At 38.2% G+C, this 70,466-nt stretch overlaps 4 protein-coding genes and 2 pseudogenes across 5 annotated transcripts; all 6 read right to left on the bottom strand.

Moving 5' to 3' along the window:
- Nucleotides 1-1,213: 1,213 nt before the first annotated feature.
- Nucleotides 1,214-1,912, bottom strand: LOC148586246 (uncharacterized). Its single transcript, XM_088515525.1, has one exon. The coding sequence runs from the start codon at nucleotides 1,910-1,912 to the stop codon at nucleotides 1,214-1,216; it is 699 nt and encodes a 232-aa protein (XP_088371651.1).
- A 9,962-nt stretch (nucleotides 1,913-11,874) lies between these two features.
- LOC132178673 (2-oxoglutarate-dependent dioxygenase 19) lies at nucleotides 11,875-14,700 on the bottom strand. Its single transcript, XM_059591163.1, has 4 exons — nucleotides 14,422-14,700; nucleotides 14,098-14,333; nucleotides 12,712-13,039; nucleotides 11,875-12,310 (listed from the first exon to the last, which is right to left on the bottom strand). Exons 1-4 carry the CDS (start codon nucleotides 14,638-14,640, stop codon nucleotides 12,056-12,058), a joined length of 1,038 nt encoding a protein of 345 aa, XP_059447146.1. The 5' UTR covers nucleotides 14,641-14,700; the 3' UTR covers nucleotides 11,875-12,055.
- Nucleotides 14,701-15,732: 1,032 nt separating this feature from the next.
- On the bottom strand, nucleotides 15,733-17,323 carry LOC132178840 (2-oxoglutarate-dependent dioxygenase 19). Its single transcript, XM_059591403.2, has 4 exons — nucleotides 17,069-17,323; nucleotides 16,731-16,966; nucleotides 16,197-16,524; nucleotides 15,733-16,098 (listed from the first exon to the last, which is right to left on the bottom strand). The coding sequence occupies exons 1-4, from the start codon at nucleotides 17,288-17,290 to the stop codon at nucleotides 15,844-15,846; spliced, it is 1,041 nt and encodes a 346-aa protein (XP_059447386.2). The 5' UTR covers nucleotides 17,291-17,323; the 3' UTR covers nucleotides 15,733-15,843.
- An 8,460-nt stretch (nucleotides 17,324-25,783) lies between these two features.
- On the bottom strand, nucleotides 25,784-27,547 carry LOC148586247 (uncharacterized; annotated as a pseudogene).
- An 8,114-nt stretch (nucleotides 27,548-35,661) lies between these two features.
- LOC132179325 (2-oxoglutarate-dependent dioxygenase 19-like) lies at nucleotides 35,662-38,091 on the bottom strand (annotated as a pseudogene). Its single transcript, XR_015911939.1, has 4 exons — nucleotides 37,830-38,091; nucleotides 37,511-37,746; nucleotides 36,186-36,513; nucleotides 35,662-36,091 (listed from the first exon to the last, which is right to left on the bottom strand). The product of XR_015911939.1 is annotated as a 2-oxoglutarate-dependent dioxygenase 19-like (transcript).
- Nucleotides 38,092-57,932: 19,841 nt separating this feature from the next.
- Nucleotides 57,933-59,958, bottom strand: LOC132179556 (2-oxoglutarate-dependent dioxygenase 19). Its single transcript, XM_059592297.2, has 4 exons — nucleotides 59,693-59,958; nucleotides 59,374-59,609; nucleotides 58,430-58,757; nucleotides 57,933-58,335 (listed from the first exon to the last, which is right to left on the bottom strand). Exons 1-4 carry the CDS (start codon nucleotides 59,909-59,911, stop codon nucleotides 58,081-58,083), a joined length of 1,038 nt encoding a protein of 345 aa, XP_059448280.2. The 5' UTR covers nucleotides 59,912-59,958; the 3' UTR covers nucleotides 57,933-58,080.
- Nucleotides 59,959-70,466: the final 10,508 nt, after the last annotated feature.

Below are 70,466 nucleotides of genomic sequence, written 5' to 3' on the forward strand. Positions count from 1 at the left end.
TAAGGGCGTCGGCCACTTTGTTCAAAGCTCCCGACTTGTGTTTGATGGTAAAGGAGAATTGTTGCACATATGCAGCCCACTTTACATGCTGGGATGCGAGTTTATCTTGACTATTGAGGTGCTTCAACGCCTCATGATCCGAGTACAAGATAAAATCATTGTAGGCGAGGTAGGAACTCCAATGCCTCAATGATTGCACTAATGCGTAAAACTCCACGTCATAGGTGCTATAGTTGATCCTTGAACCACTCAACTTTTCACTAAAGAATGCCACCGGTCTTCCACCTTGACTCAGAACCGCTCCAATGCCAACCTTGAAAGCGTCACAATGCAACTCAAATAGCAATTCAAAATCTGGAAGGACAAGTAGTGGAGCAGTCGTCAACGTAAGTTTAATTAACTCAAATGCTTTGGTAGCCGCCTCACTCCAAGAGAATTTTCCCGCCTTCATGCACTCCGAGATAGGTGCTATGATGGTATTAAAATTATGAATGAAATGCCTACAAAAGGACACCAATCCATGGGAACTTCTTTCCTCGTGTAATGTTGTAGGAATGGGCCAATCCCGAATGGCCACCACTTTTGCTTTGTCTACCACCAACCCGTCTTTAGACACCACATAGCCAAGAAAAAGCACCGAATCTGTCATGAATGAGCACTTGGCCGATGATGCATAGAACTTCTCTTTCCGAAGCACTTGAAGTACTTCCCTCACATGTTGAAGGTGTGTCTCTCTGTCGGGGCTATAAATGAGTATGTCATCAAAGTATACTACGACAAACCTTCCTATAAAAGGCCGAAAAGCTTAGTTCATCATTCTTATGAATGTGCTAGGTGCATTAGATAATCCGAACGGTATTACCAACCATTCAAAGAGTCCCTCCCGCATTTTAAACGCTGTTTTCCATTCATCACTTGGTCGCACTCGAATTTGATAGTACCCACTCCTTAGGTCCAGCTTGGTGAATATCGTTGCCCCACTCAATTGATCTAAAACATCATCCAACTGGGGAATAGAGAACCAATATCTCACGGTGATCTTGTTGATGGCCTTACTATCCACGCACATCCTTCATGAACCATCCTTCTTAGGGGTGAGTAAAGCTAGTACCGCACATGGACTCAAGCTCTCTCGAATGTGTCCTTTGGCTAATAATCCCTCCACTTGTCGCCTAAACTCTTCATGCTCTTTGGGGCTCATGCGATAGTGTGGTCAGTTAGGTAGACTCAATCCCGACACCAAATCAATTTGGTGTTGTATGTCACGAAGAGCAGGTAGCTCATTGGGTAATTCAATCGAAAATACATCTGCAAATTCTTCGACTAACCCCTTGGCTTCTTCTGGCACCTCTTCTATCTTCTTGCCTTCTTTACTCACTAGTAAGTACCCACAATCCGCTTCTAGCATCTCCTTAATGAACTCATGTCGAGCCAACAATGTTTGACCCGTCCCGATTGAAGGTTTGGGCCCTTCGCTCGGATCGGGTAGGAGAGTGAGCTTCACATTGTCAACCAAGAAACAGTATCTGTTCTTCCTTCCGTCATGATGCGCATTCCTATCATATTGCCATGGCCTCCCGAGTAGTATATGGCACGTATCCATCGCCACCACGTCACACGACACCTTATCCTTATATCTTTTCTCAATTGAAAAATTCACAAGGCAACGTTTAGACACAATTACCTCATCCCCTTTCTTCAGCCACTCCAAGCGATATGGTGTAGGGTGCTTCTCCGTTGCAAGGCCCAACTTCTGAACCGCTTCTTCAGCCACGACGTTCTCATAGCTGCCCCCATCAATAATAAGTTTGCACCCCATGCCTCTAACCGTGCAAATTGTGTGGAAAAGATTATGGCGCTGCCCGTCGTCTCCCTCCACCTTCGGTGGCGTATAATATATCCTTCTCACCATCAATAAAGGAGTGTCATCCCTAGTGGCAAATTCTTCGTCGGCCCTATCGAAGTCGTCAAAATTTGCTTCTTACTCTTCTCCATCGCCTTGCTCATCGAAGGTTTCTACTGAATCGACGAGTAGGGCCTTTCCATACTTCTCTCCCTTGCGACAATCCACCATTCGATGGCCCATCTCTCCACAACGAAAACACTTGGGCTCGGTTGCAGCCCCGGGTTGACTTGGCTGCCCATGGGTGTGGGGTTTTTACTTGGGCCGGTCAATTGGGAAGGGACCTCCTGAGCTGTGAACGGAACCTTTGACCGGTTGTAGCTTCCACTGCCGCCACGTCCAAATGAGTTGAATGAACCACGTGCCAATGCCTTCTCAATTAACAATGCCCTTTGGTGAGCCTCCAACACCTTGGCGGGGTCAAAGAGCTTCAATGTGTCTTGAAGTTATGGCCGCAAACCCCCAATATACCGGGACACTAATTGTTCCTCCGACTCTAGCAAATCAACTCGTGTCAATAATTTGTAGAACTCCTCCGTGTATTCATCTACGGACTTCGAACCTTGACTCCAATTTTGTAGCCGTTGATACATGGTTCATAGGTAATTGTAGGGCAAAAAGGCGGGTCGCATCTTTCCCAACAATTGCTCCCAATTGTCAAGCTTTCTCTTGCCCTTGCGTACTCTAGCTTGCTTCAATTACTGCCACCATGCCGCAGCCCTTCCCCAAAATTTGGTTGCGACCAAAGAAACTCGCCAATCTTTCAGTACCCCCTTGAAGTGGAGAATCTCTTCAACTGCCACCACCCAATCCAGGAATTCTTTGGGTTGAAGACCCCCGTGGAATTCTGGAATCTCAAGTTTGAACCCACTTTCCCACCGATTAGCATGAGCTTGCGCAGGGGGTCGACAGCCTTGCGTTTGACGCTCCGCAAAAGGGTTTGCAGATCCATACCCGTTGTCGTCTTCGTCTTCCTCCTCCGGCACGCGTGGTAGGGGTCGATGTAGATGCCAGTCATGGAGGCGTGTGTCGGCCAGTTGGGTGGTGAAGTCTTCAATTTGATCCCTCATAGTCGCGAGCTACCCTTCCTTGCGCCTACCCGGTGTCACCTCATGTTCTTCATGAACTGAATCATCATGTTCATACACATTGTGCAAGCTTGCAAAGCAGTTGTCCTTCCCCCCTCTTGTGTTTGGAGCCATGGAAAGTGACTGAGCTTTGATACCAACTGATGCAGCCTGACTAAGTGGAAGAGAGTACAACAATACAAGAAGAAGAATAAATAATTCTTAGATCTTGAGTCTATCAAGGATCTGAGAATTCTTTTCAAAACTATAGAGTCTATCTAAGGTTTCAAGGAAAATATGAAGAAAACTCCTCTGAGTAATTCTTATTGAAAGAAAACTGATCAAATAACATAAACTGTCTTTTCAAGAGGCTATAATCATGTATTTATTGCCCCAAGATCCCTAGTACTAGTAAAGAACAGAATTAGGACTCCTACAACCCTAATCCTAGTAAAATAAGTAAACTAAGTCGGTTTAAAACAAATAACAACCGAAAAATAACATAAAATTCCCCGAGTGCACTTGATCGCAGGTATAGTGTGATCGATCGCACTACTAAGGACTTGTGTGCTTGATCGTGCGCTCGTTTGTAGGCTCGATCGCAGTTCCAGGGGCTTGTGCGCTCAATCACGCGTTCGATCGCAGAAGTAGAAGGTATCGGTCGCAGTTCCAGGGACTATCTTCTCCAAATCAGGTGCACTGTGCTCTACGATTGATCGCAGTTCCAGGGACTACCTCTTTTGCTACGTGAGTCTGGGATCGTGTCACCATCTTCTGGGGCGTCTTCACACATTTATCCATTCGGGTCTTCCTCATATACTCCCAGGCATTGTAGTCTACATCACTCATCTTGCTAGAAAGTTGATTGGCTCCTGAACAAGTACAACTAGAGCTGTTGAAGCCACGTACGTACGAAATAGAGAGAGAGAGAGAGGGAGAGAGAGAGAGATGACTGTATTGGACACGTTGTTCATGTTGCATGCATTTATTTTTTAGAAATGCTAGAATCTAATAAAATTCACACATTTTACCCATCAAAATTTTAGGTGGCAAAGTGCACATGGCCCAAGTTGATGGCAAATGGCGCTTTGCCACCTAAGATTTTGATGGGCAAAATGTGGGAGTTTTATTAGATTCTAGCATATCTCTTTATTTTTTTGCTCATAAAAGTTGTAAAAAGTACGAACAAGCCCTTTAACTGTTTTTACTCAGCTCATAAACCTTCATATCAAGGCGGGTCCAAAATTTTAAGCAATGAGGGACGAAATTAAAAAAAGTGAAAAAGAAGTAGAGGAGGAGAAAATTAATTTTTGAAGGCCTACCTCATAAAAAAATATATATAATTTTTTGATGTATCTTTTAAATATTTGGGGAAGGACCCACGAACTATCGGGCGTTTTGAGAAAATCCTCATAAATTTAAAAAATTCTCAATTTTATTTTACCCCTCAAACTTTCAATTTGATGCAATTTACCCACTCCATCAATTTTTACTGTTAAAACTTTTGAGAAGACAAAATTAACCTTTGATTTAAAATAAATTAAAAAAAAATTAAAAAGGGTCACAAGGGGGGCTAGCTGTGGGTCAACTTGTGATTTTTTTTTTTGATAATATATATATATATATATATATATATATATATATATATATATATATATATATATTAATTTTTAATTTGAAATTAAGGGTAAATTTGAAATTTTATAAAACAATTAGGGGTATAATGGTCATTGTATCACTTTTATCGTTTAAAGACTAATGGGGGTTTAAATTGACTGCAATTGAAAGTTGATGAGTTCAAATTGAGAGTTTTTGAGCTTTTGGGGGGTTTTCTTTAAACACGCAGTAGTTCAAAGGGTCTAAAATAAAATTTCCCGTTTCTTTTAAGTAGCCATTTTATATTCATATGCTATTTTACTATTATATGGGTTAAAAAAAGGTCGTTGTTACTACATTTCTTTTAATGTCTCTCATAATATTCTTATGTGATATTATTTTTTAAAAACCAAGTGAAAAAAATAAGGGCCATTTTATTTTTTACTTTTTTAGAAAATAATATTCACCTAGGACAATGAAGATAGTAGAAGAACACTTAGCATTAACCGGAGAGAAATAAGGACCACTTTATTTATTTATTTTTTTAGAATATTATATACACCTAAGATCACAAGAACACTAAGAGAGCACCTAATATTCCCCTCCGTAAAAACATCCTCTCCAAAATTTCAATTCCCCCTTTTACAGCCCAGGGGGAATATATGTTAATTGATGGTAGCAAATGGTAGGTGCAATTTTGGTTTGTTGCACACACATGGTGAGAGTCACCTTGCTGTATGATAGGCATCATGGCCCACGTGGGTCTCAAAGTTAGTGGGAAAAAATTGTCATGTAATGTGTTAGTGGAGAAGTTATTATCAATTAGCCTAGCCCATAATTCTAGTTCAAATATTTTCCAAGTAACCGGCATAGCTTCCTCTAGATGGGCCTTCTGCAGCCACTGCCACAATTGGTTAGCCTCACCTTCAAGATGGAAAGATGCCAACACCACCTTTTGATCAGGGGGTGTGCCATGATAGTCAAAGAATTGTACCTTCCGATTCAACCGTTCGTTGAGATCATCTCCTTTTTTTTGAACAAATTGAGATTCTTATTCAATATCTGAAAGACCCAAAGGGTCATAAAAGGGCAATGGAAGCTTCCTTCCTTACAATACCACAGATTTCATATGGAAGGGAATCCACCCAGGTAGTCTCAGTAACAAGATTGAGGGCCAACTTTGCCAGCTCGTGGGCTACACTGTTAGCCTCCCTCTTTGCATGTACAAACCGTGAATTACCCAAAGCTCCTAACCCCAACACAGCTCCATCCACTAAATGCCCATAGACGCGCGTACAGGGCTGCTTCGAATTAATCGCTGTGATAATCTGCTGAGCATCTCCTTCAAAAGTAATATCCATTAAACCAAGCTCTTTTGCAAAGATCGTTGCATGGAGGGCCGCTTGTGCTTCAACCGATACCGAGTCAAGCTTGCAGTCCATGGGTATGCTTCGAGCAGCCATAACATTCTCTTGAAATCATACCCAACCCAGTTTTGTTCTGGCCATTATCCAGGGCTGCGTCCCAGTTTATCTTGAATTCTTTAAGAGGGGGTGGTTTCCAGTTTAGTTGAGCCACCATTCTGTCTGGTTCATCTGTGACTCCGTCCCTAGCATTTGCTCTGCGGAAGTCTTCCAGAGAATCCGTAGCCTCCCGTAAAAGCGGGTTTGGGTGAAGGAAAACCCCATCATGAATCATGCTGTTTCTTCTCAACCTTAACCTCCTGGCTATTACCGCAAACAGCTCAAGTTCTGTTCTATCACAACATTTAGACATATCCTCAAAGTGTTGGAAAAAATTCTTTTGCTCACATTTCTTCTTCTGGAATTTGGCCACGCCACAACCCCATACGTCGTTAGCCGAGGGGCAGCTCTACAACAGATGTTCCAAGGTCTCTTCCTCCCGCTAACATACTGGGCACAGTTTTTCCTGACACACACCCTTCTTAAATAAATTGACCTTTGTGGGGAGTAGGTTGTTTAGAGCTCTCCACAGAAACAAATGAACAACCTTCGGTACTTGTAACTGCCAGCAAACCTTCCATACACTTGTACCTCTTCCCATGTTCGATCCGCCACTACGTAGGGAAGCAGCCATCTCAATTCCCAAATGGTATGCACTTTGAACAGTGAACTCCCCTGTCGTGGTGCATCTCCAAATTAGTCGATCCTTGGGTTGGAGAGGACTCGATGGTATATTGAGTATTACCTTGGCCTCTTCTTCTAGAAAAGTAGCTAATATTAAGTTACTGTTCCACCTCTTAGTTTCCTGATCAATTAAATCTTTAACTCTGGCCTTTTCATCAAAACCATTATTAGGCGACTGCACTGAGAAGGAAATTGGAGTTGGAAGCCAGCGACAGCCCCATATCTTGATGTCTTGCCCATCCCATACCCTCCATAACAACCCATTCTTTAATAATTCTTGAGATGCCATGAGGCTTCTCCAAGCATAAGAAGGCCTCGAACCCACTGTAGCTTCCAGAATAGAACTATGGGGAAAATACTTAGCCTTAAGGACTTGGGCAACCAAAGATTCTGGCTTTGTTAGAAGTCTCCACACCTGCTTGGCCAGCAATGCCTTATTAAACATAACCAAATCCCGAAAGCCCAGCCTTCCATTTGACTTAGCAACACCCATTCTATCCCAACTCATCCAATGGATTTTTGAAGTATTCTCCTTATGGCCCCACCAGAATCGCTGCATCATTCCATTTATCTCTCTACATAACACCAATAGAAGCTGAAACACACTCATGCAATACGTGGGAATTGCCTGTACCACCGCCTTAAGGAGAACCTCCTTACCCGCCTGGGATAAAAAATTATACTTCCAATTGTTTAAGCAGCTCCATACCTTGTCTTTGATAGACTTAAAGGACTAGTATCTGGACTTCCCCACAAGAGTTGTGAGCCCCAAATATTTATCAAAGCTATTGGTTGCTTGGAGGCCGGACAAGTGAATAATTTCATTCCTTCGTTTCAAACTGGTATTCCGGCTAAAGAAAATAGATGTTTTAGTTTTACTCAAACATTGACCCGACGCCGCTTCATATTTCTCCAAAATCTTAGTAATGCGTCTCCACTCAACCAGATTTGCCTTACAGAATAACAGGCTATCATCTGCAAAGAAAAGATGGCTGAGACGAGGGCCATTCTTGGATGAAGGTACCCCAGTGATAACCCCCTTATTCTCCGCCTGAGTGAGTAAAGAACTGAGAGCCTCTGCACAAATCAAGAAAAGATAAGGGGAGAGCGGGTCACCCTGCTAAAGTCCCCTGGATGGATGAATATTCCCCACAGGGGTACCATTTATCAAGATGGAATATGAGATTGTGCTTACACACCCCATAATCAGTCTTATCCTTTTTTTAGGAAACTCCATTTTTTTTAACACAGCTTCCAAAAACACCCACTCCACCATGTTGTAAGCCTTACTCATATCCAATTTAATTCCCATAAATCCAGTCTTGCTCCACATTCTAGTATGCATGGTATGTAGCGTTTCATATGCCACAAGAATGTTATCTGTAATCAAATGGCCTGGTAAAAAAGCACTTTGGGTGGGAGAGATAATATAAGGAAGCACTAACTTCATACGGTTAGCTAGCACCTTTGAAATTAACTTATAAACCACATTACAAAGGCTAATGGGTATATAGTCAGCAACACAAATTGGGTGCATATTTTTAGGAATAAGAGCTATATGAGTAACATTAATACTAGCATCCATAATTTCAGAATTAAGAAAGTATAAAATTGCATTGCAAACCTTAATGCCAACCGTATCCCAGTGTTGTTGATAGAAGCCTGCCGAAAATCCGTCCGGACCTGGAGTTTTTTCAGGAGACATCTGAAATAGAGCACCGTGCACTTCCTCAGCCGTGAAAGCAGCCATCAACTTCGCACAAAGCTCATCAGGAATCTTTCCTTCAATATTTTTAACACATTCTAGTATACCATGAGGGCTGGCCATATGAAATAGAGCCTGATAGTAATCAAGAAAGGCTTTCTAAATCTCGTCCTGGGATGTACAAATGCGTCCCTCTTCGTCGTGTATTTGGGAAATCAAATTCCTGCTCCTACGTTGAGTGGCACATGCGTGGAAAAATTTGGTATTCTTATCCCCATTCTTCAACCAATTTTGTTTAGACCATTGCCTCCATTTTATATCTTCCTGCTCAATCAACCCATTCAATTCCTCTCTAAGAATTTTTCCTGTTGTCTTTTAGTATCGTCAGCCTTGGTTTGAAGCCTTACTAGCTCCCTGGTTTTTTCCTTGATAAGCAATTCATTGGGTTGAATTTGTTTTCGGGCCCATTGCTTAACTTTGATAGTACAACTCTTTAGATTCCCATTTATAGCAGACCATGGGCTTTCCCCATTGTGATTTTTCCTCCAGGCTTGCTTTACCACGTCATTGAAGCCCTCCACCTTATACCAGCTAGTTTTAACACGGAAGTTTCTCCATTTTCTCCACTTGCATTCAATTTCAGTAGCATAAGAGACAAAGACCGGGTTATGATCCGAACTTCGTCTAGCCAACACCTCAACGTCCACTTTCTTGAAAACATGACACCACTCCGGATTAGCTACTGCCCTGTCAAGCCTTTCTTGGATAAAGTTTCTGCCATCCCTACCATTAGTCCATGTGAACTGAGGACCTTTAAAGCCCAAACAACAGAGAGTGCAATCCTCTAGTGTTTTTTTGGAACGCATCCATTTGCCAATGTGCTCTAGTAACTGTGCCTCGTTTTTCAGAATAGTACATAATTTCATTAAAATCCCCAACGCAAAGCCAAGGCCTAGGATGAAAATGAGAAAGAGCTCACAACAACTCCCAAGCTTCTTTACGTTTAGTCACATCCGGGTGTCCGTAGAATCCGGTAAACTTCCATGCCACCCTTTCTCGACCATGAAGCACCTCAGCATTAATATGTCGCCTGCTGAAATTTTTTATTTCCACACGATCCTCAGCTTTCCAAAGTAAAATTAACCCACTGCTACGCCCCACACAATCCACCATAAACATATGGTCATACTCGAGTTTTGTTCGTAAAAAACCGATCCTTGCATGCATCATTTTGTTTTCCATGAGGAAAACCAAATTGGGTTTCTTCTCCTTCACCATGCGATGAACGTCCCGAATTGCTCGAGGGTTCCCAAGCCCTCGGCAGTTCCAGCTCAAGAGACTCATTAAGTTTGGCGGGGCTGCCTAGCAGCCACTGCCTTGTCATTGCTCAAATGATGCTGAACTGCCCATCCAGACTTGAGCCTTTTCTGACCATTGGTTTGCTGCCCAGTCCCCAAGTCTTGTTGTACACCATGTCCATCAGCTCCACCGTTTCCTGCCTCAGCCCATATCCTCCTCTTCCCACCAGAAGTTGCACACGTCTCATTCCCCTTAACCAATGACCCCGAGGCTTTGTGACTCTTCAAGGCTATTGGCTTAGTATGTTTTTTATGTGGCTTCGAGGAGCCCTTCAAATCTTCCACATGTCCCATATTAAACATCTTGGCACTCAACCCCGAACCTCCAAGGATAGAAGGGTCTTTATCTTTGCTTATTAAATCCCAAACCATTTTTTCCTTTATAGCATCCCATTGACCGATATAAATACTGAAAGATTTTATAGTGTCTTTACTCCCAGTATTTCCTTCCTTAGTAGACTCCTTTAATTTCTCCCCCAGCTGGATTCCCTCCTTACCTTTCGTAATCCCTGCTTGACCATGATTCATTTGGAAAGATTCCAAGTTTTCCTCCATCTGTTTTTGGTCATTGATTTCCATTATGGGCGTTTCCATTCTTGGCGTACTCCAACTGTCACGTGAGTCAGAGTTCGTCTCTCCCTCCACCGCCGGAGTGATGGAGGTTACCGGACTACAATCCTCCCTTGTTCCAGCTACTCCATCACCGTTTATCCCCGTCCCCTGCCATGAAGTATGACTCGAAGTTGCACTTGAATACTCCTTCCGTCTACTCTGGGCGCAACCCCCTTTCCCACCAAACCTCCATTTAGGTGACGTCACACGCAACCATGGTCCATATTCGGTCGGTTGAGTACCACCGTTATGTCTCTTACCTCCCGGATTAGTGCATCCACTCCTCCCATGCCAGATTACACCACAATGAAAGTAGTACTTGGGAATTTTCTCATATTGAAACGGCACCCAAATCGACTTATTCTTCAGCTTCAATGTCCGTCCCCTAGATAGAGGTTTTGAGAGATCCAGAACAATCCTTACCCTCAAAAACTCTCCCCATCCCACACCATCTTCTGCCACATCTACATCCTCCACCAAACCCACAGTAGATCCAAGTCTTTGTCGAAATTCCCTCCCCATACAAGCAAGGGGAAGTTTGAACATCCTCACCCAGAAGGCTGCCTTGTCAAAATCCAAATCAAATGAAGATGACAGACCATCATATTCAACCAGGGAAAACTGAAACCCATCGAAAGTCCAAGGCCGGCCCTCTATGATTCTATCCATCTCCCACGAATGCTCAAAGTCTATGAGAAACATATTAGATCCCAACACTTTGAAGGTGACCCTCCCCTGTAAATGCCAAGCTCGAATCATATAAGCCTTCACAACCTCCTTGTTGAGCTCATCTCCTTGATAAGGTGGAAAGTCCATTTTGGCATAATGTGGCACCACTGCTTGTTGCCAGTTGCGCCTACTTGATGAAGACCTCTTGAAGGACCACCTTGCTCATATGTGCAATTTGGTTGACGTCCCATTGGTCCATGCTGAATTGAAAGAAGGGTTGAGATTTCATTCAAGGCTTCTTCAATTCTTTGCATGCGATCAACGGAGCTAGTTGCTCCTTCCTCTAAGCGTTGAATGCCTTCCTTAAAGTCATATACGTCTGCCTTAACGTCAAAGATTCAATTCTCTCACAATTAGTAGCCATACCCTTGTACTTTGATACCAATTGATAGGTCCAAACCTATCAATTGGTTATTATCAGTTATCATGTTATTAGTTATTGTATTTAAATAAAGGACTAAATCTGGAGAGATGATGATTTGGTGTAGAGTTCTAATTTTGTTATGGTTGAACTCCCACCTAAGTGAAGTATTATCTTGTTCTGACTGGGTCCCACTAGGATATCAGAACATATTATCTTATTTATTTGTTTGTGTTGTGGTAAAACTCCTGCCAGAAGTGAAGATTTGTAACGTGTATTATCTTTATATTATATTAAATATTAATTGTATTTTTATTCTCTGCTTGGGGCCTATCACTGTATAGTCGCTATCAATATAGAAAATTTGGATTGTAACATTTATTACATTTTTAAAAATCTTAGAAATTACAAATATTGATAATATAAAATATAAATATGAACAATGAGATTTCAAGAAATTAATTTACATATCCCTAAAGAAAAAAAAAGAAAAAAGAAAAAAAAAAATCATAGTCCTTAAACAGGGAAATGAAAAGGAAGTTTGTTTGGTTACATGGATAAGGTAGAGGGAACTAGTTTAGGCAGGCAAGATTCGAACATGATCCAAGCAGGCTTTGCCATCAAGCTGGCTGCTTTGCTGCAGATGCAGGTAGTCCTTATACTTCATTCCAGTGTATGCAGGTGCATTGGTTTCACGGTGGACCAGCTCCGGTGCCGGGCTGACAACCGTTTCTAGCGATGGCCCAAAAGGTGTGACTATCGATATTCTTGTAGCTTTCTCATTCACAAATACCCGATGTACAACACTCTTGTACTTCCCGTTGCTCATAATCTTGCATCATAAAATGTTCCATTTAGAAAATTCAAAGAAAAAATGCTAATAAATTAATAGAAAGACTTATCTTATCACCTTTATAATCATACTTTTGAATTTTAAAAATTGTTAATTTAAAATTAATATCTTTTAAAAGTTTATAATGTCAATCTTCCCGTCAAAATTTAATATTAAATCAAACGACTGATGAATGAAATATCAAAAATACCCTTAAAATGCTTATAAAATTACAAAAATATCATAATTTCGACGAGAGAATTAACATTGCAAATTTCTAAAAATAGTAACCTTAAATTGATACTATTTAAAGTTTAAGAATATAATTGTAAAAGTGAGGAAATATCAGTAATAAGCGAAGTTTTTCCTAAATTGATATATATGCATGATTTGGGACTAACCTCCATGTGATCGCCGACGTTAACGATGAATGCATTTGGAATGTAATTGACATTGACCCACTTGCTTTGATGCTGCACCTGAAGCCCAGAGATCCCATTTTGTATGAGGAGGGTCAACAGGCCGTGATCGGAATGCGGCGGCATCCCCATTGCTAGCTCCGGCTCCGGACAAGGCGGATACAAGTTTGCAATGAGGATTTGCAAACCCGATTCCAAATTCAAGGCGTTTTCTATGTAGGTGTCTCCCAATCCCAAGCTCATTGATATTCCTTTCAGCAACTCCTTAGATAATTCTCTGGTTCTTTTGCAGTACTCCAACGAAATCTCTCTGTTGTAATTTTTATAGTTGATACAATAGATTATTCTCCTCGATCTTGAATAACTAACAGTACATAAAGCTCAAACAAGTTCTATTTTCTGTTCCTGTATAAATTTCTTATAAATTGGGTTTCATCCAACCGAATATCTAAAAGTGCCTATGACCTATAGCACGTGCTATTAAAGAAGTGTTTAAGAAAGACATGTTATTAAAAAAAATTAATGTTATATACTATATTTTTATTTTATAACTATTAAATAATACTAATACGATAATTTCAACCAACCTTTAGACCGTTTTATTTTTATTTAAAAAAAAAAATTAATTCAAAAGATTGGTTAGAATTATGATATCAGCATTCAAGGATAATATTATTTTAATCCAAACTATATTTATCACAATAAGAAGAAATTTTCCTTCTATCTTTTAAAAAATTTAAGATGTTATCATTATAAAAGTTAAAAATAATATTTTTTAGGGGTAATTATCTTTTGCCCCATAAACTATAGTATCTTGGCACTTTTTTCATGAACTACCAATTATGATACTTAACCCCATCAAATTACCATTTTATAACAAAAAGCCTCCTTTTGTCAATCTAATGAGTTAAAATTAATTAACAGTGAACGGTTATATACAAGTCATATGTTATTTTTTTCTTTCATTTTTACCCTCACTTTAGACTGAGAAAATGATGTTTATATCCTCTTAAACCCTAATCTAACACATGAAAACAATTTAAAATTGAGGCAAAAGTAAAAGGAAAAAAAATTTAAAATAACACATGATATTGGCCGTCAATTTTAACCTTTTTATTAACAGAAGGGAACTTTTTATCATATGATAGTAGTTTGATGGAGTCATGTGTCATAATTAATAGTTCATGGAGAAAGTGCCAACGTGCTGTAGTTCATGAAAAAAATGTCATTACCCTTATTATTTTTTCTTAAAAAAAATGAAATCTTTATTAGATAAGTTTTTTTGAGCTAAGTTCATTTAGTCCGCAGAGGAGCCGGTGCCAATGTTTCTGGAAGGTTGTAAAATATTGCAGAAGTTAACTGTAATACCTGAAGGCAGCAGGCTTGGAAGGTGAATGAAATTGGGGATGCACGAAGATCTTCAGAAAATCCCTCCAAAACAACACTTTATCCACGGAGGTATTAAAGCTGGTGCCGCACCTGATTGAGTCCAACACATGCTTCCCTCCATACTCCCGCTTCTCCTCCTCCGTCAGATTGAAAAACTCTCCACACGCGTCGGCCATCGCCTTCATCAGGCTCTCCGGCACACCGTGATTTATCACCTGATCATCATACTAACTAATTATCAACCTTAATACACATGATGTACTATGTAAACCATTTTAATATATATACAGTGCATGCGTTTACCATGAAGAAGCCCCAGTCTTGGCATGCTTTGCCGAGTTGATCGATGGTTTTGGATTGTTGATCCGGAGTACCGGAGGTGAGCAGAGAGAAGTCAACGATGGGGATTGAGTCCTCTGGGTCATCCGAAACTGGTTCATCAACGGGGCTCCGGGTGAAGGTGTATGTGGGAGGGATGGAGGTGAGACCAGGTGATTCAGTCAGTGCTTTGATGCTTATCATCTTGGGTTGATGAATGGCTGTTGCCTTTGATGAGTTTAGCTTTTTATTAGATACGAAATTGTTAGGTAAATATTATTACGACAAGTGGAGTTGTAGAAGCCACTGGTGATAAAGATGAGGGTTAGTATCCCCATGTTTGCACGTGCCATTGTGCTCGGAGCCAAAAGTGGGCCAGAGGTACATTTGAGAAGGATACAACTTTTCGTTTATTTATTTAATTAATATATAAATAAGAAATTCTCTATAATAACTCTTAATGTCTCTTATTTCACTTTAAGAATGACGTGATTTTTAAAATTATCATTAAATTTATAATTAATTATTATTAAATTTTGATTAAATAGTAGGTAGTTTAATTGGGTGTGGACCATGCCTTATGAAGTGAAGGTTATTAGTTCGAATCTCTTTCCTCTTCTTGTGTGAATATGTCAAAAAAAAAAAAGTTGGAAGTGACCTTTTTTTTTAAAAAAAAAAAAAAAAAATTTGAAACTTACATTGATAAAATTTCATGAGCATAAAGCTTTTATAACACAGAGCATATAGCTCTGAAAAATCATAGTCAACCGCTAACCCATGTACAATTACATTTAAGAATCAGATCTATTTCGTGCCGACTAAATTTAGGGTATGGGTAGCTCAAATATAAAACAAAAATAAAAAACAACTAGAAACTAAAAATCCGACCATGAGAGTTAGACTCCATACCTATCTACTCCATCCTCAACCCGAAGGCCAAGACAACAAATCTAACCTTATTGTTACCTAAAATACTATAAATTTATAATTATTTTTCGTCACATTTTGCAAAATATCGAAAAATTAGTCACCTTTTTTTGTCTTTGTAAAGTAACCAACGACAATGGATAAGGTAAACAAAAGAAGTCACACGCTTTTGCAATATGTCGTAAAATTATCCACTTTTTTCGTCCTTTTAAGCCTTTTTTAAGCCTAAAACACCCCCCCACCCCACAAAACATGTCACTAAACCTAGTTTCTTATATTTTTAAGTGAATTTGTAACTATCCCTCTTATGGTCTATTTGTGTCCATAACCCTCTAATTAGAAAAAGAAAAATTCAATACTTAGGGAAAATGGAAAACCCGGACTTTATTGAAAAGAAAAACTAATTAAAAAAGAAACAGATACATAAATAAAATAAACCAACACTAATAATGTCGGTGCGGCATCATGGAGACAACTAGTTTAGGCAGGCAAGATTCGAAGATGATCCAAGCTGGTTTTGCCATCAAGCTGATTGCTTAGGTGCAGTTGCATGTAGTCCTGATACTTTATTCCAGTGTATGCAGGTCCATTGGTTTCACGGTGGACCAACTCCGGTGCCGGACTGACAATCGTGTCTAGCGATGGCGTAAAAAATGCGGCTATCGACATTCTTGTCGCTTTTTCATTCACAAATGCCCGATGTACGGCACTCTTGTACTTGCCGTTGCTCATAATCTTGTGTCAAACAATTTTCCCATTAGAAAATTCCAAAGACAAAAAAAAAGGATAATAAATAAATTAATATAAAATGCATGATATGATTTGTGATGTACCTCCATTTGATCACCAATGTTAACGACGAATGCGTTGGGAGTGGAATTGACATTGACCCACTTGCTTTGATGCTGCACTTGAAGCCCAGAGATCCCATTTTGTATGAGGAGGGTCAATAGGCCGTGATCGGAATGCGGCGGCAACCCCATTGCTAGTTCCGGCTCCGGACAAGGCGGATACAAGTTTGTAATGAGGATTTGCAAACCCGATTCCAAATTCAAGGCGTTTTCTATGTAGGTGTCTCCCAATCCCAAGCTCATTGATATTCCTTTCAGCAACCCCTTAGATAATTCTCTGGTTCTTTTGGTGTACTCCAACGAAATCTCTCTGTTGTAACAAACACAAGAGAAAAAGAGGATGGTAATTATGCAATTTTTATAGTTGATGTTATAAAAATTAATGTTATATACTACATTTTTATCTCATAATTATCAAATAATATTAACATAATAATTTCAACCGACCTATTAATTTAACTACCCAATGATTCTGGAAGGTTAATTGTAAAATATTCCAGAAATTAACTGTAATACCTGAAGGCAGGAGGCTTGGTAGGTGAATGAAATTGGGGATGCACGACGATCCTCAGAAAATCTCTCCAAAACAACACTTTATCCACGGAAGTATTAAAGCTGGTGCCGCACCTGATTGGGTCCAACAAATGCTTCCCTCCATACTCCCGCTTCTCCTCCTCCGTCAGATTGAAAAATTCTCCACACGCGTCGGTCATCGCCTTCATCAGGCTCTCCGGCACACCGTGATTTATCACCTGATCATCATACTAACAAATTATCAACCTAAATTAATACACATGCATGTACTACGTACTTAAACCATATATATATATATAGTGCATGCGTAATGCGTTCACCATGAAGAAGCCCCAGTCTTGGCATGCTTTGCCGAGTTGATGGATGGTTTTGGATCGTTGATCAGGAGTACCGGAGGTGAGCAGAGAGAAGTCAATGATGGGGATTGATTCCTCTGGGTCATCAGAAACTGGTTCAGCATCGGGGCTCCGGGTGAAGGCGTATCTGGGAGGGATGGAGGTATGACCAGGTGATTCAGCCACCAGTGCTTTGATGCTTATCATCTTGGGTTGATGAGTAGGGGATGCCTTTTAGGTTTTGATGAGGTTTAGCTTTTTATTATACATTTTCATTTATTTATTTAATTAATTAGGGGAAAGTTCACATAACCCTCTCAAACTACCACTCAATTGACAATGTCCCCCTCAAACTTTCAATTGTGACAATATCCCCCCCTAAACTACCAAAAGTTGTTAATGTTCCCCACAATGACGAAATTACCCTTAATAAAATTACAAAAAAAAAAAAACTAAAACTTCTAGAAAAAACCTAATACTAACAAAAAAAACAAAAAAAAAAAATCCAAACGTTGGATTTTTTTTTTTTAAAATCAATTTTATAAGAAAAAAATTTTAAAAATTTCGATTATTTTTATAAAAATTGAAAATTTCCATTTTTTTTATTTTTATTTTTGTTTTATAATTTTATTTAAATAAAAATTTACGTTTAAAAAAATAATAAAATTTTCGTTTAATAAAATGAAATTTTTTGTTTTTTAAAACTAAATAAAAAATAGTTTTTTTTTTTTAAAAATAAAATTTTCCGTTTTTTTTTTAAAAAATTAAAATTTTTTGTTTAAAATATTTTTTTTCTAAAAAATATTATTTTTAAATTAAAATTTTTCGTTTTTTTAAAAAATCAAAATTTTTTTTTTTGAATTTATAGGGGTATTTTTGTCTTATTGAGAAATCTATAGGGGTATTTTTGTCTTATTGCTAGTCTTGGGGGGGACATTGACAATGTTTTGGTAGTTTGGAGGGGACATTGTCACAATTGAAAGTTTGGGAGGAACATTGTCAATTTGGTGGTAGTTTGAGGGGGGTATGTGGACTTTACCCAATTAATTAATATATAAAATAGAAATTCACTACTAAAAACAGGGTCCTTGGCTCCTTGGTGTCGTTTCTTTTAGCATCGTTATAGAGAAAATATCCAACATATGGGCCCACACTAATTGAATAAGGTCAATAGAGTAATTGACTAGTGGAAATAATCATTTGGTGGTGGGCTATATTTCTAACTTATTGTCGGTGGTACACCATTCCATCATTTAGGTATCCGCAATATTTTGTTCGGATTAAATCAACTGTTTTCAGAAGCATAGACTTTTTAAATATAATAAAGATAAAGATTAAGGCATGTGGTCATCCAATAGTACTATAATAAAATGAAACATGTTAAAAGTAGGTTTTATTTATTTATTTATTTATTTTACTGACTCAATCATAAAGATAAGAGTATAGTCTACGTACTTCTCTCAAACTACTATTTAATTGACAATGTCCCTTCAAACTCTTTCAAACTATCAAAACATTGTCAATTTCACCCCTTAAGGCTAGTAAAAAGATAAAAATGCTCATATATTTTTCTCAATAAGACAAAAATACTCATATAAATTCAAAACAATAAATAAAAAATATTATTTTTTATTTTTTTTTAAATGAAAAATTTTAAATTAAAAAGAACAATTTTTTTTTAAACAATTTTTTTTTTAAATGTAAATTTTTATTTTTAAAAAAACATTTTTTTTTTAATTTTGTTTTAGAAAACGAAAATTTTTATTTTCTTAGACAGAAATTGTTAATTTTTTTTTTTAAAACGGAAATTTTCATTTAAAAAAGTTATGAAACAAAACAAAAATGTTCAATTTTTATAACAAAAAAAAAAAAAATCGAATTTTTTTTTTTTTTAATTTTAAATGTGACACCCTTTGGATTTTTTATTTTTTGCCTTTTTATTTTTTTTATTTTTATTTTTATTTTTTTTAGAAGTTTTAGTATTTTTTATTTTTATTTTATTAAGAGTAGTTTCGTCATTGAGAGAACATTGACAATTTTTGGTAGTTTGGGGAGACATTGTTATAATTAAAAGTTTGTGGGAGACATTGTCAATTAGGTTATAGTTTGAGGGGGGTATGTGGACTTTTTCCTAAGGATAATATAAGCTTAAATGAATACAAAATAATAATCGAGAACTTTTGTCAAATATTTTTATACGATATAAATCAACAATATACTTCTCTCTACGGTTTTCTTCTCTTGAAGAAAACTAGAGGTGAGGGCAACGTCTTCTACCAGAAATGGGAGAGAAGGTCTGGTTCGTGGTTTATCATCACAGAAAGTGGGATTCGGAGGAGAAGAAGGGCGATGACGGAGACACTCGAGGAATTATGTGGAAAAATTTTGCTAACCAGAGGAGAGAAGGTGGGTCTCAACATCACTGAAGGAGACATAGTTGAGGGCAAAGAGAAAGGAGAGAGATGCCTGATTGGCAAAATAAGGACAAAACAGAGAATCAATAAGGAAGCTTTCTAGTCACTGTTATCTCGTCTATGGAGAACGGTGGGTAAGGTGACTTTCAAAGAGGCACTGGATCTTGTTTGGCTCTTTAAGTTTGAAGACAGTAATGATAAGCAGTGAGTGATGGACGGACGGCCTTAGTCGTTCGACAAACAGATTTTGGTGCTGAAAGAATTCGATGAGAGTGTACCTCCTGCAATGATGAAGTTTACGCATTTCCAATTTTGGGTCTAAGTACATGACATGCCTTTTTTGTGTATGAACAAGGCAGTGGGGACCCGTATAGGCGAATCGTTGGGAGAGTTGATTGAAGTTGATGTAGCAGAAGATGGTGTTGGTTGGGGGAGGTGTCTGCGCTTACGCATTGAGATTGAACTATCAAAGGCGTGAGAACGAGGATGAGCACTAAACTTTGCAGGGAAGTCGCACTGGGTTACGTTCAAGTATGAGAAACTTCCTATGTTTTGTTTTCAGGTTTGTAGAATTGTGCATGGGGAGAAGGGTTGCCCCATAAGGAAATCTATGAGAAAGCAGGCTGAGGAGAGTGATCAGTGGGGAGTATGGTTAAGGGCGAAGGATCCATGAAAAAAGTATGGCAGAGGGAGTGGCAGAGGAAACTATTCGGTGGAGGAGGGGAGGAACGACGATGGAGCCTATGGAGAAAACGATGATGGCGGCTGTGGAGAGAACAAAACACCCAGTAAGGAAATTTCCAGATTTTCGGGAAACCCTACGCCAGCTAAGCAAAAATCTAATGGGGAAAGTAGTAATTGGTTTGGCTCTTTCCAAGTGGAGAAGCAAGTTGAGGAAAGAAAAAATCAGGATGTGCTAAGTATGGGCCATCCAGGTCGTCTCCATGCAGCAGATACGGGTGACACCGCAAAACCTGTTTTGGAAACAAATAAGAACATGGTGGCAACCCTTCTCCAATTGAGTTGGGAGTGAAATAGGGTTGTACCCATGATGGCCCTGAGCAAACAATTTTGGAGCCGTGTACGATGGATGTGCAGGGTCATAAAGAACAAGTGGCAGAGGGAATGCAAATCTTTGAATAGGGCCTTCAAATAAGCCACAATATTAGGAGCTAGAAACAAAAGGTGAGGAAGGAGAAGGGAAATGGTCTTAGCCTGTTGCAAGGTACGACCGCAAAGAAAAAAAAGAAAACATCTACCTTTAGAGGATGTTGGTGAGAGAGAAGGTTTTACCAAGAAGGGGCGAAGGGGAGAGTAGTTGCAAGATAGATTTTCTAATTTTTTGGCGAAGGCTATGGAATAGCTCAGCCAGTCCCAATGATTCTGATGAGTTGGAACTACTGTGGGCTTGGGAACCCATAGACAGTTTAAGACCCTTGTCAGATGACGAAGGAAAAGAAACACAGTGTGGTGCTTCTCATGGAAACACTCAGCACTCAGAAGCGGATGGAGTGGATCAGAGTTAAGCTTGGCTTTGCAGGAGCTTTTGTGGTGGATCATGTCGAACGAAGTGGGGGAATTGTGCTTCTACGGAGAGACAATGCACTACAAAAAAACAATTTTTTTATGACAGGAGATTTCTGACGTGTTCTAGTGTCCGACACGTCAGAAAATTTTTCTGACGGGTCGTTTTTGACGCGTGTTGATTGTCAGAAACATAGATATTAGGAAAAAAAATTTTCTGACGTGGCAGAAATGCAATGTCAGAAAATTCTGACGGTGCAGTTCCGCACAACGTCAAAAATTTTTCTCACGTTGCAGCTTGGACACCTCAGTAGATTTTCTGACGTGGCAGAAATGCCACGTCAGAAAATTTCTGACATGGTGTTTCTGCCACGTCAGAACAATTTCTGACATGGTGGAAACACCACGTCAGAAAACGTATGACGTGGCATTTCTGCCACGTCAGAAAATTAGGTTTTTTTTTTTTTTTTTTTTACCTGCTTTGCTAGATTGTTTCCAAATTTCCCTGATTTTCCCTGCTTTCCCTGTTTCCAATTTCCAGATTGTTTCCAGATTATTTTTTCCCACAAACAATGTTGGAACACATTGAATTGGCAATGTGTACAAATTTTTTCCAGATTATAATCTGGATTGTTTCCAGTTTATTTTTTCCAACAAACAATTTTTTTGTTCCAACATCCTTTTCCTGTACAAATTGAATTGGCAATTTCCAATTTCTTTCCTGAATTCAATTTATACAATTTATTCCAGAATTCAATTTATACAGTTTATACAATTCAATTTACTCCTGAATTGAATTGGCAATTCAATGTTTGGTTTACAATTTGTACACCATTTAATTTGTACAAAAAAAAACCAATTTTTTCATGTCATCTTTCCTAAGGATGTACTAGGGACAAAAACAAATGGCATGATAAAACCATTATAACATAAGTTTAACAATACGAAAGGATGTATGTCAAAAAATTCAGTTACATATAATAGAATTCGACATTCAGATCTATCAACAAAAGAAATAAATAGAGACATGCATGGAATAACTGATAGGTCATTGAGCCAATTCAACAATTATATTATGATATATGTCAAACCAAAATCGAAAACAAAATCAAAATCAAATCAAATCAAATCAAACCAAACTAATACGTCCTATGTCCAACCATACTTGGCAACAACATCCATGAGCTCCTCATACCGCTATTTTCAAAGGTTTCCCAGATAGCTTGATGTATACTGACAACAACATCTACAAGCTTCTTCACAATCTGCGGTAAGAAATAAATTCAAAGAAAGATGTTACTCTACAAATAGAAAGAACTACTCTACTCTACTCTACTCTATCCTATGTAAGACAATACTGAATAAAGTATAAACTTTCCTCCATGGCCTAGCTTAATAAATCAGATTGAAGAATGTATAACTTCTTAAACTTGACATACTAAATAGCCATATATATTCTTCTTATATTCCAATCCACCTATATAATTTTTGACCACTTATAAAGCAACAATGAGGAACTCATAATTCAGACAACACATACAAATCATTAAAGTAAACAATAACATTCGATCGGAATCGTAAAATACAGGCAATACATACGTAAGCGGTTGACAAACCCAAAAACCCTTAGTCTAACCAAAACTAGCAGTTTACCATGAACTAAATATTAAACCTCAAACTTGACATAGTTACAAGAGACCCAACCTATATATTAAACCTCAAACGAAGTATTGACTAAACATCCATTTAATGCAACTTACTATTTATTATATAGATATAATTATATGGATCACAAACATGCAGTCAATACGTCAATCATATACAAACAAACAATAACTATTGTGAGCAAATATAGTTTTGTTTGACACAACTAAACAATAACAAAATATATAATATGTTTACCAACTACGACCTCACATACAAGGCTCAATCTAGGTCGATAGCTTCCTCATTCGACAACTTCTTCGCAATACCTGGAGATGATAAAACAATCAATCAAGAAGCAATAAGTGCCTTTCTTATCAGGAAGCAATAAGTACACTTATAAATCATCATCAATGCAATATCTATATATATATCTTCCGACTGGAAAATAAGATCCTTCTAAAATTAGACACAAACACAATGCTAACGTTTAGTAGTAGAAATAATAACAAACATTATCGAGGTCGCTATCAACACTAACAGCATAAAAAACAATACTAATTCCAACCTAATGTATCACCGAACCAATGAAGAACAAAACATTTTGCAACGTCATAAAATCCATACATACATATATATACTCAATAAAACCCAAAGCAAAAAAAACAAATTGCATTACCTGGTTCACTCCCCACCAACGATTTCACCACCAAACGGGCTGGAGATTCTTTTTCTGTTACATCTTTAACTCGAGTCGTATCGGATGAGGACCTCGACTACAACATGTGCTCGAGTTGACGAAAACGTGCCTCGTACAAAGTGGTCATACTAGCCCGGGTCTCAGCTAGCCGCACAGCAACCTGCTGATCAACCTCCACTCGCTGTGCATCTAACAGCGCAGCTATCTCCGCCCTGTGCCTCTCCCGTTTAGCTTGTTGCGCCGTTGCCTGCTCTCGCTATGTCTCTAGCAGCGCATCCATCTCCTGCTTGTGCTTCTCCCGCTCAGCTTGTAGTGCAGTTTCTATCATTTCTGGGACACCAGAGCTCCCAGGAGGTTGTGAGCGTGGCGCGACTGGTCTATAGTAGGAGTGTATGCTACCGCACACAGGTAGTATACCTGCTCCAACCTGGCGAACCCGACCTGCGTACTCCGGCTTATTGCCCATCCCCTGTGCGTAGGCATCGTCGGGCGCCCACCGTACGGTGCCCTCGGTGACAGATTGTGTAGCAGCTGGGTCAGTGGGAAGCAACTCCTTCATCCTCTCCTGTAGGGTACACATTAACAAAAGCAATTATAAATATTAAATTAAATTACAAAGAAATATACATTAACCAAAACATATTGATTATTAGTAGCGTACACATCTTTCCTTGACCAAGTCATTTGGATATCCGCCAGTCTTCTTCACGTGTGTGTTGATGTAAGACTGTGCTCGTGTTGGCGGAATCCCGGTATTTATGAACTGCATACACAAATAAAACGTAAAAAATTAAAACATAAACACAATCAACATAAGTCATACATATATCTGATCAGAAAACATACTTCTTCATGTGTAGCTCTGGCATAGCTCTTTGATCCGGTGCAGTGACGCTCCTTGTTCTTCGACCGGTTTCCTTTCATATATGCAGCATATTCCTACACAATTAACATTGTTAATATTTTAGGCTAACACATTCATTTTAATAAAACTAAACAAAACTCACTAAAATGTGACTTGATTCTCTTTCGTACACCATTTCTCCAATAATATATCCACGTCCTCTCTATTGTACGTGGATAATTGTCCTCCTTCCCTAGCCTTCACTGTCGCCAGAGTATCGTCCGATGTGATGTGAAGACTCTGCTTCAAGTCATACCTCCAAGTCGTATGCTTGTTTCGCATATCAAGGAAAGCGTCCCGTTTTATGGCCGCGATATCGCAGTTAGGTGGGATATAGGAGTGCTTCTGCATATATTCACACATACATATGCATTAACAATATTGTCCATCTATTTGAGATAAATATATGAATATATAAATCATTATCATAAATACAATAATATTTAATTATAACATACCATCAATGCATCCCAAATATCATCCTTCTTACGCTTCGATACCTTCTTCCACTCGTCGCTAATCTGTACATAAGTACTGCTCCTGACGAACACTCTGGTCATCCGTCTAAATTTGGAAGCACTTTGTCCCACAGGCTGCCACGTAGGGTTATACTCGCACACGATCCTCTTGCCATCGGGGATCTCCCACAGCTTGTGGCATGACTTGACACTTAATATATGGTAGTGGGTGATGCCATTTTGATCTACACCTAATAGATTAAGAATTTGAACAAGTTAGTTACTTATTTAAACTAACCACATATTAAAATTAAATAAAATACATATTCCGATATTTTAACACATATACTTACTTATCGTCCGAACGTTATCCACCGCCAACGAGCGTGTAGCGGCATCATCGGAATGCGTGTCATGCGCGACACCATCCTCATCACCCTCAGTGCTATCCGGGGGCAGTGTCTCATCACTATCGACCACCTGTGCTCCGCTACTGGGGTATGGGTGCCACTGGAAATGGCCATGGGAAACGATCCCCATATCGCTTAACGTCGTGAAGTCAAGCGTGAACAGTGTGGATGTGCCCAGCTCTGCCACGTCAGAATGCTGAGGATTTACATGAATGTCATCACCACATCCCACGTCCCGCCCTCCATCGGGATGCCCTTCCACATGATGTGGAAGTACCAGTTTATACCCTTTTGGCTCCATATTAGCCCGGGGGGACGAATGTAAATCATGGGCGGCAGGTGTCAACCGTACGGTCGGTTGCCGCTGTGCTTTTCTCTTTCCCCTATAACTCATGTCTCCCTGCAAAATACGTTGCGAAACGAATTAGTCTTTAAAATAATTAAATAGGTACAAGTATATGTAAAGTAATCACACATTTAAAATTTTCAACATATACTAGTTACTCAATTAATTATATATCGTTTCCACAAACTACATATAAATTTTATGGTTAACCTAAAAAGCAATTATAAATTAACGTAAATATTTCTTTTAAAAGAAATAAAAGCTAATAAAATTTCAAAGATGAACATATTTCCAATTTCATTAAATGACATACGCTTCGATTGGTTCTAAATCGGGTCGTACGAAATCGACATCATCAGGTGCGTTAACATGATCATGATTGGAACTCAAGAGGAGGGGCTCAATCTCGTGGTAGCTGCTACTAGAATCGTCAGACCCATGACCTTGACCAACATCGTATACGTTTCTAGGTTTAGTCCTTACAGCGCAAGCCCAATCTGGGTTCCTTTCATCTTCGATGTAAAATACTTGGTCAACTTGTGAAGTTAGCACAAACGGCTCATCCGTAATAATCTCTGGTGTGCATAAGGTTTTTAAAATTCACAAGTGTTATGCCATACTCATCAACCTTGTACCCCCTGTCCCTCGTGTTGTCCGCCCAATTACACTTGAACAAAACATATTTTGTCCTATCGTAGTACTCAACCTCAATTATTTGGGTTAACTTCCCGTAATACGTTTCGCCATCAGTACTCGGCACACACACACCGCTATTTTGAGTCCTTTTCTCGATATCAGCTGACAGAGTGCGAAACAACTTCCCATTAACCACATATCTGTTATAGTTGACTGTCCTTTCCTTTGGCCCTCTACAGTGCATTACTAGTTTCTCACCCAGCTCCTGTCTGCGTAGGTCGTCCAATCCATTGACCTGCGTATAATGGAGGGCAATATATGAATTGAAATTGGTGTATATAGGATTTCTAAGGGAAACATGTATACACCTCATTTAACCAGTAATAACACATTATTCTTACGTATTCACGATACCAATCGACAAATAGTTCAAAATGGTGGCTTTCCAACTGATTGTCCGCTATTCGCCCTCTAAGCGTTTCTATGTGCATCCTACAATTTGAAATTAAATTCAATATAGTGCACTCGAAATTAAGATTGTACAAGGAATGGTATGGCAAGTACTAGAGAGATGACTTACGTCCGTAGCGGTAAGAACTCGTCTGAGTTAAACAATATATATCGATGAATTTGTGCCAGTGTAATACGGTTGAGGATGACTTGTGTTCCCGCCCCCTTACAACCATCAGGGTTTCGTTGGGCCTTATTATGAAACGTCGGTGCGTCATCCAAATACATCGAGCAAAATGTCACCAACTCAGTTGCTATGTAGCCCTCCGCAATACATCCCTTGGGAGCCGCTTTATTGCGCACATTATATTTGAACCCCCCTAGGCTCCTGTATATGAAAATCAATCAACAATTGCAGTGATTCACTGTCTTTTATTCATGGGAAAAAAATAATAATAATAACTTAACGATCAAACTTTACCTCTCAGCCGGATACATCCACCTATACTGAACTGGTCCACCTAGTTGGCATTCACGGACAAGATGCACGACAACATGAACCATGCTCGTGAAAAAACTTGGGAAAAATACTTGTTCCATCTTGCACAAAGTCACGCAGACTTCACTCTGGAGTCGGTACAAATTATCTAGTGTCAGAGTAGTTGAACATATGCCCCGGAAGAATGTTCCCATCTCAACCAAAGGTCTGACCACGTTACCTGGCAGTGACCCACGTAAAGCAATCGGTAGAAGTTGTTGCATCAGAATGTGATTGTCATGACTCTTCAAACCCGTCATCGTACGGTCTTTCAGTCGTACGCATCTAGAAATATTCGATGCATAACCATCGGGCACCCTTACATCCCGAAGCACTTTCAAGAAACTGATTTTATCTTCATTGGACATCGTGTGGCAAGCTGGAGGCATATAGTTTTTTTCATTCTTCGTAAATGGATGAAGTAGACGTCTCAATCCCATCTCTTGCAAGTCTTTACGAGCATCATAGATGTCCTTTGTTTTCCCTTTTATGTTGAGTATTATGCCAAGAATATTGTCCATCACATTTTTCTCTATGTGCATCACATCAAGGTTATGCCGTAGTAAATTATCCTTCCAATACGGCAACCTAAAGAAAATACTCTTCTTCTTCCATAATACATGATTGCTCGCTTCTGGTCTGGTGTTGTGAGTACTCTTCTTCCGCTTCTCTCCCTGCTTCTTACTACTGTCTGGCTTTGACTTGCCGGCATCCTCATCCCCAAATGGCATCCCCTCTAACTGTCTTAGGATTTCAGCCCCACTAAGCACATTGAGAGGACATTGTAATTCCTGGTTGCTGTCAAAATTACTTTTGTTCTTCCTCCACGGATGATCCAAGGGCAAGTATTGCCTATGACCCATAAAACACCATTTGTGGCCGTGTTTTAACCATTGAGACCTGGTTGATTGCATACAGCAAGGACATGCCTTTACTCCCCTTGTAGACCATCCTGACAGATCTGCGTATGCCGAGAAATCATTAATTGTCCACATCAATTGTGCTCGCAATATAAAGTACGTTTTAGTGGAAACATCAAATGTGCGTACCCCTACATTCCATAATTCCTTCAACTCCTCAATTAAGGGCTATAGGTAAATGTCTATATCCATTCCAGGTGAGCTCGGGCCTGGGATAATCAGGAATAATATGAAAGATGTTTGTTTCATGCACATCCAAGGAGGCAAGTTGTATGGCACAAGCATTACGGGCCAAGTGCTGTGTGATGTAGTAAGGTTCCCAAAATGATTAAATCCATCTAAGGTTAGTCCAAGCCTTACATTCCTGCTGTCCGCTGCAAATTCCGGATACAACTGATCAAATGACTTCCATGCTTCACCGTCGGCCGGATGCCTCAATTTGTCGTCCTTTGTGCGGTTATCTGCATGCCACTTCATATGGGGTGATGTATACTGCGACATAAACAATCTCTGTAGTCTTGGTATGAGTGGAAACCACCTCAACACTTTTACTGAGCGTTTCTTACTTGACGATATGGGTTGACCGTCTTCGTCCAAATGAATGTCATCATTCCACTTAGATTTGCCACAAACTGTACATGAATCTAATTCTTTGTTGCCCTTCCAAAATAGCATGCAATCATTACGACAAGCCGGAATCTTTTCATAGCAGAGTCCCATGTCACTTAGATATTTTTTGGCCTCATAGGTATTAACCGGCAAACCTTCACTATCCGCAGACAACAATTGATTGATGAACTCAAGGAGAGATGATAATATCTTGTTACTAATTCCACCAACACACTTCAAGTTGTACAGATGAACAGTTGCGCTCAACTTACTGTGTTTGGTCTAATCATATAGCGGTGTTTTTGCCTCTTTAAGCAACTCGTGATACTTTTGGGCATCTACCTCCTTCACATCCTCGACTACTATTTCTTCATCACCCTACACAATGACCTGAGGTTCACAGTTGCCTTCTCTGACATCATGCATGCCGAACACATCACGCAACATAGCATGCATATTTCCACCTTGATCACCGCTTCCACCTGCTTCATATGTGGCCGGACGATTCAACGGAGACGGTTCAACATGGTCCCGGACAGGCTTCTCACCATGAAACATCCAATCTTTATATGTAGGAAGTATGCCTTTTCCCCCTGTCAAGTGGGTGAGAACTACGCCTGGGGGATAGCGCTGGTTAAGGCGACACACCTTACATGGGCAGTAAATCTTACCATCAGGTGTTGTGCAGTTCCCAACTGCAACGTCAACGAACAATCTACAACCGTCTCTGTATTCCTTCGTACCCCTAGGCTTTGTCATCCAACTCTTGTCCATTGTTGTCTACGAACACTAGAGAGAAATATACGCGACTTAAAAGTATTCAATAAACCCATACATATTAACTGGAATTTACATGCAAACTTAATTAGATGCTTTTATTGTTGGTAAATTGTTTTTGTCATGAAAATTTCTGAAACTTAAACGAATTAACAACTATTCCAAATGGGGACCATCAAATTTACATTATTTGATGTTGTTTAACTATTAGCATTCTTCATACACATTCAGGTTCTATAACTTTTTCCCAAAAGTTCATATATATGCATTTGGTAGATGTTGAGGACCCTAGTCAAATAAAATAAATCTAGATAGGTTACGAAGTCAATATATATATATATAGCATGGCTCGTATTAATAGGGCAAAACCTAAACAATATACAAATGTTATGCCATTCGTTTAATTAGGAGCTTAATTAAGCAATGTTGGAATAATAGGAAAATGCTAATTAAATAACCTTAAGGTTATTTAATAGTGGTCGTCATTCTGCCATTTCCTTTGTGTTTCAATAAGACTTTAAGTCTCCTAAGGTTAAGTACAAAGGTAGATTATATATGTATGTCTAGTTCCATAAGAATATAATTGTTTGTGTGAAGCGTATTTACTTGTGGTTTTTATTATTAAACAAATTATAACTCAAAATGTTTTTTCGATTGTGAAATGTTTGATCACTATTTGGCCATGTAAAATCTCTACCTTCTATTCTGCTTTTTTCAACCTATGTTTACTAAATGATAAAAGTTTTTTTAAAAAATAATATTCTATTCTTTGATTAATATATATAATTTCAAATCACTCCCCCCCCCCCATATTGTGTCTACTTGATAAAAGTTATTATTATTTTTTTCTCCTTACATAATTGGAGCCTATATTTTGAAACCCTCAAAATATAGAGATCTTAAATATATAAATCCGGGCTGGGTTCAATCTTATAGGAAAAAATGAATTCAATAATTTTATTTATATTCGAACGCTCCCCCTCATGTGTTCGTATTGGGTCTCACTTAATAAGCTAGTGAGACCCAAAACGTAAAATATTTAACTAAAATTAGAGTAAATTGTGGAGTTATGATTTGAACTACTCATGACCTCTATTATGATACTATGTCAAATTGTCACTTATTCCCCAAAACGTAGGGGTAACTTATAGCGAACACTTTTACATTCAGCTTATACCATGCACACATATATATATGATGGACTTTGTTGTACATGCTTGCTATGATTGTGCAAGGCAGTGTGCCATTTCTAGAAGTTGATAATTTCACAAATTAATACTACTTCCATGTATTGTCTTTTAGGATGTCCAAAAAAGAAAAATAAAAAAAAAAACGTCTTATATCTAAATCTTGGACAGACTCATGAGTAATTACTCAAAACTAGCTCCGATACCTTCTTCACGTTTTTTGGTATAATTTAGTTTGCTACGAAGAATCTCTGTACCTTTTTTTTTTTTTTTGTTTTTTTTTTTTTTTTGTTTCTATTGTCATTTTAGATCAACCAAAATTTAAAAATCAATTAAAAAAAAATACATAACGGATACTTATCTTATATTCAACATCGATTTGTTTCAGTTGTGGGTTTATACCATGATATGGCCTATGAAAATAAATGCACTGGTCCCAAGTCCATTTGCCATCTTTTCCAATGAATTATTAGGTTTTGTTTTTCCATAAAATCATTATGCGTACAATGCTCATTGTTCCCATCACTTCTCAATTAGAGGTTAGGTCTGAATTCTGCAATGGAACCCCTAATGAAAATGAAATTTGTTCTTTAGTAATTATTATCAGTCTTTATTTGCTTGGGGCCCTTGATGATTTTTCGTTCTGTGAGCAGATTTATCCAATATTTGGAACTTGCAAACTTTTTGAGGTGATGATCATTATATATATATATATATATATATATACATATATATATATATATATATATATATACTGGCCAGTTGTACTATAGTACATAGTTCATGACTAAATTGTTATATTGTTGCTTTTGAAATACTGCCAATCAAACAGCTAAGTAGATCTTGTAGAATTTGTATGCGCATGTTGCAGGCCTTTGTCAATTCTAGTTATCTCAATGATTTGCAAAGAATGTGGTTACATTTTATGGAATGGTGATTTTATTGATTATGCCTTAGTATGCTTACTAATTGAGTCATCGAGGTACATACTATTTATACTGCATAAGGTGTAGGGTTTCATTTTCTCTACTTGTGTTTTAAAAAAAAAAATCAAACTATGCAATAAATGTATTGTAGGATTAATCCTACAATACTTATCAAAAGAAGAAAGAATCTCTAAGAAAAATAAAACAGAAAAAACTATTGGAGTGTTATTTCAATTACCTTTAGCAATGAGATAAATCTATTAGTTTTGGTCTTTGATATTATGGATGTAATTCTTTTTCTTTTTCTTTTTTTCTGCATCTTTTGAGGCTTGCTTTGTACTTGGTGTTGACTGATCAAAATTTATTTTATTGTTTATGATTGATAGATGATAGAACTGGCTCCTAACTTCTAATTTCTCTATTTAGTCCATACATGCATACATACATGTGTGCTCGTGGACAGTTTTCTTCCTTGGTGTTGTGTGAGCTCTAGTACACATGGATGCTTGACTAAGATATCTCATGCATAGTTGATACGTTGATTAAACCATTTGACCATGTAGTGATAATGCTCCAATGGAAAAAGATGTCATGAGTTTTCGTAGGTTGTTCTTTTTTTCAATTAGGTAGATAACCGTGGCATATTCTTGTAATTGATGGCAATCGTGAAGTCGAGAGCTTTGGCTTTTGAGCATAAACTAATAACTCTTTCTAAGTCCTATTTGTGGTCCATCTTTTGAAATCAAAATCTAAATTCACTGATTTAAGCTAAGATGTATAGTTTCCTCAACAACAAAAAAAGGCACTAATTGATAGATCCTCAATTAGGTTGTCACAAGAATTACTATCACTATCAATGGAATATTGATCTTCATGAGATATATTACTCATAGACCCCGTAAAAGTAATTTTTAATACTGTTTTTGGAAAGTTATGAATTCTTGATATCAATGTTCATTTAGGCTGAAAGCTTATCCTTATGAATTGATCTCATAGGTTTATCTCCTTTCCTTTAATTTGCATCTTTCTTTTATAACATTAATGCTCGGAATTTATGGGCAGTATATATACGACCATATATATATATAGCAGGGAGTACTACTAATTAACGAGAGAGTAAGCTATATATATATTCAAAAACCAAATTCATATATATGGAGTGAAGCTAGCATTATATTAATCCTCATGTAAATATATATATCAAATTCAAAATATTAGACAATCAAATTCAAAATATTAGACGAAATTAGCACAAACATCACCCAACCTAGCATGCAAACACCAAATCCAAACCAAACAAATAAATAAGTACAAGGATGCATGTACATATATATATACCTGTGAGGAGCTCCTGCAGGAGCTAAAAATGAAGGTAGCTAGAGAGGACGACGGGCGGTGGGTTCAGAAAATGCGCTGAGGGCGTTTTTTTTGTAACAGTGCAATCGTGAATGAGAAACTGATCCCTTGAGAGAGAGTACCCGGTGGAGAAGAGAAAAAAATGCACAGCTTAATAAAGAAAGACTTTGGGCAGAAGAAAAAAAAAATTCCCCAAGTTCAACAATGGCGCTCGGAAGAAAGAAAGAAAAACAGAGGAAAATGATGCTTCATTGGGAGAACAGAGAGACACAAACAGAGAGAGAGAACACGTACGTACAGTGGAAGTGCCTCTAGCTGGCCAGCTGGGGGAAAAGAAAAAAAAAAATTTCAAAACTCGCGCGCCAGGCCTCTTAATTAAGAGGCATGGCGCGCTGGCCGGAGGGATGGGACGCGCAGCGCGCGGTTCGGAGTGCAGGATTCCATTTACTGACGTGCCGTGTTTGGCACGTCAGTAAATCCTGACATGCCAAACATGGCCTGTCAGGAATGCTATATATATATAAACAAAAAAGGGAATAGCTATAATTATATTTAATTATAATTTTAAATATCTGATAATTCTAATGTTATATATAATTATTCTAACATGGGATGTGCCACGTCAGAAAAAATCTGACATGGCAGATCACCACGCCAGAAAAGGCTGACGTGGCATATATAATTATTCTGACGTGGGATGTGCCACGTCAGACTTTTACTGACGTGGCTATGTGCCACGTCAGAAAAGATCACCACGCCAGAAAAGGCTGACGTGGCATATCGCCACGTCAGAAATGTCCTGACGTGGTACAACACCACGTCAGAATTTTTTGACGTGGCGATATGCCACGTCAGCCTTTTCTGGCGTGGTGATCTGCCACGTCAGATTTTTTCTGACATGGTAAGTGCCACGTCAGAAAATTCTGACGTGGTACATTACCACGTCAGAATTTTTCTGACGTGGCGATATGCCATGTCATCCTTTTTCTGACGTGTCACATCACCACGTCAGAAAAAGGCTGACGTGGTAAGTCCCACCACATCAGCAATTTTATCAATTTTTATTTTTTAAAAAATGAAATACTTTCCCGACGTTGTTGTATTTTACACGTCAGATTTTTCTGACGTGTGAATAGTCACACATCAGAAAATTCTGACGTGTGACTATTCACACGTCAGAAAAAATTTCCCTGACGTTTTATATTTTAAACGTAAAGAAATTGCTGAGGTGGCAAAAAAATTATACTGTAGCACACGTCAAAAAATGCCCATTTTTTTTGTAGTGATGGGGTAGTAGAAATCCAAAATTACTCACGCAGACACATAAATGCACTGGTGAAAGGTCCAGATGATAGTGTGAAGTGGAAATTAATTGGGTTTTACGGAAATCCGGATAGTGCTAAAAGAAAGGAGTCATGGGAGTTGCTCAACCACTTCAAGTCGTTCCCCCCAGTACCATGGCTTTGCATGGGCGATTTCAATGAAATTACTTCCCAACACGAGAAAAAGGGTGCGGCTTTGAGAAGGGATTGACAAATGGAGTTGTTTCGAGAGGCATTGGAAGATTGCTACCTTAATGATCTGGGTTATGTGGGATCTCGCTACAGTTGGTCCAACAAGCACCAAGATGGGGGATTTACTAAAGAACGACTTCATAAAGCCATTGCAAACCAAAGTTGGTGCGATCTTTTCCAAACGGTATGCGTACATGTGTTGGCTGCTCAGACATCTGACCACAAACCGTTGATCGTCTCTTGTGGCATATCAGGTTAGGAACGTAACTTCTCTAGGAATGGCTTCAAGTTTGAGGCCAGTTGGCTCTTAGATGAAGAATGTCAAAGTGTGATAATTGAAGCTTGGGAGGAGAGTGGACTTGATAGTAGCCCTATACAGGGGGCGAGGAAGAAACTTGAGCAATGCCAAACTGATTTACGAGGCTGGAACAAGAGAAAATTTTGGAAAACCGAAGAGGAGGTGAGGAAGAAATCGAAGCAACGTGAAGCTCTCCAGGGCCGAGAGAATTCCTACAACCAGGAGGAAATCTGATAGCTGCAAACAGAAATAGAATATTTGCTAGACCAGGAAGATATAAGGTGGAAGTAAAGGGCGAGATCTTAATTTGGCCCTTAAGATGGCGAGCAAATGGTAGATTCTAGTTAGGCACTTCAGTAGCAACTAGACTAAGATCTGTATGGTGTATTGAGTTTAGACATTCACTCTTTTTTTTTTTTTTTTTGAAAAGAGAACTTCATCGTAGCATGTATTTCATACTACAGGTGCTTATGCGACTAATGGATGAGATGAGTGAATCGATCCTTTCTTCCTCATCGTGTGAAGTCCCATATGTTATTGTTAATTACTTTATTAATGCCCTATGTGACCTTTTGACTACGTCAAAAAGTTGAGGTTTTAGTGTTTGCTATTTTGGCATGTTGCCTATGACCATGAATGATGCGGTCTAAAGGGGCATTGCTGGGAAAGCGACTAGACTGAAATTCCTTTGTGAAAAAACCTTTTCCACAGCATCTGTGCCTGCAACCTATATCTCTCTCTTCTTGTTTTTTGGACAATGTGAGGCTCTTAAACTGTAGAACATGTGTGTTTTGCTCTCGTAGTAAACACCACCATAAGAAATGATTTGATCATGAAAGAGTGAAAGAATGGAGACCAACGTGAAACAACCAGCAAAAATCTTTAGAGGTATGTTTCTCTGTTTATCTAACATTTTTTTAAGAATTGGTATAAATTCTAGCAATAAAAAAAATACCATAGATACGTGTGGTACAAATATCACTTGCATTAGAGGTACTGTCACATTGCCATAGCAAATTAAGTTCGTGAAAGCCAACATCGCATGGTTTTCTTTTATGAGCTGGGGACCGAAATGAGAGAAAAGAAAGCACAAAAAAAAAAAAAAAAAAAATCTTAAAAGTGGAGGCAATTATGTATTTTAGGCAGGCAAGATACGAACATGATCCAAGCAGGATTTCGCATCAACCTGGCCGGTTGCTTTGCTGCAGATGCATGTATTCCTTATACTTCATTCCAGTGTATGCAGGTGCATTGTTTTCAGGGTGTACCAACTCTCGTGCTGGGCCGACAACCGTGTCTAGTGGCGGCCCAATAATTGTGGCTATCGATATTCTTGTAGCTTTTTCATTCACAAATGCCCGATGTACGACACTCTTGTACTTCCCGTTGCTCATAATCTTGCGTCAAACAATTTTCCCGTTAGAAAATTCCAAAGAAAAAAACGACAATAAATAAATTAATATATAATGCATGATTTGATATGGGATGCACCTCCATTTGATCGCCAATGTTAACGACGAATGCGTTGGGAGTGGAATTGACCTTGACCCACTTGCTTTGATGCTGCACTTGAAGCCCAGAGATCCCATTTTGTATGAGGAGGGTCAACAGTCCGTGATCGGAATGCGGCGGCAACCCGATTGCTAGTTCCGGCTCCGGACAAGGTGGATACAAGTTCGCAATGAGTATTTGGAAACCCGATTCCATATTCAAGGCGTTTTGTATGTAGGTGTCTCCCAATTCCAAGCTCATTGATATTCCTTTCAGCAACTCCATAGCTAATTCTCTGCTTCTTTTGCTGTACTCCAATGAAATCTCTCTGGTTGTAAAAAATACAAGAGAAAAAGAGAAAAATTATGCAATTTTATAGTTGATACGGTAGAATCTTCTCCAAACAATTTGAAGCTCATGATTAGAAGTCAAGATTGGGGGTGGTTCACGGCTTAGGGGCGGCACGCGAACCACCTTCAGAGGTTGGGGTGGCCTACGAGCCACCCCACATTTTGACCACCCTCACTACTAGGGTAGGCTAGCGAGGGGTGCCCCCTTGGGAGATTTTTTTTTTTTTCTTATTTTTTTATTTTTAAATAAAAGTAATATGTGTGATACGTAAAAATGCTAATGTGATACTAATGAACGTTGCTTTATTAGACAAAACACACATAATATCTATTTCAAATCCACAAAAATTTTAATTTATCAAAATGAGTTTTGAAAAACGGAGGGAGTGATCACAAAAGGCGTGTTTAGTCAAGGATTATTATACATTTACCCTTATTACTATTAATTATAATCATTGTGATTTCACTATTTTGAAATAAACTCCATGTGATTTTAAAATGTTCTTAAAGTTGTGATTTGCAAAAATAACAAATTAGTCCATGTTGAGGGTGGCCGAGAGTCGTGACCCACCCTAGCCGCCTGTGGCAATGGCTCAAAGCCACAACAAAGGGATGACTTTTCTAGCACCTGCATTTTATTTTTTTAATCTAGTTTTCATAATTTCATTAGAATTGACGTGGCACATTAATAGAATTTATTAAATTTTTTTTCTTTTGTTACGAAATTTGATAGTAAGAACTAATTTATAATTTTTGCATTACACATAAAGCTGTTGAAGATTGTAAATTTGTAAATTTGATAGTAAGAACTAATATTTTAAAATCAATAAACATACTACAAGTAAGTGAAACAACCTGACTAATTTTACCTTTTTTTACCAAATTATTATAATATTAGTATGTTGTTAACAAACTACCCAATGATTCTTGAAGATTGTAAAATATCCCAGAAATGAACTGTAAACCTATCCATACCTGAAGGCAGCAGGCTTGGAAGGTGAATGAAATTGGGGATGCACGAAGATCTTCAGAAAATCTCTCCAAAACAACACTTTATCCACGGAAGCATTAAAGCTGGTGCCGCACCTGATTGAGTCCAACACATGCTTCCCTCCATACTCCCGCTTCTCCTCCTCCGTCAGATTGAAAAATTCTCCACACGCGTCGCTCATCGTCTTCATCAGGCTCTCCGGCACACCGTGATTTATCACCTGATCATCATACAAATTATCAACCTTAATACACATGATTTACTATGTAAACAGTATTTATATATAGTAGTGAATGCTTTTACCATGAAGAAGCCCCAGTCTTCGCATGCTTTGCCGAGTTGATGGATGGTTTTGGATCGTTGATCAGGAGTACCGGAGGTGAGGAGAGAAAAGTCAATAATGGGGATTGACTCTTCTGGGTCATCTGAAACTGCTTCATCATTGGGTCTCCGGGTGAAGGTGTACTTGGGAGGGATGGAGGTGAGGCCAGCTGATTCAGCCAGTGCTTTGATGCTTATCATCTCCGGTACGTACGTTGATGAATAGCACTATAGTAGAGCAGGGGACACCTTTAAGGTTTAGCCGCTGCTAAAAAATGTGTGGCCAAGATTTAGTTTGATAATGTTAACTCAAAGGATAAAGATGGATATCATTTAATTAATATTTTAATATTTTTTTTTTCACGCATATGCTCAAATAGGGCTGGCTAAACAAGTTTATGTGCCGGATTTATGTCAACCAGATTAACCTCCCAACCTGTTTATGCTAACTCAAACACGACACGTTTATTAAACCGGTCACGTGACCCATTTATGACACGAACCCGTTTAACCTAAACTCTAATCCTAAAACTACATGTAGTGTTCATATTGGGTTTGCGGGTCGTGAGTTAAATTGTCAATCCTAAATTAAGTTATACTTAAAATTTACTTAAAAAATAAAAATAAATTGTACTAAACGTGTCATAAACCGGTGACCTATTTATGACCTGGACTTGTTTAAACTAAACCCTAACCCTAAAATTATAATATTTAATTTAAATAGGAGGGCAAATTGATGAAGTTAATATTCGAACCTAAGACCTTTGGCTCTGATACTATATATACTAAACTACTAATTATTCAAAAAGTTTAAGTTGTAATTTAATTATTACTTTAACACTCCCCATCACGTGTGGGGTTTAAACTCTCTTTTAATAGGTGAAACCCAACATGTGAAATATTTAATTTAAATGAGAGTCAAAGTTCAATACTAAGGTTTTTAGCTTTTATACCATGTTAAATTACCACTTGTCCTAAAAGCTTAAACCAATAAAAAGAAATAAATTTATTCATTTAATCAACACTTTAATTGTTTGTGGGTGCCATTCCTACAGGGCTACTTTAACTTGCAGAAAAAGACATCTTTTTTTAAGAAAGAAAGAAAGAAAGAAAGAACGAAAGAAAAAAAAAAAAAAAAAAAACAGAAGAAGCCTGCACATGGGAGAGAAGCCAGCAAGCTGGGCTCCACAATTGCAGTTAATTTGAACTCTAAACTCATGAACTTTCAATTGCAGTTAATTTGAACCTATCCATCAGATTGTAAACGATAAAAGTGAGACAATGATATTTATACCCCTAATTTTTTTTATAAAATTCTAAATTTACCATTAATTTCAAATTAAAAATTTTAAAAATATATTAAAAAAAAAAATCACAAGCTGACCCACACTTGGTCCACCTTGTCACCCTTTTTTTTTTTCAAATTATTTTTTCCATTTTTTTTTTCAATTTTTTTAATAAAAAGAAAATTGAAGGGTAATTTTGTCTTTTTAAAGGTTTTAATGGTAAAAATTGACAGATGGGGTAAATTGACTGCAATTGAAAGTTTATAGGTTTAAACTAAGAGGTTTTGAAGTTCAGGGGGGCTTGTCAAATCGCGTGATAATTTAGGGGTCTAAAGGGTAGTTAACACCCCCCCCCCCCCCCCCCCCCCCTCATAAAGTTGAGACACAACACACCCAAGGTCAATATAATGTAAAAATAAATCTACATATATTACATATATTTTAACAAATAGCATGATCTTAACTTTCATGTTTTTTAAAACTTTTGATTGAAAGTCCAAACACCAGAAACTGATTTCTCTCGATTGACCCACTTCAGGCACACAATTGATGGATATTGTGCATATTTATAAATTAGAGAGATGACTGGTTTTCTTATTCACCATTAATTATAATTCCCATTAAAGTAAGAATTAAATAAGAAACCACTTTTCTTAACTAATTAAAAAGTTATTCAGAATGATTAAATAACCGTATAAAATTAGGAGTCATCTAAATTTTCAATTTTTCATATCTGCATAAACGACACAACCCAAATGTACAAGAAGTATATAAGAGGTAAACCTAGCTAGCTAAAAAGAAAAAAACACAAAAAAGAAAAAGAAAAAAAGAAATGATTTATTAATATATATATATATATATATATATATATATACACACACACACACAATAATAATAATAATAATAATAATAATAATAATAATGGTTTATTAATATTTAAAAATAATAAAAATGCTGGGCCTTCTGAAACTGCTTGATCTTCGTTGGGATCTTTGGTGAAAGTATAGGTGGAAGGTGTGAGAATGGAAGGAAAACTTGCTTTTAGGCGGAATGCATTTTGCTGCTTTCTCATTAAACTTAAATAGAAAAGAGATACAAGTATAGTCGATCACATTAAGCTAACAAGATAAGCATTGATGTGACAAGGTAGCTATCTACTGATACAATAGGAGATTAGTTACAATCAAGCACAAGAAATGTGGTTGAATGCAAACATATTGCTTAATGGAAATCTGTTTGCATTACAAGATAGAAATAAGAGTTGCAATAGGAGTAGGAAGCTTATGGCAGCTGGTGACTGTGCTCGAGCGCAGTCGTGATGCAAAGTAGCCATTACTAGCCATTGCTAGTGCACTCGAGCTCTCTGGTGAGTGCACTCGAGCGCATTGTTGATTTGTTACTGAAACAGTGGACAGTTGATCTCCTTCCTTAACAGCCCCCTTCAAACTGATGGGAGGAGGAGTGACCATAAGTTTGTCTATTAAAAATGGTAACCTTGCTGAGGTAAGGCCTTTAGTGAAGATGTCAGCACAATGATCTTGGGTGGAAATATAGGATGTTGTGAGGTCGTTATGGAGGATCTTTTTTCTGATGAAGTGGTAGTCTACCTTGATGTGCTTGGTGCAAGCATGGTATATGGGGTTTGAGGCAAGAGCAATGGCACCCAAGTTGTCGCACCAGAGTTGGGGAGGAGAGTGTAGAACTATTTGCAATTCATTGAGCACCATTTTGAGCTATGAGATTTCAGCAGTGGTGATAGCTATGGCACGATATTTAGCTTCTGTACTAGACTTAGAAACAATTGCTTGTTTCTTTACATGCTAGGACACCAGGTTGGAACCAAAGAAAACACAATAGCCTATTGTAGACCTACGATCAAGGGGGTCACCAGCCCAGTCAGAGTCACAATAGGCATGGAGTTGTAGGGATCCTGGTTTGAAGTGCAGACCATGTTCAGGTGTTCCTTTGAGGTACCTCAGGAACCTCTTGGTAGCTTTCAAGTGATCAGTTGTGGGGTAGTGAAGGAATTGACATAACTGGTTCACAGTGTAGCTTATGTCTACTCTTGTTAGAGTGCAGTACTGCAATGCTCCAATTATGTGTCTATAAGCTATTGGATTAGATAAGGGATCACCATCCAGTTGTGTGAGCTTCTTTCCTGATGTGTAGGGTGCTGTATATGGCTTGGCCCCAAGCATGTGAACTCGATCAAGAAGATCAACAATGTATTTGCCCTGATTGAGATGCAGTCCACTTTTGTCACAAGGCACATGAATGCCAAGGAAGAAGGAGAGGTTTCCTAGATCCTCAAGTTTGAACTCCTGTTGCAGTCCCTGTATAAGAGACTTGATGACAACTACATCAGTTCTAGTGACTATTATGTCATCAACATAAATAAGTACAAAAATATGAGTTGATCCACGATGGAGCATAAACAGTAAGGTATCCACTAATGATCCAATAAATCCTAAATGTAGGAGAGCTTGAGAGAGTCTCTGAAACCAAGCCCTAGGTGCCTGTTTGGGGCCATAGAGGGACTTTTTCAGTTTGCATATGTAATCAGGATGGATACTGTCATTAAAACCAACTGGTTGTTCCATAAACACTTTCTCAGTCAGGTGGCCATGAAGAAAAGCATTGGAGACATCGAATTGCTTGAGCGGCAAGCTATAGTGGACTACTAAGGAGAGAAGAATGCGTATGGTTTCTGGTTTGATGACTGGACTTAAGGTCTCAGTGTAGTTGATGCCATCGCTTTGTTGAAAACCCTTTGCCACAAGTTTGGCCTTATACCTTTCAATTGATCCATCTGACTTTTGTTTCCGCTTGAATGCCCATTTGTTTTTTATGATATTTTTGTTGAGAGGTCGAGGGCATAGGGACCAAGTACCATTCTCATGGAGAGCTTGAAGTTCACTTTTCATAGCAGCAAACTAGGAAGGGTGAGACTTAGCTTGAGCAAAAGTAGTGGGAACTTAAGGTAAGAGCACACTGGAGAGGGCTTGTAGAGGGTGTTTGGTGGATTGTAGGGAGTGGTAGAGCTTGAAGTATGGAAACAATTTAGGTTGAGATGAACAAGTCATTGATTGAGTGACAATATGAAAAGAAGGTGGTGCAAGTGTGATAGGTAGTGCTTGAAGTAGGGATTGATCAGTTGTGGCTAGTGGAGCAATGGATTTTTTGGCAAGGAAAACTTGCTTTTAGGCGGAATGCATTCTGCTGCTTTCTCATTGAACTTAAATAGAAAAGAGATACAAGTATAGTTGATCACATCAAGCTAACAAGATAAGCATTGATGTGATAAGGTAGCTATCTACGATTATTGATACAATTGGAGATTTGTTACAATCAACCACAAGAGATGTGGTTGAATGCAAATAGATTGCTTAATGGTTATTTGTTTGCATTACAAGATAGAAATAAGAGTTACAGTAGGAGTAGGAAGCTTATGGCTGCTGGAGACTGCGCTCGAGCGCTTTAGTGATTAGGCTCGAGCGCACTCGTGATGCAAAGTAGCCGTTGCTAGTGCGCTCGAGCTCTTTGGTGAGTACGCTTGAGCGCATTGTTGATTTGTTATTGAAACAGTGGACAATTGATCTCCTTCCTTAACAGAAGGGATGGAGGTGAGGCTTGGTGATTCAGCTAGTTTTTTTGACACATGTTGTCCTGGAAATTTGAGTGGGAGATGGGTGAGAGGGGTTTGGAAAGCAGTGGAGTTGTTGCAGCCATGGATGAATATGACGAGCTAGAGATGTAGGGAAATGATGAATGAATGTGAATATAAAGGAGCAAGAAAGGGTGATTTAATTTTTTTCACAAGGATCAGATTTATGCTCTTGGATAAAAATAAAAAATAAAAATAAAGGATCACTTTGATATCTTGTCGGATCAAGTTGCTTGGGGAAAATATTATTTTTTCAACAAAGTTGGTTGTCTATGTGGAGAGATCTAGGGAAATAAGTGCATGTGGAAAATATTATTGTTTTCTCAAAGTTGCTTTGAGAATAGACCATACACTTACACATGTCTCAGAGCATTAAAACGTTTTAGATGAGTTCTCATTGTGTTAATCATGCTTGGAGGGTAAAATTATTGATTGAGATTTTTTATTTTTTATTTTTATGTAAAAGGGTATGGGTTAATAATGTGATTGAGTTAGTACATACATATGTATGTGGCCTTATAATTTTCTTAGTACGAGTAGATTACGTAGGATTGTATAACTGTAATTATTCACTATTTACGATATGCATATTTAGATTTGGATAGCAGTTTTGTGGTATATATATATATAATAAATTCACCAAAACAACTTGGTTTTGGTTTTTAATATCAAAATGACATTTTGCATTTGTTATAGGGTTTAGTATTTTTTTTCTTTTCTCATATCTCACGTACTCACACCCACGTTGTGATGCTAGGGCTTAAAAAACATTAAAATGTGCCCAAAACACCAAAAATCAGCTAAAATTATTTTCAAAATGATTTAAAGTATGATCTAATAGACATCTAAAGAAGACTCAAAAAACTAAAATAAGACCCGAAATCCCATTACATGATATGCGGTTAGCGGAAAATAACTGCACTATGCATGTATAGCCCTAGGACTATGAGTATTTCATCACGAATAATTACTCTAAATACGGTTATGTATAGTATACCTAATGTGTTGGAATGTTGAAATCTTTGAAAAGTTCAAAAAGTTTTGGGCCGAAGGTGAAAAGCGATTAGGTAAATACCTACAAGCTGATTTCTCCCTTTATTTAAAATCATAAAAGGCGCAATCCAAGTAAAAAGAAAAGAACATACAAGAAATACATCTAGCTAGCTATATATATAACTAGCTAGAATTTTTTTTTTTTTGTTCTTTTCTAAAATTCAAGCAAATTAGGATATAGCATAAATCAGCTGCCCGATGGAAGCCTTTTACATAACATCATTGGAAATCCGTATGCGATCCAAGCTGGCTTTACCATAAAGCTTGTTGCTTTGGTGAAGTCCCAAGTAATCTTTATATTTGATCTCAATGTATTTTGGTTGGCTGCTTTCCTTCTTCACCAACTCTGGTGATGGGCCGATAACGGTGTCGAGTGGTGGCCCATTCACAATGGCCAGAGAAATCCTTGTAGCTTTCTTGTTAACTACTGCTCGATGTACATTGCTCTTGCACTTCCCATTACTCACAACCTAATTCAACACAAATCAATTTTGTAATAATAATTATGAATTAAAAACGAGATATTAAAAAAACAATTGAATATATATATTCAAATTTAATTAATAATTAAATTTATGATCATCACCTCAAGTTGATCGGAAGTGTTGACTAGAAGGGAGTTGGGCAGGGCATGCACGTTGACTCACTTGCCATTGCGTTTTAATTGGAGGCCACCGATTCCATTCTGTGTGACGAGAGTCAAGAGGCCGTGATCTGAGTGAGGCGACATAAATCTTTATCTCTTTCTCTGTTTGAAAACTTTTCATTTCATTTCTCTCTCTCTCTAAGAAAGAATACTAACTTAACCATTGGAATGTTCCTAAGAGGGACCAATAAATTTTAGTCAACTTTTTTTGTTTTTTTTTTTGTGCAAGAGCTTTCTTGCCCGTTCAGCCATTTGAAAATTTGCTCTAACAATGACAATGATATTTTAATATAAATGAAGTTATGTTTATGTCGACCTTAGTATCTTGCTTATCTCAAATGTGAGGTTGTGGTTTCCAAAGATTATATGTGAGTGTGTGAATATTGAGGGAAAATTTTTGTTTTCCCTTTATCCCTCTAAAGCACCATCAGATCAAAATTTAATATTAATTCATTCCAAATTCAATGGTAATTTTAAAATTCAAATCATCTCTGGGTGCTTAAGAGAAGAATCAAAAATCTTCATTCTAACATTACTTAAAAAAATATACATATAACTTTTGTCACTAGTTCCTAGTGGGTATACGTTATTCTGATCACGTTCAGTGATAGTTAGCCATAATTAGTCGCCCCCTTCTACTTACAAAACTGTTTCAAAATAAATGTCCTCACGTACCTGAATCCAGCAGGTTTGTTGGGGAAGTGAAGGTGATGAGGATGTTGAATGATGACCTTCAAAAAATCCCTCCAGAAGAAAACCTTGTCGAATGACGTGTTGAAGCTTGTTCCGGACTTGATTGTGTCCAACACATTCTTCCCTTAGAATTCTTTCTTCTCCTCCTCCGTCAGATCAAAAAATCCTCTGAAGATCCGCGGCCATTGGCCATCGGCCCTCCAATGCGCCACCACGCTCCTCCGCCAGTTTCTGTTCATGCCACACGCGCCTCCACAGCCATGGCAGAGCTTCACGCTCCACTCCAAACGACAGATTAGACGCCTCCGAGTCCAAATCCGAAAAGATCTGGAGCGTCCAAGCTTCCACTCGCCACACGTGCCGCCATAGCCATGATAGAGCTTCACTATTACGAGCCTAGTATTGTAGTCCTATTCCAATAAGGAGGTGTACTCCACTATAGGTTAATAGTAGTATTTTAGTCCTATCCTAATAAGGAGACTTAGTCCTATCCTAATAAGGAGACTTTCTCCACTACCGTGTAGGTCAAGTAAGGATATTCTCTTTTATTTTCCTAGTCTAGGTAGTATTACTTTTACAAATCCTCGAGGGATTTGACCTAAATTGTAGTTCTATTTAAACCCATGTTTGGGGTGCAATGAAGCATGCAAAATTAATTCTTAAACTTAGTGTTTGGAGGCCTAGGAACCTCTGATTTCCTATCGTTAATTATTTAGGGAAAATAGGTCGGAATAAGAAGCAAGAACCTACTTCTTTTCCGGTTGACAGGCAAATTACACGTTTAGTTACGAATTCTCGTAACAATTTGGTATCAGAGCCAAGTTCATTTCCAATGGCGGACCAAAGAATGGAATGTGTGGAGCAGCAAATTTCCAACTTGCAGAAGATGTTTGAAGGCTTCATGAAATCCTTGACAGAGCAGACAAAGAAGTTGGTGGAAACAATAGACGATGTGCGGAGCAAAGGGAAGAGCGAGTTAGAAGAAAAGTCCATAGCCAGAAACCACGGAAAAAATTCCACTTCTAGTTCAATTGTGTCGAAAAATAGCTAAACTGGATTTTCCTAAATATAACGGGGAGATTAACCCCACAAGCTGTATCTGTAGGGTTGAGAAATTCTTCAAATTTAAACAAATAGAAGATGAGGAGAAATTACCTTTAGCAGCGTATCATCTAGAATCAAAAACGCAGATGTGGTTTCAACTCTTCAAAGAAAGCGAGGAGTTTTTGACTTGGGAGTCCCTAAAGGCGGCTCTCCAGATTCGCTACGGACCAACGGTGTTTGACGACCACTTCGGTGAACTCACCAAATTACAACAAACAGGATCGGTGAAGGAGTACCAACTCCAATTCGAACATCTACTTAGGTGACTGGGTAAGTTAACAACTCAACACCAGTTAGGCTGCTTTGTAAGTGGATTAAAAGGGAAGTTAAGAACTGAGGTGCAAGCCGCACGACCCACCATGGTGACGGAGGCCATTGGGTTGGCACGATTGTATGAAGAAAAAAATTGGAGTCTAAAAAAAACCCCAAATTCAGAGGACAAACGCACAACCCAGTGGGCAGCAACCCCCCCTCTTCCATCTACAAATTTAACCCGAAGCAAGCCACCACCCACCCGACGGTTGTTGCTTAAGGAGATACAAGGCCGAAGAGCCCAAGGATTATGCTTCAATTGTGATAAAAATTTGTTCTTGGCCATAGGTGCAAAAAATTGTTTTTGATTGAAGGGGTCTATGAGGATGAAGAAAATTGGGAGGAGACAAACTCAAATGAGTTTGAAGGAAGGAGGGCCGACGAACCAGTAATCTCCTTCCATGCCATCACCAGAACACCCTTGTCACAGATGATGCAAGTGAAGGGGGCACTAGGAAGCCACAGATTGAGAGTGTTGATGGATACCGGGAGCACCCACAACTTCCTCAACTCCCATGTGGCGGCACAGCTGGGTCTAAGTCCCATCCACACCAGATTGCTGCAGGTCACGGTGGCGAACAGCGAGCGCATGAGCTGCTTCGGTCAGTGTGCAGGGATGCTTCTGAAGATCCAGGGAGAGGAATTTGTGATTGATTTCTTCAACCGTACCTTAGAAATGTACCAATTCACAAGTGGCAAACCCAAAGATTGGGTCAAGTGGTTATCTTGGGTTGAGTATACACACAATACTAGTTATCATGCTAGTACTGGCAAGACCCCTTTTGAGGTGGTATACGGCTGACGTCCTCCCACATTACTATCTTATATCCTAGGGACTGCGAGAGTGGAAGCAGTGGAACATGATCTATTAGAAAGAGATCAGCTGCTCAAAGATGTGAGACTCAAGTTGCAAGTGGCTCATAATAGAATGAAACAGATCTATGATCACAGGCACCATGAACGTACCTTTTAGCCTGGTGATCATGTGTATGTTTGCCTCCAACCCTATAGGCAACATTCCTTGGAGAAGCAGTCAAACATGAAGCTAGCGGCCAAGTTCTATGGACCATATCGCGTGTTGGAGCGTATTGGTGAAGTAGCTTATCGGGTGGAATTACCTGCAGAGTCCAAGGTTTATTCTGTTTTCCATGTATCGTTACTTAAAATTAAGGTGGGCAGCCAAGTCACCGCAAGTACCATTATTCCTGAAGTTAGCAATGGGAACAAACAACTTTAGCCTCAAGCTGTCTTAGAGTACCGTGGTAACACTAGCAACAGGGAAGTCCTCATCCATTGGCAGGGATTCAATCCAGTAGACGCTACTTGGGAAGACTTCTCCAACATGAAGGCTCGTTTTCCAGATTTTGTCCTTGAGGACAAGGACACACTCAACGGGGGAAGAATGTTACAAGCCTAGTATTGTAGTCTTATTCCAATAAGGAGGTGTACTCCACTATAGGTTAATAGTAGTATTTTAGTCCTATCCTAATAAGGAGACTTTCTCTACTACCGTGTATGTTAAGTAAGGATATTCTCTTTTATTTTCCTAGTCTAAGTAGTATTACTTTTACAAATTCTAGAGGGATTTGACCTAAATTGTAGGTCTATTTAAACCCATGTTTGGGGTGCAATGAAGCATGCAAATTTAATTCTCAAACCTAGTGTTTGGAGGCCTAGGAACCTCTGATTTCCTACCGTTAATTATTTAGAGAAAATAGGTCGGAATAAGAAGCAAGATCCTGCTTCTTTTCCGATTGAAAACGAATTTGACACGTCACCATTTAGAAAACAAAAAAAAAAAAAAAAAAAAAAATTGACAACTTTAGTAACGTGTCACATTTGACACATTACCAATAGGCACTGGGAATATGCGCTAGCTGGTTCCCTCTTTTTCTCTTTTGTTTTCTTCTTCCTTCTTTTTTCTTCCTCCCGGTGCGCTTTTTCTCTTTTCTTTCTTCTTTCTTCTTCTCTTTTTCTCTCTTTTGCTCTCACACCCATGGCAGCTCTCTCTTTTCTCAGATGGGAAGAAGAAAAAGAAAGGGACAAGAGAGAAAGAAGAGAAGATAAGAAGAAAATGAAAAAGAGAAGAGAATATCTGATTTTTTTTTTTTTTTTTTTTGGTTGGGTTTGGGATTTTGGAACTTTTTTTGCTGTTGGGTTTGGGTGTTTGAAATTTTTCTGGGTCTGAATTTTTTGGTTGGTTTGGTTTAATTTTTCAGGTTGAATTCACTTGGGGAACGGACTTTGTATACTCTAATGGGTAATTTTTCTGATTTTTCTAGTTGATTTTTCTGTCATTTGTCTTAGCTTTTAAACCTATTGATTTTTCTGGTTCTTTGGTGTTGCAGGTTTTTGATTTTTGGTACTCTCCAACTCCACATAGTGAGTGAGTAGTAAAATTAGATTCTAAGTTCAAAACTTTTGAAAGTTTTTGCTTAAATTAATTTTTGCTGCTGGGTTTGAATCTGTTGATCTATTCCAAGTTCAATTAATTTTCTTTTGTCAATTAAATTTTCATTTGCTGGGTATGGATTTTTGAAAATCAAATTCGAATCTGATTTTTTTTTTTGAAATCTGGGTTTGGAATTTTGAAAATCAGATTCGAATACGATTTTATTTGAAATCGGGGTTTGGGATTTTGAAAATAATTTTCGAATATGATTTTATTTGAAATCTGGGTTTAGAATTCCATGATATTATTTGAAAAAAAAAATTCTGGAAATAAATTTGAAATCAAAATTTTATTATTATTTTTTGTAATAATTTTTTAAACTTTTGTAATGTGTCAAGTTTGACATGTCACCAATTTAGTAACGTGGCAAGTTTGACACGTCACCCTTTAACTGCCACACAAGTTACTAACCATTAGTAACGTGTCAACAAGCTTGACACGTCACTAACAGGCTGTTACCAAAAAATCATATTTTGCAGTGCCACCTGGCTAAGGACATAAAAATGAAGTGTTTACAGTCAGGAGTGCATACCACCTTGCTAAGGACATAAAAATGAAGGATGCTGGGGGTAGCTCCGCTTCTAAGGTTTTGAGCACACTTTGTGATGCGGCAATGGATAGTAATGAACAAGAAAATAGCAAGTAGAAGGGATAAATATTTCTAAGATTGTGAGACTATCACAAGAATCAAAGAAACCTTCTCAAATCAATAGATGCTCTTTATAAATTTAAGGAAAAGTAATGAAGAAACTCAACTCTAAGTATTCTTATTGAGAAAACCAAATAATAATCATAAACTGAGTTTGCTAGAGGCTATAAGCATGTATTTATAGCCTCCAATACTCCTAATACTACTAAAACACGGAATAGGGACTTTCAAAACCCTAATCCTAGCAAGACAAGGAAAGAAGGTCGGTTTAAAGCGAAATAAATGCGGAAAAAGTAACATAGCGCCTCGAGTGCGCTCGATCGCAGGTAAGCTTGTGCTCGATCGCACTTCTAGGGACTAGGTGCGCTCGAGCATGCGATTGTTCGCAGTTACAGGGACGTATCAATCGCAATTCCAAAGACGACCTTCAAACTCCAGAGGTTGGACGCTCGATCGCAGTTCCAAGAATTCCCTTTTTTGCAGTGCGAGTCTGGGATCGCGTCACCATCTTCATGTGTATGTCCACACTACCATCCATTCCCGTCTTCTTCATGAAATCCTAAACAATTCAATCTACATCATCCTCCCCAGGTTGGAGAGAATTCGCCCTTGAATTCGCATCCTCATCCGAAGAATCTTCTATGAACAGGATAAGGTGTTTGACATTAAAGACATCAGACGTCTTAATATGGCTAGGCAACTTCAATCGATAAGCATTCGAATTGATCTTCTCTGTAATCTCTACTGGACCAATCTTGCGAGCAGCCAACTTGTTGTATTCTCCCACCAAAAACCTATCTTTAGTCAGCACAGCCCACACAAAATCTCCTTCCTCAAATTCTACAGCCCGGCGTTTCTTATCCGCATCCGCCTTATACTTTGCTGTGGACTCTTGTAAATTTTGAATGGTGAACTTGTGACCCTCTTGTATCTGGGCTATTAAGTCTTCGGCCTTACCATGTGGTCACTTCAAATCTGGAATAGGCACCAAATCCAATGGGGCACGAGGGTTATTCCCAGAAATGATGGTGAATGGGCTAAGGCCGGTACTTCGGTTAGTTGAACAGTTGTAGGCGAACTCGACTTGGAACAATTTCTGGTCCCACGACTTGAGGTGTTCCCCCACCAAACTCCGAAGCAAGGCTCCCAATGAGTGGTTGACTACCTTTGTTTGCCCATCCGTCTGTGGATGGTAGGCGCTGCTAAAGTCAAGCTTAGTACGGGACAATTGCCACAAACATCGCCAAAAGTGGCTAAGGAACTGTGTGTCTCGGTTGGAAACAATGGACAATGGTAGCCCATGGAGGCAGTAGACCTTTTGGAAATACAAATGTGCCACATTTACCGCATCGGCTATCTTCTTACAAGCAATGAAATGCACCACTTTAGTGAATCTATCAACAACCACAAAGATAGAGTCGTTACCTCTTTGGGTCTTTGGTAAGCCCAACAGGAAGTTCATGCTCACATTGGTCCATGGCCTCGTTGGAATGGGAATTGGCATATATAAGCCAACATTGGTAGCCGACCCCTTGGACACTTGACAAATTCGGCAATTTTTCACCAATCTTTCCTCATGCTTGGCCAATAGAACTGGTCCGCCACCAGTTGTAATGTTTTATCCCACCCCATGTGCCCTTCATTGTGGCATTATTGGATAATCTTCAACCGCAGGCTACCTTCAGAAATGCACAATTGCGTACCTCTGAAAAGGAAACCATTGTACAAGCCAATGTCATCTCTCACCCCTAAGGATACCTCTCCAACAAGAGGACCAAAAAATGGATCAATAGACAAAGAATCTTTTAATAAGTCAAAGCCTATTACCTCCGACTTCATAGTGGTCAACAGGGATGATTTCCGACTGAGGGCATTGGCAACTTTGTTCAATGCTCCCGACTTGTGCTTGATTGTAAATGAGAATTGTTGGACAAAGGCGGCCCATTTAGCATGTCGGGATGACAACTTATCTTGGCTATTAAGGTGCTTGAGGGCTTCATGATCCGAATAAAAGATGAAGTCGTTGTAGGCGCAGTATGAGCTCCAATGTTTCAGTGCTTGCGCTAATGCATAAAACTCAATATCATATGTGCTATAATTAAGTTGTGCATTCTTCAATTTCTCACTGAAATAAGCCACAGCCTTGCCCCTTTGGCTGAGTACCGCCCCAATGCCTCTCTTCGAGGCATCACAATGTAACTCAAAGGGTAAGTCAAAATTTGGAAGGACTAGTAATGGAGTTGTTGTCAACTTTGCCTTGATCAACTCGAAGGCGGTAGTGGCTGCATCACTCCACAAAAATTTTCCCGCCTTCATACACTCCATAAGCGGCGCTAAGATGGTGCTAAAATTCTGAATAAAATGCCGATAAAAAGAGACTAACCCATGGAAGCTACGTACCTCATGTAGTGTAGTTAGGAGAGGTCAATCCCAAACTGCTGCGACCTTTGACTCATCCACCGCCAACCCATCTTTGGACACTACGTATCTAAGAAAAAGGACCGAATTGATCATGAAGGAACACTTAGCCGGCGCGGCATAAAATTTTTCTCGGCGGAACACATCTAATTCCTCCCGTATATGTCGAAGGTGTTCCTCTGCGGTGGAGCTATATATGAGGATGTCATCAAAGTAGACGACTACAAACTTCCCGATGAATGGGCGGAATGCTTGATTCATCACCCTCATAAAGGTGCTAGGAGCATTGGACAACCCAAACGGCATCACCAACCATTCATAGAGCCCTTCTCGCATTTTGAACGCAGTCTTCCATTCATCACCTACCTGCACCCGAATTTGGTGGTACCACTCTTCAAATCCAGCTTCGTGAACACCGTTGCCCCACTCAATTGATCCAATAAGTCATCCAAATGAGGGATAGGGAAGCGGTACCTTACGGTGATTTTATTGATGGCACGACTATCTACGCACATCCTCCAGGTTCCATCCTTCTTAGGCGTGAGCAATGCGAGGACTGCACATGGGCTTAAGCTCTCATGGATATGCCTTTTGACGAGAAGTTCTTCCACTTGTCACCTCAAATCTTCATACTCCTTGGGACTCATGCGGTAGTGTAGTCGGTTGGGAAGACTAGAACCGAGCACCAAATTAATTTGGTGTTGAATGTCACGAAGGGGTGGTAGGTCCTTGGGTAACTCTACTGGGAACACATCTAAAAATTCTTCTAACAAACCCTTAACCACAGCCAGCACCTCCTCCGTAGAACCACACTCTTTGCCTTATAATAGGTACACACAATCCGAATCGAGCATATCCTTAATGAACTCATGCTTAGCTAACCACGTTTGACCTGCCCCTTTAGAAGGTTTGGAATCTTCTTTGGGATTTGGAAGGAGAGTAAGTTTTACATTGTCCACCAAAAAATTATAGGCGCTTTTCCTCCCGTCGTGATGAACACTCTAATCATATTGCCATGGCCTTCCAAGTAATAAATGGCATGCATCCATGGCCACCACATCACACCTTCTTCTTTCTCTATACTTATTCCCAATCAAAAAATTCACAAGGCAACGTTTGGATACTATTATCTCGTTTCCTTTCTTAAGCCACTCCAAGCGATACGGTGCAGGGTGTTTCTCCGTTCCAATGCCCAATTTCCGGACTGCTTCCTCTGCTACTACGTTCTCACAACTGCCCCCATCAACGACAAGCTTGCACCCTTTGCCCCCAATTGTTCATGTTGTCTGAAACAAATTATGGCATTGGCCATCGTCGCTCTCCGCCTTCCGGGGTGTAAAACACACCCTCCTAAGCATTAATAGAGGGCTGTCATCCCCCGTAATAAATTCTTCATCCACCCCACCATAGTCGTTGAAGACCGCTTCTTGCTCATCCTCCTCGCCTTGTTCTCCGAAGGCATCTCCTGAGTCGATGAGTAGCCCTTTATCATACCTTTCCCCTTTGCGGCAATCCACCATCCGGTGGCCCGATTCTCCACACTTAAAACATTTAGGCCCATTGGATGATGCAGCTCGGGTTGGTGGTCCCGTTGTGGTTGGGGTACGGCCTTGACTTGGAGTTGGAGTGGTGCTGCGCGCAGTGAATGGCCCACTTGACCAATTTGTGTTGCCCCCGGTTCCTCGACCGAATCTTCCAAAAGGCCCTCTAGAAGCCGTCCTTTCTAGCAATAGAGCCCGTTGATGGGCCTCGGACACATTAGTGGGATCAAAGAGGTTTAGGGAATCTTGAATTTATTGGCGCAAACCTCCAATGTATCGTGACACGAGTTGGTCGTTTGTTTCGGCTAGATCCATGCGAGTGATGTAGTTCTAGAATTTTTTCCGTATATTCATCCATAGACTTCAAACCTTGGCTCAAATTTCGTAGCTTTTGATACATGGTTCGGGTATAATTGTAGGGTAAAAAGGCCCGTCGCATATGCTTTAACAGTTTCTCCCACTTGTTGATTTTCTTCTTGCCCTGCCGCTCTCTTGATTGCTTCAATTGCTGCCACCATGCCTCTCCTCTCCCTTAGAATTTGGTTGCGACCAAAGAAACTCATCGATCCTCGGGCACCCCATTGAAATCAAGAATCTTTCCAACTGCCACTACCCAATCCAAAAATTCTTCGAGTTGAAGACTCTTGTGGAATTCTGGAATATCGAGTTTGAAACCGCTCTCCCAGAAAAAGGGTTCCCAGTTTCATTCTGCGTACCTTGTTTGTCTTCCCCATCCGAGCTGGGCGGTGAGGGTTGGTGGTGACGCTCACAGTGGAACTCCGGATTGGCCAATCGTGTATTGGCGGCTGCAAGTTGGCCCTCAATTCTGCGATTGTGTCCTCCATAAGTTTGCTAGAGGCTATAAGCATGTATTTATAGCCTCCAATACTCCTAATACTACTAAAACATGGAATAGGGACTTTCAAAACCCTAATCCCAACAAAACAAGGAAAGAAAGTGAGTTTAAAGCGAAATAAATGCAGAAAAAGTAACATAGCGGCCCGAGTGTGCTCAATCGCAAGTAAGCTTGCGCTTGATGGCACTTCCAGGGACTAGGTGCACTCGAGCATGCGATCGTTTGCAGTTACAGGGACATATCGATCGCAATATCGGAGACGACTTTCAAACTCCAGAGGTTGGACGCTCGAGCGCAGGCACCGTGCGCCCAATCGCAGTTCCAGGAACTCCCTTTTCTGCAGCGTGAGTCTGGGATCGCGTCACCATCTTCCGGGGTATGTCCACACTACCATGCATTCCCGTCTTCTTCATGAAATCCCAAACACTTCAATCTACATCACTTTGGAAGAAGATTTTGAGTATTAATGGGCCGCGGGTAGTGAAGATGTTCCTATGGAAGGAGTGTAGTAATATTCTCCCCACAAAAGAGAATTTGTATAAACGTAAAATTACTAATGATCCTCTTTGTGTGATATGTCATATGTGGACTGGAAGTAGAAAAAATTGGGCATGTGCTCTAGAGCTGTGGTTTAGCCAAGGATGTCTGGCTAGAGTGTGGCAGGAAAATTTAGAAGTGCACAAGTGACTAAGACGATTTCCTCAATATTTTGGAGAAGCTCGTGGGGAAGCTAGAGACAGAGGAGATGGAGTTCGTAGCTTGCTTGGCAAGACCGGTGTGGTTGAGGCGAAACAAGATGGCTTACGGAGAGGAGTTCTATCCCCATCCAAAGTAATTCAGCAAGCAACAGGTCAGTTGAAGGATTTTGCAGATGCGGAATGAAGGGGCTGTAGAGGGGACCCAACCCCAACTGATGCTGGAAATTACGACGTGGAGATGACCTCCAAAAGAGTTTCTCAAATGCAACTGGGATGCGGCTATAGACCCGGAGAGAAAATGCATGGGAGGGGGCATCATCATCTGTGACCATGAAGGTAGTGTGCTTGCAATGAAGTGTATGGTTAGACCATACATCTTTGACCCTGCGTCCGCTGAGGCAAAAGCTGCTTAGGCTGCTGTGGAGCTGTGATGTCAATTGCAATTCACAAAGGTTATGTTTGAGGGGGGCTCAATGGAGGTGGTTGTAGTTTTAAGGAAGGAAGAGGCATGCTGGAATCGATTTGGGCACCTACTACACGACGCAAAAATCATGCTTCAGAGCTTGGAGGATTGGAAGGGCCAACACGTCAGAAGAACAGCCAATGACAAAGCCCATAATCTAGCTAAATTGGCAGTGTCTTATTGAGAGGATCATTTATGGCAGGATTTTTTCCCCTCTATTTAAAGGGATGCTTTGTAGCTTTCGAGCTTGGTCTTTTCAGTTATGATATTTTTGAGTCCCAATTCAAAAAAAAAAAAAAAGAAAAAAAAAAAAAAAAAAAAGAAAAAAAAGAAAAAGATAATCATAATACTATTAGCAGCACTTTTCCTCTACACGAGCGATGAAGGATTCAACAAAGCAAACGACAAAATAAAACCTGTACTTCTATCTTGTAATGCCTACCCCGATAAAATGAGCGTTTTTGTTGGCTGTCAACACGCAGTAAAAGACTACAGTTTAAATCACGTCAACTGTACCTTTTGTTAATAAAGTTTATTGAAACGGTGCATTTTTAATAAAAAAATTAACGCACCGTTTTGTTCATCATCTTCTCCTTCTTTGTTACATGCGTGCAGGGGCGAAGTAGCTGGTCAAAAAGTTATAAGAATGTCATTTAGATACCATTTTGATATGAGAGTTCTGCAATATTTTTGTCTTCGTCCCCCCTCAATTTCTGCCTTCGTCTCCCCTTCACAGATGAGAATATTTGAATGAAGATGATAAGCCATGGGAGATGGAGGATTGTAGAGGCTATGGACGAGAAATACTCCAGAGAGATCGAGGGAGAGAAACTGAGAGAGAGTGAGAGAGAATGTAGAGAAATCTGGGAAGATTAGACAAAATAAGGAAAGAGTAGGTGGGCCTTTGTTGACTAGGCAAATAGAGAAGAAAAAAAAAATGGATGTGGCTCGGATTCAAAAATAAGAACGCGTGTGGCTATGATTCAACCCACACAAATATTCTATGATTAAAAAAAAAAAAAAAATGTTAGGGATTTTTTTTTTTTTTTTTTTTTGTGTTATATTGTAGTCTTAATTAAATATTATTTTTCTAAAAATCATATGAGAAAAATAAGGACGAGTTTAATTTTTATTTTTTGTACTTTTATTTTTTGCATTGACTAAGAAGGGGCAAAGCAGGGAATTGATGGTTGCGACCTTTCTTTGCCAATTTTTCCCTTTTACTTTCCAAATCTTAAATTCTTCATCTAAACCTATCTCAAAATATGTCCAAGTCTCCATCGTAAAGAACAAATGAGCAAGAAACGGCGTGAGAGAGAGAACGATGAATGATGATTTATCATGATCCACTTGTGCTGATTGATGACTTGCGAGCACATCCCTAGCCTTTACGGCTGAACCAACTCCCCACAAGGTCATGTCTTGACCAAACCGACCTAAACCACTCCTTTAAGAACTATTGTGCTAGTGAAGACGAAACATCAATCATGTGTGCCTTATTCTCTCTCTGTTAAGATCTTAGTACCATTTTCCCACATAACAAAACCTAGTTCCACCCTACATACGTGGATTATAAGTTTACTTGGCCTATACTTTAATCTTCTTTAACATAGTGATCTTTTGAATATGGCTACTTGAGAGGGCTTTGATGTTTGAGTTGTTCAAAAAGTTTAGGAATGACTTCACTCAGACCCCTAAACTATTACATACTCTATGCATCTTAAAAATCTCATTAAATTTGAAAAACTCTCAATTTTACTTCTTAAACTTTCAATTTGATGCAATTGACTTCTTTATCAATTTTTGCCGTTAACCCTAACAGAAACTACTAAAAAGACCAAATAACCTTTCAATTTTTTTAATTTTTAATTTGAAATTTTATAAAAATGTCATGGGTATAATGATCATTTTATCACTTTCAACGTCCAGAAATTGATGGAGGGAGTACATTGCATCAAATGGAAAGATCAGGAGGTAAAACTGAGAGTTTTTAAAATTTGAGTTGTTTTCTCAAAACGAGTGGTAGTTTAGGAATTTAAAGTTAAGTTTCCTCAAAAATTTATTTTGAAACCAAAATTTATGTCTTAATTTTGTGGAAGTGTCGTTTACGATAATTCTAACTTGTGATTAGTATTCAGCATTGTGTTGGTTGCTAAAGCATAAATGATTCATTATTGCAATGAATTATCTTTTATAAGAATTGGTATAAATCCTAGCAATAAAAAAACATACCATAGATACGTGTGGTACAAATATCACTTGCATTAGAGGTACTGTCACATTGCCATAGCAAATTAAGTTTGTGAAAGGCAACATCGCATGGTTTTCTTTTATGAGCTGGAGACCGAAATGAGAGAAAAGAAAGCAGAAAAAAATCTTGAAGGTGGAGGCAAGTATTTTAGGCAGGCAAGATGCGAACATGATCCAAGCAGGATTTCGCATCAATCTGGTGGCTTTGCTGCAGATGCATGTATTCCTTATACTTCATTCCAGTGTATGCAGGTGCATTGTTTTCACGGTGTACCAACTCTCGTGCTGGGCCGACAACCGAGTCTAATGGCGGCCCAATAATTGTGGCCATCGATATTCTTGTAGCTTTTTCATTCACAAATGCCCGATGTACGACACTCTTGTACTTGCCGTTGCTCATAATCTTGCGTCAAACAATTTTCCCATTAGAAAATTCCAAAGAAAAAGACGATAATAAATTTATTAATATAAAATGCATGATTTGATATGGGATGCACCTCCATTTGATCGCCAATGTTAACGACGAATGCGTTGGGAGTGGAATTGACATTGACCCACTTGCTTTGATGCTGCACTTGAAGCCCAGAAATCTCATTTTGTATGAGGAGGGTCAACAGGCCGTGATCGGAATGCGGCGGCAACCCGATTGCTAGTTCCGGCTCCGGACAAGGTGGATACAAGTTCGCAATGAGTATTTGGAGACCCGATTCCATATTCATGGCGTTTTGTATGTAGGTGTCTCCCAATTCCAAGCTCATTGATATTCCTTTCAGCAACTCCATAGCTAATTCTCTGCTTCTTTTGCTGTACTCCAATGAAATCTCTCTGGTTGTAAAACATACAAGAGAAAAAGAGAAAAGTTATGCAATTTTATAGTTGATACGGTAGAATCTTCTCCAAACAATTTGAAGCTCATGATTACAAGTCAAGACTCAAGAGCCCTTGAATAATTAACTATACTCAAAGAGACCGCATTTTTGCAAAGGTTTGCAGACCATCCCTATAGATTGGGGGTGGTTAACGGCTTACCTTCAGAGGGTTGCCGAGAGTCCTATTTTGAAATAAGCTCCAAGTGATTTTAAAATGTTCTTAAAGCTCTATGTGATTTACAAAAATAACAAAGTCCATATTGAGGGTGGCCGAGAGTCGTGACCCACCCTAGCCATAATAAATTATATCAAATTTATTAACAAATCTATCAAATTTTTCTTTTGTTACGAAATTTGATAGTAAAAACTAATTTATTATTTTTGCATAACACATAAAGCTCTTATAATATTTTAAAATCAATAAACATACTACAAGTAAGTGAAACCACCCGACTAATTTTACGTTTTTTTACCAAATTATTATAATATAAGTAGTATGTTGTTGACAAACTACCCAATGATTCTTGAAGATTGTAAAATATCCCAGAAATGAACTGTAAACCTATCCATACCTGAAGGCAGCAGGCTTGGAAGGTGAATGAAATTGGGGATGTACAAAGAACTTGACAAAATCCCTCCAAAACAACACTTTATCCACTGAAGCATTAATGCTGGTGCCGCACCTGATTGAGTCCAACACATGCTTCCCCCCATACTCCCGCTTCTCCTCCTCTGTCAGATTGAAGAATTCTCCACACACGTCAGTCATCGCCTTCATCAGGCTCTCCGGCACACCGTGATTTATCACCTGATCATCTTACTAATTATCAACCTTAATACACATGATTTACTATGTAAACAGTATTTATTTATAGTAGTGAATGCTTTTACCATGAAGAAGCCCCAGTCTTGGCATGCTTTGCCGAGTTGATGGATGGTTTTGGATCGTTGATCAGGAGTACCGGAGGTGAGGAGAAAAAAGTCAATAATGGGGATTGACTCTTCTGGGTCATCTGAAACTGCTTCATCATTGGGGCTCCGAGTGAAGGTGTACTTGGGAGGGATGGAGGTGAGGCCAGGTGATTCAGCCAGTGCTTTGATGCTTATCATCTCCGGTACGGACGTTGCTGAATAGCACTATAGCAGAATAGGGGACGCCTTTAAGGTTTAGCCGCTGCTAAAAAATGGGTGGCCAAGATTTAGTTTGATAATGTTAACTCAAAATGATAAAATCAGTTATCATTTAATCAATATTTTAATATATTTTTTCACGCATATGCTCAAATAGGGCTGGCAAAACAAGTTTATGTGTCGGGTTCATGTCAACCTGATTAACCTCTCAATTTGTTTATGCTAACTCAAACACGACATGTTTGTTAAACTGGTCACGTGACCCATTTATGACACAAACCCGTTTAGCTTAACCTTAAAACTATATGTCGTGTTCATATCGGGTTCGTGGATCGTGAGTTAAATTGTCAATCCTAAATTAAGTTAAACTTAAAATTTACTTACAAAATAAATAATTATATTAAACGTGTTATAAACGAGTGACCTGTTTATGACTCGAGCTCGTTTAAATTAAACCCTAACATTAAAATTTGAATATTTAATTTAAATATGAGGTAAATTGACGGAGTCAATGTTCAAGTCCAAGACCTTTAATTCTGATACCATATTAAACTACCAATTATCCAAAAAGTTTAAGTTGATAAGAAGATGTAAATTTAATCATTTAATTATTACTTTAACACTTTCCCTTACGGGTGAAATTCAAACTCTCTTTTAATAGGTAAAACCCAACATGTGAAATATTTAATTAAAATGGGAGTCAAAGTTCAATCCGAAAGCTTTTGGCTTTGATACCATGTTAAATTATCACTTATCTTAAAAACTTAAGTCGATAAAAAAAAAAAAAAAAAATTAATAATTTAATCAACACTTTAATTGTTTGTAGGTGTCCTTACTCTATGGCTAATTTAACTTGTGGAAAAAGACATCTTCTTTTCAAAATAAAAAATTAAAAAAAAAAAAAAAAAAAAAACCTGCACATGGGAGAGAAGCCAGCAAGGGCTCCACAAACATCAAAGCAATTAGAAACTTGGACAGATTCAATTGCACTCTTCTTCTGTTGGACACTTTGAGTTCTAGCTACGCACATGCACAGATCTTTATTTTCAAATGGGGAAATGCTAGAATGCAATAATTTCTCCACATTCTTCTTATAAAATGCTGATGTGGCAAAGAGCATATGACCCACTTGCATTATTTTATTATTTTTTTAAAAAAATTTAAAATCAAACTCAAATAAAGATAAATTAATAAAAATTTTTAAAAATAATAATAATAATAAAAAGAAATAGAAGCCACCCCAGTTTAACATAGGGGTGGCTTCAGCCACCCCTGCCACCCCTAGGCCCTTGGGGGTGGCAGATCTTAAAAAAAAAAATTAAATTTTTTTGGGCCTTTCGCATGGCAATTTAATTTGCCCTTGGCCACCACCCTCAAGGGCCTACGGGTGGCTTCGGTCACCCTAGACCGACGGTCTGGGGTGGCCAAAGCCACCCCTATGCTAAACTGGGGTGGCCAGCCACTTCTTCTATTTTTTTTTTTTATTAATTTATCTTTATTTGATTTTGATTTTAATTTTTTTTAAAAAAATAATAATAATAAAATAATGCAAGTGGGACATGTGATGTTTGCCACATTAGCATTTTATGGGGAGAATGTGGAGAAATTATTGCATTTTAGCATTTCCCTTTCAAATGAGAACATCTTCAGCAGTGTAGCTAAAAGGAAGATATTAACTATATTTAATTATTTTTGTCCTTTTTTTGCTCTAACAGAATAACTTCATATTAGCTAATATACCTTAACTACTACAATGAATAGCTTCATATTGCTATTCACTGTAGCATACTAAGTTGTTAAATATAATATTATTTCCACATTATTTTCTCTCTCTTCTCTCTCTCCCTCAACGTTTCTCTCTCTTCTCTCTTCTCTCCCTCCATAAATGTTCTCTCTCTTCTCTCTTCTATGTTCATGAATTTATGATACAAATTTAAGTATTTTGAATCACTAAGAACTCCCCAAAAAAATTGAATAGCATGCATATAATTGACGAACTAAAAATGGAAAAATTAAAATAACACACAGGTATGCTGCATGAATCAATTCTATTGCAATTTACAAGACGATGTACAAGTGGTTGCGGATCAAAAAAAAAGGGGAAACTTAACTAAGGACTCTCAAACTTCCACCCGTTTTGAAATACCCCCCTTGAACTTCAAAATCTCTCAATTTAGTCCCCTGAACTTTCAATTGCTTTCAATTTGGACCCCTCCATCAGATTTTAAACGTCACATGACGTTTATACCCCTGACTTTTGTATAAAATTCCAATTTCTAAACTGTTTTTTCATTTTCAAAAAAATAAAAATCATAGATATTTTTGGTCTTTTTTTTTTAATTTTTAACGGTTAAAATTAACGGAAGGGTCCAAATTGAGAGCAATTGAAAGTTCAGGGGACTAAATTGAGAGATTTTGAAGTTCAGAGAGGGTATTTCAAAACGGGTGGAAGTTTAGGGGTCCTTAGTGAAGTTTCCAAAAAAAAAAAAAAAGATTAAAAAATAATATTTAATAAAATAAAGAATGAAATAAAAAATCTGTTAGAGTTGGTATTAAAAAATGAGTAGCTAAAATAAAGAATTGTGTTTTTTGACTAGGTAGAATACCTCTTACTGTTGGAGATGCTCTGAGATGTCTTTTCTGCCAGCTAACGATTGTACCCAAAAGATAGTAAAGACGCAAACGGCATTTGTGCCGTTTGAGTTAAAATTGCCCAATTAAATCTTGGCTGGATATTTTTTAACACTATTTTTTTTTTAACTACATGAGATGGTATTATTTTGGAGTAACTTTATTTTACACTTTTAAATTATCATGCGATTAGATAAGTTTTTTTAAATTTCAAAACCTCTCAATTTGAACCCATAAACTTTCAATTGCAGTCTATTTGAACCCCTCCGTCAGATTTTAAACGTTAAAAGTGAGATAATGACTTTGTTTATAAAATTCTAAATTTACCATTAATTTCAAATATATATATATATATATATATATATATATATATATAAATCACAAGGTGACTCAAGGTTGGTCCACCTTGTAACCCTTTTTTTAAAATTTGTTTTTTTTCCATTTTTTTTTAATAAAAAGAAAATTGAAGGGTAGTTTTTTCTGTTTAGGGGTTTTAACGGTAAAAATTGACGATGGGGTAAATTGACTGCAATTGAAAGTTCAGGGGTTCAAATTGAGAGGTTTTGAAGTTTAAGAAGATTTGTCAAATCACGTGATAATTCAAGAGTTTAAAGTGAAATTATCCCTAATATTTTTAAGGAATAGTTTACATACCTCATAAACTACCAATTGAAACATGTTTTCCTCAAATTTTCAAAAATTGTCAACGTTTTCCATGGACCATAATTTCACCCCCCACTCTTCATAAAGTTGAGACACAGCATACCGAAGGTCAATATAATGTGAAAATAAATCTACATATATTTTATACCATGATCTTTAACTTTCATGTTTTTTACAATAATAAAAGAAACCTACTAGAATCTATATGTATACCTTTTTAAAAACTTTTGATTGAAAGTCCAAATACTAGAAACTGATTTCTCTCGTTTGACCCACTTTAGACACACAATTGATGGATATTGTGTATATTTATAGGTTAGAGGGATGACTAGTTTTCTTATTCACTATTAATTATACTTCCTATTAAAGTAAGAATTAAATAAGAAACCACTGTTCTTAACTAATTAACGGAATAGGATCATCTCCAATCCATAATGGACGGGAGAAGAATATCCAGTTCATGGCTGGGATTTATTCTTAGAAATCATATAGCCACAAATAGCACACATATCCCATTACAAAATAATAATAATAATAATAATAATAATAATAATATTTCAGATTAAAAAAATTAATTAATAAATTAATAAAAAAATATGGCCATAGGGGGTGGCCGGACCACCCCATTTTAGCTGAGCCGATCAAGGGTGGCTGAAGCCACCCCAAGGCCCAAATGATTTTTTTTTTTTTTTTTTTTTTTAAGATATAGCCCTTGGGGGTGGCCGGACCACCCCAAGGGCCATGGGGTGGCTTCGGCCACAACCAGCCCCAACTAGGGTGGTCCGGCCACCCCTAATGGGTGGCCAGCCACCCCTTAATTTTTTTATAATTTTGATTTAAAAATATATAATAGTTTATTATTGTTTTTATTAATGGGACAGATGTCCTACTTATGGCCCCATGATCTCTTTAAAGAGATCCTGACCATTAACTAGAGAGGATCATGTTCCCTAATTAACAAGTTATTAAGAATGATTAAATAACCTTATAAAATTAGGTGTCTAATAAATTTTCATATATGCATAAACGACACAACCCAAATGTACAAGAAGTATATAAGAGGTAACCTTAGCTAGCTAAAAAGAAAAACACACAAAAAAAATGATTTAATAATAATAATAATAATAATAATAATAATAATAATAATAATTTATTAATATTTAAAAATAATAAAAATGTTGGGTCTTCTGAAACTGCTTGATCTTCTTGGGGATCTTTCGTGTTAAGTATAGGTGGAAGGTGTGAGAATGGAATGAAAACTTGCTTTTAGGCAGAATGCATTCTGCTGCTTTCTCATTGAACTTAAATAGGAAAGAGATACAAGTATAGTTGATCACATCAAGCTAACAAGATAAGCATTGATGTGATAAGGTAGCTATCTACAATCATTGATACAATAGGAGATTAGTTACAATCAACCACAATAGATGTGGTTGAATGCAAAGAGATTGCTTAATGGTTATGTGCTTGCATTACAAGATAGAAATAAGAGTTGTAGTAGGAGTAGGAAGCGTATGGCTGCTGGTGACTACGCTCGAGCACTTCAGTGATTGGGCTTGAGCGCTTTCGTGATGTGAAGTAGCCGTTACTAGCCGTTGCTAGTGCGCTCGAGCTTTCTGGTGAGTGCACTCAAGCCCATTGTTGATTTGTTACTGAAACAGTGGATAGTTGATCTCTTTCCTTAACAGCCCCCTTCAAACTGATGGGAGAAGGAGTGACCATGAGTTTGTCTCTTAAAAATAGGAACCTTGCTGAGGTAAGGCCTTTAGTGAAGATGTCAACACATTGATCTTGGGTGGAAATATAGGATGATGTGAGGTCTTTATGGAGGATCTTTTCTCTGATGCAGTGGTATCTATCTCGATGTGCTTGGTGCGAGCATGATTTATGGGGTTTGAGGCAAGAGCAATGGCACCCAAGTTGTCACACTAGAGTTGGGGAGGAGAGTGTAGAACTATTTGCACTTCTTTGAGCAGCATTTTGAGCCATGAGATTTTAGCAGTGGTGATAGCCATGACACAGTATTATGCTTCTGTACTGGACCTAGAAACAATTGGTTGTTTCTTTGCATGCCAAGACACCAGGGTGGAACCAAAGAAAACACAATAGCCTGTTGTAGACCTATGGTCAAAGGGGTTAGCAACCCAGTCAGAGTCACAATAGGCATGGAGTTGTCGGGATCCTGGTTTGGAGTGCAGATCATGTTCAGGTGTACCTTTGAGGTACCTAGGAACCTCTTGGCAGCTTTCAAGTGATTAGTTGTGGGTACGGATGTTAAGAGAGCAAGCCGCTCGCGATTGAGCTCGAGCTCGGCTTACATAAGCTTGGCTCGTACTCGACTCGAATATTAAATGAAGTGTTTTGTAAACATGAATCCTGGTTTGAATATTAAATGAAGCAAGCTCGGCTTGACTCGGCTAAGCTCGTATAAGGCTCACCTCGCTTATTAGGCTCGACTCGTATATTTTTTATTAACAAATAACAATATATAGTCAACATTACTCAATAATAACAAATATATTATATACCTTTGTTTTTTGTTATTTATGCATATGTGTGTATATATATTAAATATATGTATATGTTATATAAACACATATAAACACAACATCATTTCTAGATTTTTATACATTTTATATATATTTAAAATTTTAAACACAAAAAGACATTGTAGCATGTATATATATATATATATATATATATATATATATATGGGAAAAATATAAAATGGCCTCCCAAACTACTAGTCATTTGCGATTTAGCCCTCTAATGTTCAAAAAGTAATAAAGTAGCCCCCCAAATTACCAACTAGTTGCAATTTAGCCACTTCATTAGTTATCACCGTCAAATAGGATGAAAAATTCAATACGACATCATTTTGTTTATGTTAAGTTACTAAAATGCCCGTTTGGAAAAAAAAATCAATTTAAAAAAAACCCCTAAAACAACATCGTTTTGCTTGAAAAAAAAAAAAAAAAAAAAAAAAAAAAAAAAAAAAAAATCCCTTACACTTACCAAAACGACGCCGTTTTGGTAAGTGTTTAATACCCTTAAAACAGCAGCCCATGCATGTCTTCTTCTCCACTTCCCCTCTCCACACAACAGCCCAACTTCAATGGCTTGCATTGTCGGACCCCAATGAACTCTAACCCAAATCAATCCAGAACGAGTTGTCAGATGATTCATCTTCATTGAAGACCGGGCTCTTCATCACCTCCTTCACCTGTGCAGATGTAAATGCACCAGAAAAAGTAAGCTACCTATCCAGACCGTCCATAGAATCACTCAAATACAAAGGAAATTCAGGGGTAATCTTCACCATTCCAACCCCAGTACACCCAGACTGACTTTGAATGCTTGCCATCACTGATTTCTTGTTCATAAGGCATCCAAAACCAGTCGGGCCATACCCGAATACCCTGTAAAATGATGTGATAATGAAATCTGGTCAAAATAGGGACAACCCAAGTGAATCCATGTCCTTGTGTGCTGTAATTTCTTAAAAATGCAAACCGAACCCCTCAATTCAAAAGGAAAATGAACAGGACACTAATAGAAGACCTACAGGGGAGAACCCTTATTTAACACCCTATTTTCATCTTTGCTTTCATCTATCCAATCTGTAGCTCGCTCATGGTGTTAACATATGAAAAATGGCTTCTACACATGCATACAAGCATATATGCACAAATTGCGAGATCACAAGGAGCCATTGTCCATAGTGGTAGTAAAAGTCCTCAGCTGCCTCGTGCAACTGCACAGATTTGATTCATGAGATTGAGCTTTCGCATGGAGGTTGGGCTGCTACATTGAGAAGGGAAGTGGAGAAGAAGACCTGCGTGGGCTGCTGTTTTTAGGGTATTAAACACTTACCAAAACGGCGTTGTTTTGGTAAGTGTAAGGGTTTTCTTTTTCAAGCAAAACAACGTTGTTTTGGGGGCTTTTTTTAAATTGATTTTTTTATTTCAAAAGGGCATTTTAGTAACTTAACCTAAACAAAACGACGTCGTATTGAATTTTCCATCCTATTTGACGGTGATAACTAACAGAGTGGCCAAATTACAACTGATTGGTAGTTTGGGAGGTTACTTTATTATTTTTTGAACATTGAGGGGCTAAATCGCAAATGGTTGGTAGTTTGAGGGGCTAAATTATATTTTTCCCTATATATATATATATATATATAGTAAATAATAAGAAATATTTGATATTATCATTACTCATTTTATCATATGATACAAGTTATTGTGTTATTTAATAAGAATATTGTCATTAGATAGTTTATACTTTGAAAATTGGAATCGTATATCACATAATCATTAATCTTTATATAATCATATGGTATATCTGCATAAGTTATTGTGTTATTTAATCAATGCATTATAATTAGATACTTTATTCTTATAAAACGTATATCACATGATCTTAGATCTAAGATAATATTAATATGAATTGTGAGATAATATGATCATATAATTTAAGTATGAGTGTATGACCATTAGTTCATAAGGAATTTAGGACTTAGAGTTTGAGCATTACAATTAGATTAAATGATTAAATGATTAATAATTAAGTAACTAATGTGTTTCTTATAATTTATACATTATAATCACAATTTGCGGTAAGTAAAAACTTAACAATTTGAATTTAAATCATATGTCATGAATCGTGATCATGAGATCATATAATATAAGTATATAACAATTAACATTGACCCATATAATGATACAATCATATAAGTATATAAATGTTTACATATAAGATACAATATTTATTAGTATTGACATTATGTACTTGACTCATGTTAAGCATTAACATTTTAATATATTTACTAAAAAAATACTATATGTAATATGATGGTAAACTATTAGCGTATGTGACTCAACAATGTATTTGCCCTGATTAAGATGCAGTCCATTTTTGTCACGAAGCACATGAATGCCAAGGAAGAAGGAGAGGTTTCCTAGATCCTTGACTTTGAACTCCTGCTGCAGTCTCTGTATAAGAGACTTGATGACAACCACATCAGTTCGAGTGACTATTATGTCATCAACATAAATAAGTACAAAAATATGAGTTGATCCATGATGGAGCATAAATAGTAAGGTATCCACTAATGATCCAATAAATCCTAAATGTAGAAGAGCATGAGAGAGTCTCTGAAACCAAGCCCTAGGTGTCTGTTTGAGGCCATAGAGGGACTTTTTCAGTTTGCATATGTAATCAGGATGGATACTGTCTTTAAAACCAGTTGGTTGTTCCATAAACACTTCCTCAGTCAGGTGGCCATGAAGAAAAGCATTGGAGACATCCAATTGCTTGAGTGGCCAGCTATATTGGACTGCTAAGGAGAGAAGAATGCGTATGGTTCCTGGTTTGATGACTGGACTGAAGGTCTTAGTGTAGTCAATGCCATCCCTTTGTTGAAAACCCTTTGCCACAAGTTTGGCCTTATACCTTTCAATTGATCCATCTGACTTTTGTTTCAGCTTGAACACCTATTTGTTTTTAATGATATTTCTACTGAAAGGTCGAGGGCATAGGGACCAAGTACCGTTCTCATGGAGACCTCGAAAGTTCACTTTCCATAGCAGTAAACCAGGAAAGGTGAGGCTTAGCTTGAGCAAAAGTAGTGGGAACTTGAGGTAAAAGCACACTGGAAAGGGCTTGTAGAGGGTGTTTGGTGGATTGCAGGGAGTGGTAGAGCTTAAAGTCTGGAAACAATTTAGGTTGAGATGAACCAGTCATTGATTGAGTGACAATATAGGGAGAAGGTGGTGCAGGTGGGATAGGTAATGCTTGAAGTAGGGATTGATCAGTTTTGGCTAGTTGAGTAGTGGAGTAGTGGAGGTATTGGCTGTTGAGTGAGTGGTAGGAAATGCAGGTGATGGTGACATAGGAGAAATAGGAGACTCCTAAGCCAAAGCTATGACAGAATTTGGTTCTTGTGGGGCAGGATCTGGTTCTTGTGTAACAGATTCTAGTTCTTGTGGAGCAGATTTTGGTGTTGGTGCAGATGGCACATCAACATAAGGGACATTGATGTTGCTGGAGGTTAAGGATATAGGGATTGATACAGGTTTGGCAGCAGCATGAGAATCAGGAGGATTTATTGAACTGGGAGAGGGGTAATGTACTTAAATGAGGTGAGAAGGTTGGAGGACAATACCTGTTTTGGAGAGATCAGCTCTTGTAGGGGAAGATGCTGCCCTAACCTGTGCTAAAAACAACATTTCATCAAAAATAACATGCCTGGAAATGTAAAGTCAATTGGTGGAGATATCAAGACACTGATAACCTTTTTGGTTAGGACTGTAACCAAGAAATAGGCACTTCTTGCTTTTAAATTCAAGCTTATGTTTGGCATAAGGCCTTAGGAGAAGATAGGAAGCACAACCAAAGGTTCTTAGTAGGGAGTAGTCAGGATCTTTGTGAAATAACTTGGAGAAGTGACTAGAGAGGTTGAAGGTTGGGGTAGGTAATCTATTGATGAGATAGGTTGAGGTACAAAATGCTTCAACCCAATACCTAGCAGGAAGATGTGATTGTGCTAGGAATGTGAGACCAGTCTCTATGATATGCCTATGCTTTCTTTCAGCTATTCCATTTTGTTGGGAGGTGTGTGTGCAGATGACCCTATGGAGTATGCCATGAGTGGATAAGAAACTGATGAAAGTGTTAGAGAGATATTCACCACCTCCATCTATTTGGAACTGTTTGATTTTAAGGGAGAAGAAGTTTTCAACCAAGCATTTGAATTTGAAAAAAGTGCCAAACACATCATATTTGTTTTTAAGAGGAAACAACCATGTATAACGTGAAAATTCATCAATGAAAAGAACATAATATTTGCTTCCATTAATTGAAGAAATAGGAGATATCCATACATCATTATGAATAAGCTCCAATGGAGAATAACTAACATGACTAGAATCTGAAAAAGATAATTGTTTGTTTTGTCCTAATTGACAAGAAGAACAAATTGACTAAATATTCTTGGATGGAGATACTTGTAACTGATAAATGCTAAAGACATGTTGCAACAAAGGTTGACATGGATATCCTAATCTATTGTGCCAAACTAGGAAAGGCACTTTGACTCCAATGTGAGCAGTGAGAGCTCTCACTTTATTTTTGGTGAAATGTTGCAGCTGGATAGGGTAGAGTCCATATTTACTGGGACCCTATTGGAGAATCCTCCCTGTTAGGTCGTCTTGTATAAAAAAAAAAATATGTAGCT

Source organism: Corylus avellana, chromosome 4 (assembly GCF_965113065.1).
Source record: "Corylus avellana chromosome 4, dhCorAvel1.hap1.2, whole genome shotgun sequence".
Lineage (NCBI taxonomy): Eukaryota > Viridiplantae > Streptophyta > Magnoliopsida > Fagales > Betulaceae > Corylus > Corylus avellana.

What these genes read in the sequence shown, in the direction of transcription:
- LOC148586246 (XM_088515525.1), bottom strand. Translation starts at nt 1,912, where the DNA reads ATGGTGAGAAGGATATATTATACGCCACCGAAGGTGGAGGGAGACGAC.
- LOC132178673 (XM_059591163.1), bottom strand. Translation starts at nt 14,640, where the DNA reads ATGATAAGCATCAAAGCACTGACTGAATCACCTGGTCTCACCTCCATC. An exon ending in AAGACTGGGGCTTCTTCATG is followed by an intron (nt 14,334 to 14,421) that starts GTAAACGCATGC and finishes TATGATGATCAG; the next exon opens with GTGATAAATCACGGTGTGCC. An exon ending in TCCAAGCCTGCTGCCTTCAG is followed by an intron (nt 13,040 to 14,097) that starts GTATTACAGTTA and finishes AAATTACAACAG; the next exon opens with AGAGATTTCGTTGGAGTACT.
- LOC132178840 (XM_059591403.2), bottom strand. Translation starts at nt 17,290, where the DNA reads ATGATAAGCATCAAAGCACTGGTGGCTGAATCACCTGGTCATACCTCC. An exon ending in AAGACTGGGGCTTCTTCATG is followed by an intron (nt 16,967 to 17,068) that starts GTGAACGCATTA and finishes TATGATGATCAG; the next exon opens with GTGATAAATCACGGTGTGCC. An exon ending in ACATTGGTGATCAAATGGAG is followed by an intron (nt 16,099 to 16,196) that starts GTACATCACAAA and finishes GTTTGACACAAG; the next exon opens with ATTATGAGCAACGGCAAGTA.
- LOC132179556 (XM_059592297.2), bottom strand. Translation starts at nt 59,911, where the DNA reads ATGATAAGCATCAAAGCACTGGCTGAATCACCTGGCCTCACCTCCATC. An exon ending in AAGACTGGGGCTTCTTCATG is followed by an intron (nt 59,610 to 59,692) that starts GTAAAAGCATTC and finishes TAAGATGATCAG; the next exon opens with GTGATAAATCACGGTGTGCC. An exon ending in ACATTGGCGATCAAATGGAG is followed by an intron (nt 58,336 to 58,429) that starts GTGCATCCCATA and finishes GTTTGACGCAAG; the next exon opens with ATTATGAGCAACGGCAAGTA.